The sequence below is a fragment of the Mixophyes fleayi genome, chromosome 3, assembly GCF_038048845.1.
Source record: "Mixophyes fleayi isolate aMixFle1 chromosome 3, aMixFle1.hap1, whole genome shotgun sequence".
Classification (NCBI taxonomy): domain Eukaryota; kingdom Metazoa; phylum Chordata; class Amphibia; order Anura; family Limnodynastidae; genus Mixophyes; species Mixophyes fleayi.
Genome location: NC_134404.1, coordinates 138561204 through 138633292, shown reverse-complemented (window position 1 = coordinate 138633292; position 72089 = coordinate 138561204). Strand labels below are relative to the sequence as shown.

The following is a 72089-nucleotide window of genomic DNA, read 5'->3' as shown; positions in this document are numbered from 1 at the left end:
GCGTTCCTCATGCTGATACCAAACGTTCCTTTGAATAGTACATATAAAGGTGTCAAAGTCTCACAATTCAACTAATTGAGAAATGGAGATTTTCCATTGATCCGAAATTGCAACCAAATTACTGCTTAATATGATAATCTTCTGGCTTGTATTCAATACACCATGAAAAAGAAAAAACATACGATCATTATGTAATGTGAAAAACATATGATATTCAATCTGAAATAAACAACTAATAAACAAAAGTGAACTATGAAAATCAAAATTGCGAAAATCACTTAGGCAGACAGCATGAAAAGTTGGTCAAAACAGACAGGCACGCCAAGGCAAGCTAACGTTATTAAAGGCAATGAGTGAATGGCTGTGGCAGACTAATAAATTCATAATTGAACGGTTCAAACAGCAGAGCAGTTCAGCCCTCACAGAGCTGATAAGCTATGTCAAACACCTGAGTCAAGAATGTCAAAACAACCACTATACACAGTTTAATTGGGCTGAGAATCTGCGGAACACCTGAGTCTGCCATTGTTTCTATCCCAGCCTCTGCCCACAATTCTGGTATTTTGATAAATTAATGCAATTAAGTTTCAATATAGGATTATTCCAACTTTTGTTTACATTCTGTCATATAATGAATACTTCTATCAGAATTTGGCTTATAAAATAATTGAGATTGGGACTTTTCTTTATCTGGACTAATGTGACCAGGGGGTAAATTTATCAAGCTGCGGGTTTGAAAAAGTGGACCTTTTGCCTATAGCAACCAACCAGATTCTAGCTATCATTTTGTAGAATGTACTACATAAATGATAACTAGAATCTGATTGGTTGATATAGGCAACATCTCTAATTTATCAAACCTGCAGTTGATAAATTTAACCCTAGAACTCCTACTGTAGCCAATACTAAATTTGTTGTTTTGGTTTTTTTTCATTTAAATCATGTATTTGTTTTATTAAGTTGCAATTTCATTAGGTTTACATTGCTGGACTAATAATCTTACTTAGAATTTATACCTTGGTCCAGGTCTGCCATCAGAAATCTGAGGGTAAATTAAATGACAGTGTTCCTTTCTGCTACAGTGGTTCATATATTTGCTCGAGTGTGGCAGCTATTCTTTTGTGGTTATACACCCTCCATGTACATCTTTAACAGTGAATGAGCATGAGATGAAACACCAATCATTTGAATGAGATTATCATATGCCTACAGATCTTTTTGGGATGCAGTAGAAGAAAGGATTTATTCTCTTATTGCTATGAGGCAAGATTGAAAGTTCACTATTGTGATTATCAGCAGGTGTGCTGGACACATGCTACTAGACTTTGTTTGAATGTAGTGATCACTTCTCCACTGAATGTGGGATACTGCAGTATAGAACATATATGGTCTATATTATAGGTTTCTCTTTACTTATTGTATTATTATTTATTCGAGATACTGTTCCATATTAGAATTAGTTTTAGATTGAATATAAGATATGTCCACTTTACACCACTAAGGAGGAGCTGTATGCACCTAACAGTAGTGCATGCAGCAATGCACATGTATTTAAAGGGGATTAGAAGGGTTTATAAAGTTGCCTAACACTGTTTAATGATAGCCATGCACCTTGCATGCTGATCATGCCCACTCTGGAGGTGTAGTGTGGAACTCCCCTTCTAGAAATCCTGCGGATGCCCCTGATTATTTAGGACACTTGCTAAATGCATAGCAGTGGTTCATATATTCATTTGTGAGGGGATTCACAGACAGTTTTTGAATTCATAGAGATTTTTCCAGTCTGCATTCACCTCGTAGGTTTCTGCTGCTGAACAGCCTAGAGCAGTGATGAGCAACCCGATATATTTCAAGCACCGCATCTGTTGCCCTCCAACCTCCAAAAGGGCTGCAGATTACCCTTCATTTGAAGAATTAAAAAAAACAGTCCCAAAACAACTTCGACACTCTCACATCACAAAATGCACTCACATACCCACTTGCTTCCAAATAGCCCTACATGCTCTTAGATCGCCACATATTACAAAATCCCCATAATCAAGTCTGGACTGGGGTAAGCACATCTCGATTGGCTTTGCGTGTGGCTGGGGGCCACAGGCGAAGTTTCCTGGTCTGTCTGTTGCTTTCCACTGGCCTAGAGCTTCATGTTACAATACAGATACAATATTTGTAACATATTAATAAATGTGCTTTACATACTGTCTGGCAATGGTGGATATTATATCTTTAAACAGTATGTAAGGCTCTTTCAACTCATCTTTATGAGATTCATAGAGAGGAGTATTAAGCATATATTAAAGACTTCATCTCACCTTGAAATAGATGAGCGAGATATAATAATTCACTTATACAAAATGTAACTAAAGGTACAGTGAGTACTATATTATTTTCCCATTTTGTATAAATTTGCACCGAGAGTACAATCTTTCAGACCTAAAAACATTTCACAAGGCACATTTCTCATCTAAAATAGGTGTGTGTAAATTTTGCACACTTTTATTTCTTCTTCTTTTGGGTTCCATCTGTGCCAGATGTTATATTACCAAGTCATTTGCAGCACATCAATGTCCCTCCGTCTATCATAATAGTTGTAATAGGATATTTCCTTCAAATGTGCATCTGCTCATATATATGCATAACATCATGACAACATGGCATATTTTATGGCCCTGTTGTGAGCAGACCCATTACCTACTAGCTATAATAAATATCTGTGAACCTCACATAACTACTAAGATACAACTGGCCTTATATGAATGGAAACTACTAGTAGCATTCACATTCTGTTGGGAAAGTACCCTGCTCTTAATATACCTATTACCTTAACTATAGCAGAACCCCTGCTATCACATCACATTTGACCTGTGTTTCAATTAGGGAGAATAAATAGGGAGCACTGTAGGCAGGTTCAAGAGAAGAACGGTAGAAAAACCTAGGGTTTAGGTGAGCACAGATGTATATAAATGAGGGTAGGGAAGTAATACTAGACCTATTAAAGTAAAGTAAATATTAACGTTTTATAAATGTGCTAAAGGTGATTGCTAACGTTTTACAGCATTTTTGTCTGATATATATAGACAAGCAGTTTTTATATACATACTACTGCAGAGGTAAATTCAGTTCATAGCATGCCAGGATATGCTATTTACGCACAATGAAAAGATAAGTAACCATACTTGCCTAAAAATTAAGTTCATTTTCTATGGGGGGCCTTACATTTGAATATCCTTTAAATATGATAAATATTGATTTGAATATAAAAAATTATATTTACAATTGATGGGTGATTGCTGATTACAATGATAAATTCCACGAATAAGGCACTGAAATTATATGTGCATTTCTTCAACGGCAAAAGTCACTGATTAAATCTTCTCCTTTTTCTTCATTCTTTTAAGTATTACCCATTCCATGGGCAGATTATATCCCAATGAAATTTGGAATCGGTCCCTCTGTATTTTGGAGCTCTCTCAATTTTTTTTTCCATCAGAAATGAGTCACATCATATAATACACTTAGGGCCTAATTTGAGTTGCACGCATGTGCATTTGTATGTCGTGACTATAAATCTCACACAACATGTGTCTCGCTGCCCATGTGCATAACTTGCGGCAGTATTTATATATTTTCAGCTGCACGGATCTGACACTTGTAATCTGATGCACTTTGAGAGGCGAATCAGGGACATTCATATGCAAGTCAAGTAGGACATGGAGACGGACTTTACCTATTCCTTTTTCGCTGCGCCTGTATTTTGGTTTAAGCATAATGTGTTAAGATGTTACCTACTAACCATAAATTATACTCTAGGTATAGACATGTGCAAAGTACATGCCTTGTAATTTACAACAACATAGCATGCAAGATTTGAGGTTGCGAATATGATAATATTTATCTTACTCAAAATACAGACATGTAAACAAAAGTGTATAGATGTACATTTACATATACACAAAATGGCATATGTTCCATTCAACTCTAAGGGGGGGTATTCAATTGTTAGCGAGATCCCCGGAAAAACGAGCGCTGGAAAAATATTACCGTTAATACGGTAATATGCGCGTAAATACCGTTAATACGGTAGTTTACTCGCTGAAATTCAGTGAGTAATTACCGTATTAACGCTAATATTTTTCGAGCACTCGTTTTCTGGGGATCTCGCTAACAATTGAATACCCCCCTAAGGGCTAGATTTATTAAGATTTGAGCTTGGTGGTGATTTTAAACCGTCACACATCGCCAGGGGTTTAGTGCTCCAAACGCGCCGTATTTACTATAGGGCGGTTTGAGGCTGTGATGTAAAATGGCTGGTGATGTGTGGCGGACTAAAAACAGCTAAACCGCCAGCGGATTAGAGAAAATCACCATCATCCCCCGCAGGGGGATTTCCTAGTCCCCAGAAACCCCTGTCCTCCCTGGAGTGCCGATGCTTGCAGTTACTGGCCCAAGGATCGCTTCCCCTGCTGTGAGAGCACAGCACTGTCGGACCTGCAGTCTGGCCACGCCCCTTCCTCCCACTGGCCGGCATGTGTGTGATGCAGGAGGCAGAAGAAGAAGGTAAGAGAGTCTGTGTGTGTGACAGTTTGTCTGTTACTATCTGTGTGTTTGTGTATGTGTGTGCTTGCATGTGTATGTGACAGTTTACATGTCTATGTGTTTGTGTATGTGTGACTCTGTGCTTGTCTGTGTATGTGATAGTTTACATGCCTTTGTGTATGTGTGACTCTGTGCTTGTCTGTGTATGTGACAGTTGTCAGCAGTCGCGGCGGCCGCGGGCCCCGCTGCGACTCTTACCTTCCTCTTGTAGGCGTCCCGGCCATCGCTATGGCGACCGGGACGTCATTTCCGGAAACCTCCCGACCGTTGCCAAGGCAACGGCCGGACACTAGCAGGAGTAGCGCTGCGTCCCGGCAGCTGGGGACAGCCGGGCGCATGCGCAGGAGCGCCGACAAGCCTGTGGGCTAATTACTTGTGGTTATCAGAACCTGCTCATGTGATATCAGAGCTAAGCTCTGATTGGCTGATGCTGGTATTTAAGGCAGTGAGGTCTGCAGCCTCACTGCCGGTTATAGCGTCCTGTCCTCAGTTCTGCTGCCTGCTTGTTCTCTCCCAGCCTGGTTATTATTACCTTTGATTGTCTTCCCGTGTATGACCTTTGCTTTCTTCTGGACCACTGAACCTACGCTTCTGACCCTGACCATTTGCCTGAAAACCGGATTCTGCTCCTCCGCTAGTGCTCCTGACCTTTCGCTTGTCCTTGGATTTCAAACTTGTGCTTGTGACCTCTGACCTTGGTTTTACTGGCCGCTTCTGTCCGCCAATCACCCTTCTTCTGGGTTCTCCTTAAGTCAGTTTACGTTACTCGACCCTCTGTCGGCCCGCGGCCAAGTCTGTCCCCACCACTAGGGGCTCCAGCGAACACCGGGCCTTCAGAGTAGACCCCGAGTTTCATTGTACTGGCCAGGGAGTTCCTAACAACAGTTTACATGTCTGTGTGTTTGTGAATGTGTGACTATGTGCTTGTCTGTGTATGTGAAAGTTTACATGTTTGTGTGTTTGACCCTGTGTGTATTTGCGAGTGTGACCCTATCCGGCCTAAATTGCGACAGATAGGAGATATGCATTTGTGATATAGTCTGACTATTCTAGTTAGATAATTACCAGCTGAAACAAGCCAGAAACTCTGTTTGTGCCAAAAACCCATTTTATCATTATTTTTCATGAGGCAGCAAACACTGAATATCATTAACATTAGCATACAAAACAGTATTTCACCTAAAAGTACAATACATACAGACCACCTATTCTGAGTAGCAATACAGTAATTCAGCTTGTATGATACAGCATTGATAAACAAACAAGCATTTTATATAGGATTTTACATAAGAATACTCCGTAAGCAGGTTTGTTACTATAGGAACATATACAGCACATGACGTTTATGTTAAAGAGCAATGTTGTAAAGCGTACAGGAGCACGCTGGGATGTGTTTACTTTCAAGAATGATTCTCTGTATGCAGCATTTATGCTTAACAGCATAGAAGCATTTTGTTCTATGTATAACCAGAATAATCTACAATAAGCTTTCAGGACATATGATGTTTGGCCACATTCACTATGCAGTGTGTCACTTTGCTTATCATTTATTGTAATTATAACTGTTTTGTTATTCAGTTGATAGTGTCACACTAAACATATGGTCTAATGGAATGTTGTTAATGTTGTAAAATTATAGCTACGCCCCCACACATGCTGGTCACACCCACTGGTGGTGTGGCGTGGAAACCCCTCTCCTCAAATCCTGCGTTTGCCATTCTGGTACCCAGTATCCGTGCAAACAGTGGAGACTAAACCGCCTTGCTAGAGTTCCTGGCAAAAGCTCTGCATCTAATTAAGCTCCACCTACCACAGGGATGTAGAATTTGGCCTTCGCTGCTTGCACCACGTAGGTCGCGGTTCTCCGGGTGTGTACTTGGTGAGAGTGACAGGGGAGATAGGCATACACCGGAAAGAAGTGATATCAAAGGAGCAGAGCAGATCTGAACACAGGAAGCTGGTAATAGAAGAAGAGTACAGGAAGTAGGATACTGGTAACAAGGATAGCTGGAGAGGCACCAGATACTGGATACGAGGAATAGCTGAGAAGCATAGGCAGGGCCGCCATCAGGGGGGTCCCGGGGGTACTCTTGTACTGGGCCCGGGCTCACCAAGTAAAAAAAGTCACCTCCAGCATACACTTGCTACAGGCTTCCATCCTCCAACCTTTTTTGGTAGTCATCTAGTATTCAGGAGGACAACATCTGACATCGGCTTTATATGGGTCTGTATAGGTATGTTATAATATAATACAGTGCCAACTTATCCCCAGACATTCAGATATAAGAATTTGACCATATAGCAGACTGCTGGTAAATGCACATCCATAATGTGCTAACTGCAAAAAATCACATTGGTGACAACAAGTGCATGGAGAAAAGCTGGATATGGCCAAAAGATCCCTGAAAACCTAAGCAACAAAACAGCATAACTCTATAAGGCCTTGTCCACATGGGCACTTTCATGTGTCCATGATATGTGATTTTCTGCTTGGGGGATGCAATTCAACACGTGTTGCAAAAAGTGTTAATTGAAGACTGTGCTGTGCCCGTGGTTAAGAAATATCGCATACTGCAGTCGCTGTTTTGTCCGTTCCTGATTCACTAGGTGGAGCCGAGATTCCCTCTTGGAGACCCTGATACAGATAAGCTTGTTTTATATTATCCTCTGGTACGCTTCCATCTATTGATTTGTATTATTATCTGGTGTACATAATTTACTACACTATATAGCTCCTTTATCTCTATTGTTCTGGCTGATTGGAGCTTGAGAGCAGTGTTTACATTGGGACGTCTGCCCGTGGTTAAGAAATATCATATACTGCGGTCGCTGTTTTGCCCATTCCTGATTCACTAGACGGAGCCGAGATTCCCTCTTGGAGACCCTGATACAGATAAGCTGGTTTTATATTATCCTCTGGTACGCCTCCATCTATTGATTTGTATTATTATCTGGTGAACTGCATTACTCTATACACCTCCTGCACATCCCTGTCCCCTGATGACAATTGATTGGAGAGTTTGTAAGCTGTGTCACAGTGGCCCAACAAAGCTTGTATAAGTTGCACTTGAACTTTTCTATCCCACCCTGCTATCAGAGTGGAATTTCTGCACGCTCGTGTCTGATACGATTGGTCACTCTGTCTTGCATTTGGATTTAGACTGAATTATTTATATATCTTGTTGGATAGCAACCCAGAGATTTGAACTGAATGCATATGCTTATTTATATTGTACACACTTTGTTCAATATTATCTGCTAACATCACCATTGCGCCTTCTTTCTGTTGTACCTATGATATATATATATATATATATATATATATATATATATATTATGGACCCCCTTAATTTACCTGAACTTAACTGACTAAGTTCAGTGATTTTTATTTCATTGCCATGGGCCCCCTTTCCCCCTGGGCTCCCGGGCACCTGCCCATTGTGCGCAGTCGGAAAGATGGCCCTGGTTCATTGGGGGGGGGGGGGGGGTCATCGGGGGGCCCTGCCTGCTTCATTTGTACTGGGCCCCACAATTTCTGATTGCGGCCCTGAGCATAGGACACTGGATACCAGGATTGCTGAGAAACATCAGTTATTGGATACCAGGTTAAGGTGACATGCACTGTTTACAGGATAGCAGGATTAGCGGAGAAGCATGGAACACTGGATACCAGGATTTGCTGAGAAGCACCCATTACAAGATATGAGGAAAAGATGAAAAGCACCGGCTACAGGATACCAGGATTAGCTGAGAAGCATAGCACGCTGGATACCAGGATTAGCTGAGAAGCATAGCACACTGGATACCAGGATTTTCTGAGAAACACCGGATACAAGATACAGGATACCCAGATTGCACAAGGAAGCTGCATTCCAGGATTCATGATAGCTCAGGGAAACTGGAGCAAACAATCCATCAGCAGGCAGACTAACAGGTCATGAAGATCTGGCACCATATTGCTAGAACAGGAGTTTTAAATAGATAGCAGGATGAGGGGGAAGTGGAAAACATTTATCTAATGCAGGAGCATATGAGATTCTAAAAGAGTGAAGGAGTGCCATTGAAAGATGGAGAGGCTGCCATCGCTGTGGAGTGTATGGCGCATGGCAGCAATTTGTATTCCAGTGACAGTTACCCTTAAGAACCAATGAGCATTTGGCTTTGCTTGGCATTCAGCAAGCCTAATGAAAACGAATTGCTGACTGCTTGATGTTTGTTACTAACAGGTCTGCTTTAAAATATTAGTGACCCCACGGCAAGGATTCCATTAGTGGCCTTCATAGTACATGGCAAGACATGAATAGGATTCATCTTAGCGTTAGGTAAAGGATTAGATATAGAAGCTTGGTTAATATTAGAATTCCAATAAATTCCAATAAAGTATTTTCAGTGGAGGATAAATATAGCATTATTTAAATTTTTTGGTCCACAGTATCTTAATCACCTTGATCAAACAACTCAAAAAAGGAGACTAAGGGGTAAATTTATCAAGCTGTGAGTTTCTGGCGGGTTTGAAAAGTGGAGATGTTGTCTATAGCAATCAATCAGATTCTGGTTAGCATTTATTTAGTACATTCTACAAAATGATAGCTAGAGTCTGATTGGTTGCTAAAGGCAACAGTTCCACTTTTCAAACCCTCTGAAAACCTGCAACTTGATAAATTTACCCCTAAGAGTGGACTCTAGTCTCCCTAGGGCGCTAGATGACTGAGATGGAAGCTAAAATGACCCTTGTTGCATCACATTTGGGAGCATTATGAACACTGCTGTACTGAGATACTATAACCTGACCAGTTGTTATAAGTTACAGCACTTTTTCCTGTTTCATATATGCCTCCCACTGAGCATCAGGTTTCGAAAACAGCTTTTAATAGTTATAAAACAATCCTTAAATTAAATATATTCTCTCCAAATGACCTCTGTTTAGTCACAAATTACATTTCAATCATTTCACATTAATCTTAGATAAAAGGTGACTGGCTTTTTGATGACTTTTGCAAGCAAATCATCATCATCAACATCAACATCATCATCAACATTTATTTATATAGCACCTGCAAATTCCATATCACTTTACAATTGGAAACAAACAGTAATAAAACAATACTGGGTAATACATACAGACTGAGAGGTAAGAGGGCCCTGCTCGCAAACTTACAATCTATGGGAAATATATTTTGTATTTGTAAAATGGATACACGCACAAACATCCCCTCTTATTTTATTGTTAAATGAACCTCCACATAGCAAATGTTTCCATTTTGGAAAAATCTATAGAAACACATTTCACTGTTAGTTAAATGTTTATAACATATGTTTTAATCTACTTCTCCTGATGCAATATCGTATCGATTTTACCAATGACTGGAAAAAAAAGCCCCGATCAGCATGCCGATTCATGTGTACACACTAAACACGTTTTACAAGATTTACCTTCAGATCTGTGCTCTTCATCTGTCATAACCATCGGCTGACAATTTTGTGACTGTGCACACTCCATAGAGATCTATGGACACTGCTGGTCGTTCCATCGTTGAATGAGATTTTAGTCCAGTTTAAAAATCAAATTGAACAATACAATGTGCTTTGGAATGATAATCGTTCATCATTGGGGCGTACACAATAATGCGATATTGGGCTGAACGATTGTTTATCGTGTGATTGGCCTGATAATCGGCTGAAAAACATGTATAGTGAACCCCGCCTTACTCGTCAAAAGTGCTGTCAAAGAGGTGGGAGACAATGGAGGGGTGAATTGCACTGCCTGTATATGCTGATTAGCATATTGTATTCTCTACAATGTCATTCCTTTGCTCAGCGAAGTGGTGGGTGTAATTCTTGCTTTATGTTAGAAAACTCATAAAAACATTGATCTTTAAAAAAGCAAAACAAAAGAAAAACCCTGTGATCCCTCCAATTTAAGTAATGCCTTTATAAAGGTTAAAAAAATAAATAAGAAATGATATCTGGAAGAAATGGCTATTTTATTTTATTTCATTTCATTAGTGAGTTCTGCCAAAAACAAAGCACATATTTACATTAATCCCTATAGAAAGGTTAATAATTCTGGGAATACAAATTATTTATTCAACTACTTACAGGAGAAAATTAGCTTAATGGATGTTGGATAGCTTACTAAAAACAGATGGTGTCTATTTGCACTATTTAGTAAAGCTAGTCTTCTCTTCACAATGTCTGGTTCCGGTACAGTGATGTTACATTGGGTGGAGTGTTTATCTGCCCAAGTACAAGGTTTCTGTTTGTCTTACCCAAATGGAAACTCTGCTGATCATTTAGCTGCTGCACTTGTAATTCTTCTTTTTAGCATTTCAGGGAGGTTGCAATGAGGTTTGTTTTTCCCATTGTTGAAATGAATAGGAAGCATGAAACTGCAAATATGTAAAGGTTACAGGTTTCCTACAAAATAATTCAGTTTCCCATACAACATCTAGTAGACACTACTATATGGAGACAGTAAAAAGTAATAGAAAGTACAGAGAAGGAAGAAAAATGGGGTAGTGGAGGACTAGTGAGAACCAGTAATAAGGGGTGCACATGGAGGGTACAAAAACAGGTATTTGATTCTATCTGTGTTTTTCATACAGTATATGACTAGATTGATCAGGTTTTTATAAATGGGAACAAAATAGTAGACTGTAGGTAGAGAAAGAAGGAGATGTGGGAAGGGGGCAGTTGGCCAGGGAAAAAAAAGGAGAGGGGCAAAGGGGTGACCACAAGGAGGGAGGTTATAAGCACTCGAAAGGTAAATAGTGAATGGGTAACTCAGTGAAGTGGAGAGGGAAAATGTGAAGGGAGACCGCACTCGCCGAATATGGGTCATTATGGGAGGGCTAAGGATCAGAAGGGAATGTACGTTCCACAAACTGCCATGGAGCCCATACCGGGTTAAAAACATGGCCCCTATCATTTAGAGATGAGCGCACTCGGATTTATGAAATCCGAGCCCATCCGAACGTTGCCGATCCGAGTCGGATCCGAGACAGATCCGGTTATTGGCGCCAAATTCAAATCTGAAACTGAGGCTCTGACTCATAATCCCGTTGTCGGATCTCGCGATACTCGGATCCTATAAATTCCCCGCTAGTCGCCGCCATCTTCACTCTGGCATTGATCAGGGTAGAGGGAGGGTGTGTTAGGTGGTCCTCTGTCCTTCTATATCTCGTGCTGTTCAGTTAAGTTCTGTGCTGTTCAGTTAAGTTCTGTGCTGTGCTCAGTCCAGTGGTGCTGTGTCCTGTGCTCTGTCCTTCTGAGGTCAGTGGTGCTGCTGGGTCCTGTGCTGTGTCCTGTTCAGTCCAGTGGTGCTGTGTCCTGTGCTCTGTGCTTCTAAGGGCATAGTTATTTCCCCAATATTCCCAAGTGTTCAAAAAAAAAGTTATTTAAAAAAAATACAAAAAACTAATTAATTTTTTTTTTAATTACAACAACATTTGCACAACCAATCCTGCAGTATAAGCCCATTGGTACTGCAATATTACCAAGTTCACACATTCAGCAGTAAAAGTCAGTGGTTCTGCAATATTACAAAGTTCACACATTCTGCAGTATCAGTCCAGTGGTGCTGTGTCCTGTGCTCTGCCTGCTGAGTTCAGTAGTGCTGCTGGGTCCTGTGCTGTGTCCTGTTCAGTCCAGTGGTGCTGTGTCCTGTGCTCTGTGCTTCTAAGGGCATAGTTATTTCCCCATTATTCCCAATTTTTTAAACAATAAAAAAAAAGTTATAAAAAAAATAAAAATTAAAAATTAAAAAAAAAAATAATTATAACCAAATTTGCAAAACCAATCCAGCAGTATATAAGCCCATTGGTACTGCAATATTACCAAGTTCACACATTCAGCAGTAAAAGTCCAGTGGTACTGCTATTACAAAGTTCACTGATTCAGCAGTGTATAAGTCCAGTGGTACTGCTATTACAAAGTTCACTGATTCAGCAGTATATGTCCAGTGGTACTGCTATTACAAAGTTCACTGATTCAGCAGTATAAGTCCAGTGTTACTGCTATTACAAAGTTCACTGATTCAGCAGTATAAGTCCAGTGGTACTGCTATTACAAAGTTCACTGATTCAGCAGTATAAGTCCAGTGTTACTGCTATTACAAAGTTCACTGATTCAGCAGTGTATAAGTCCAGTGGTACTGCTATTACACAGTTCCCTGATTCAGCAGTGTATAAGTCCAGTGGTACTGCTATTACAAAGTTCACTGATTCAGCAGTGTATAAGTCCAGTGGTACTGCTATTACAAAGTTCACTGATTCAGCAGTGTAAGTCCAGTGCTACTCTCCTGTACCGCATATAATTTTTAAAGGCTTTGCCGAGTGTGTGTGGCTTAGGGGTACGCTCTCTTGTGCTACATATGATGGAAAACCAAAATTTGGAGGATAAAGTAGGGAAAGATCAAGACCCACTTCCTCCTAATGCTGAAGCTGCTGCCACTAGTCATAACATAGACGATGAAATGCCATCAACGTCGTCTGGCAAGCCTGATGCCCAATCTCCTAGTACAGGGCATGTAAAATCCAAAAAGCCCAAGTTCTCAAAAAATAGCAAAAAGAGAAACTTAAAATCATCTGAGGAGAAACGTAAAGTTGGCAATATGCCATTTACGACACGTAGTGGCAAGGAACGGCTTAGGCCCTGGCCCATGTTCATGACTAGTGGTCCAGCTTCACCCGAGGATCTAAGCCCTCCTCCTCCCCCCCCTACAAAAAATTTAAGAGAGTTATGCTGTCAGCAACAACAACAAAACAGCAAAGAACTCTGCCTTCTAAACAGATGACATCACAAATCCCCAAGGCGAGTCCAAGGGTGTTATTGGTTGTGAACCCTGACCTTCTCATCACTGTACGGGAAGAGGTGACTCCATCCAGCATTTGCAGCACGCCCTATGCTGGAAGGATCACCCACAGTCCAGTTACAGATTTGGCTAATGAAGGTGTGAATGTTGTACACCGGGAGGAGGATATTGATGTAGCTGGCGCTGAGGAGGATGTTGATGATTATGATGCAGACAGATACCAAATTGCCTTTCTCAATTTCTATTTATATTCTAGATTATATAACGGCTGAAAAGTTTTCTGTTTTACTCCTAGTGGAGAGGGGATCTGATGCAGACAGATACCAAACTGCCTTTGTCCATTTCTTTGTATATTTGAATTTCTAGTTCTACAGTCTATGCAGGCTGCTTTATTTATATTCAACTACAAGTGTAGGGCGGGGGGGCATAGATAGCCACCAAAGTAACGTGGTCCATTTAATTTAACTTTCTAGCTCCACAGTCTGTGCAGCCTGCTTTTTTTATCTTCAAAGTATTTATATTTACAAGCCTTGCAATCTAAATTAACTAGAGGTAGTGTCGTGGTAGAACTCCAAAAGGCAGTTTGGAAGCCCCTGTACAAACTGGCTCTATGTTTTAACGGAGTTGTCCCCCCTCCAGTGTGTACTCGGAAAGAGTTTTTAGTGCAGCAGGGAACCTGGTCAGTGAGCGGCGAAGGAGGTTGCTTCCTCACAACATTGAAAAAATGATGTTTATAAAAATGACTAATCAATTCCTCAATGAAGTACAGCACTGCCCTCCAGACAGTACAGAGGGACCTGTGGTTGTGGAGTCCAGTGGGGACGAATTGATAATGTGTGAGGAGGAGGAAGTACACACTGTAGGGGGAGAGGAATCAGAGGTTGAGGATGAGGACGACATCTTGCCTCAGTAGAGCCTGTTTAGTTTGTACAGGGAGAGATGAACTGTTTTATTGGTGTGGGGGCCCAAACAAACCAATCATTTCAGCCACAGTTGTTTGGTAGGCCCTGTCGCTGAAATGATTGGTTTGTTAAAGTGTGCATGTCCTATTTCAACAACATAAGGGTGGGTGGGAGGGCCCAAGGACAATTCCATCTTGCAACTTTTTTTTTGGCATTATGTGACCATTCAACAGTCGTTTGCCATGTTTAAAAAGTAAAAGAAAATGCCAACAAATTCAATAAATTAAATCAAAAGTTAAATGCCCTGTCATTATTTAAAACAAGAGGTTTTGACGTGCTAGAATTAGTGTAGTGTTAAGATGTTATAAACACTACACTTGGAACTTGGAGGAGGTATTGTGGCCCCGGTATCCAATTGGGTACCGGGGTCACCCCACTACGCAGTCCAGATACTTGTTTGGTGGAATTCAGACCAGTTGAGGGTGTATTTATTTTATTGTGGCCCCGGTATCAAATTGGGTACCGGGGCCACCCCACTACGCAGTCCAGATACTTGTTTGGTGGAATTCAGACCAGTTGAGGGTGTATTTATTTTATTGTGGCCCCGGTATCAAATTGGGTACCGGGGCCACCCCACTACGCAGTCCAGATACTTGTTTGGTGGAATTCAGACCAGTTGAGGGTTTTATTATTATATTGTGGGGACCACTCTATACCACACTACCACTCTATACCACTCTGCTCATATATATGCATAACATCATGACAACATGGCATATTTTATGGCCCTGTTGTGAGCAGACCCATTACCTACTAGCTATAATAAATATCTGTGAACCTCACATAACAACTAAGATACAACTGGCCCTATATGAATGGAAACTACTAGTAGCATTCACATTCTGTTGGGAAAGTACCCTGCTCTTAATATACCTATTACCTTAACTATAGCAGAACCCCTGCTATCACATCACATTTGACCTGTGTTTCAATTAGGGAGAATAAATAGGGAGCACTGTAGGCAGGTTCAAGAGAAGAACGGTAGAAAAACCTAGGGTTTAGGTGAGCACAGATGTATATAAATGAGGGTAGGGAAGTAATACTAGACCTATTAAAGTAAAGTAAATATTAACTTTTTATAAATGTGCTAAAGGTGATTGCTAACGTTTTACAGCATTTTTGTCTGATATATATAGACAAGCAGTTTTTATATACATACTACTGCAGAGGTAAATTCAGTTCATAGCATGCCAGGATATGCTATTTACGCACAATGAAAAGATAAGTAACCATACTTGCCTAAAAATTAAGTTCATTTTCTATGGGGGGCCTTACATTTGAATATCCTTTAAATATGATAAATATTGATTTGAATATAAAAAATTATATTTACAATTGATGGGTGATTGCTGATTACAATGATAAATTCCACGAATAAGGCACTGAAATTATATGTGCATTTCTTCAACGGCAAAAGTCACTGATTAAATCTTCTCCTTTTTCTTCATTCTTTTAAGTATTACCCATTCCATGGGCAGATTATATCCCAATGAAATTTGGAATCGGTCCCTCTGTATTTTGGAGCTCTCTCAATTTTTTTTTCCATCAGAAATGAGTCACATCATATAATACACTTAGGGCCTAATTTGAGTTGCACGCATGTGCATTTGTATGTCGTGACTATAAATCTCACACAACATGTGTCTCGCTGCCCATGTGCATAACTTGCGGCAGTATTTATATATTTTCAGCTGCACGGATCTGACACTTGTAATCTGATGCACTTTGAGAGGCGAATCAGGGACATTCATATGCAAGTCAAGTAGGACATGGAGACGGACTTTACCTATTCCTTTTTCGCTGCGCCTGTATTTTGGTTTAAGCATAATGTGTTAAGATGTTACCCACTAACCATAAATTATACTCTAGGTATAGACATGTGCAAAGTACATGCCTTGTAATTTACAACAACATAGCATGCAAGATTTGAGGTTGCGAATATGATAATATTTATCTTACTCAAAATACAGACATGTAAACAAAAGTGTATAGATGTACATTTACATATACACAAAATGGCATATGTTCCATTCAACTCTAAGGGGGGGTATTCAATTGTTAGCGAGATCCCCGGAAAAACGAGCGCTGGAAAAATATTACCGTTAATACGGTAATATGCGCGTAAATACCGTTAATACGGTAGTTTACTCGCTGAAATTCAGTGAGTAATTACCGTATTAACGCTAATATTTTTCGAGCACTCGTTTTCTGGGGATCTCGCTAACAATTGAATACCCCCCTAAGGGCTAGATTTATTAAGATTTGAGCTTGGTGGTGATTTTAAACCGTCACACATCGCCAGGGGTTTAGTGCTCCAAACGCGCCGTATTTACTATAGGGCGGTTTGAGGCTGTGATGTAAAATGGCTGGTGATGTGTGGCGGACTAAAAACAGCTAAACCGCCAGCGGATTAGAGAAAATCACCATCATCCCCCGCAGGGGGATTTCCTAGTCCCCAGAAACCCCTGTCCTCCCTGGAGTGCCGATGCTTGCAGTTACTGGCCCAAGGATCGCTTCCCCTGCTGTGAGAGCACAGCACTGTCGGACCTGCAGTCTGGCCACGCCCCTTCCTCCCACTGGCCGGCATGTGTGTGATGCAGGAGGCAGAAGAAGAAGGTAAGAGAGTCTGTGTGTGTGACAGTTTGTCTGTTACTATCTGTGTGTTTGTGTATGTGTGTGCTTGCATGTGTATGTGACAGTTTACATGTCTATGTGTTTGTGTATGTGTGACTCTGTGCTTGTCTGTGTATGTGATAGTTTACATGCCTTTGTGTATGTGTGACTCTGTGCTTGTCTGTGTATGTGACAGTTGTCAGCAGTCGCGGCGGCCGCGGGCCCCGCTGCGACTCTTACCTTCCTCTTGTAGGCGTCCCGGCCATCGCTATGGCGACCGGGACGTCATTTCCGGAAACCTCCCGACCGTTGCCAAGGCAACGGCCGGACACTAGCAGGAGTAGCGCTGCGTCCCGGCAGCTGGGGACAGCCGGGCGCATGCGCAGGAGCGCCGACAAGCCTGTGGGCTAATTACTTGTGGTTATCAGAACCTGCTCATGTGATATCAGAGCTAAGCTCTGATTGGCTGATGCTGGTATTTAAGGCAGTGAGGTCTGCAGCCTCACTGCCGGTTATAGCGTCCTGTCCTCAGTTCTGCTGCCTGCTTGTTCTCTCCCAGCCTGGTTATTATTACCTTTGATTGTCTTCCCGTGTATGACCTTTGCTTTCTTCTGGACCACTGAACCTACGCTTCTGACCCTGACCATTTGCCTGAAAACCGGATTCTGCTCCTCCGCTAGTGCTCCTGACCTTTCGCTTGTCCTTGGATTTCAAACTTGTGCTTGTGACCTCTGACCTTGGTTTTACTGGCCGCTTCTGTCCGCCAATCACCCTTCTTCTGGGTTCTCCTTAAGTCAGTATACGTTACTCGACCCTCTGTCGGCCCGCGGCCAAGTCTGTCCCCACCACTAGGGGCTCCAGCGAACACCGGGCCTTCAGAGTAGACCCCGAGTTTCATTGTACTGGCCAGGGAGTTCCTAACAACAGTTTACATGTCTGTGTGTTTGTGAATGTGTGACTATGTGCTTGTCTGTGTATGTGAAAGTTTACATGTTTGTGTGTTTGACCCTGTGTGTATTTGCGAGTGTGACCCTATCCGGCCTAAATTGCGACAGATAGGAGATATGCATTTGTGATATAGTCTGACTATTCTAGTTAGATAATTACCAGCTGAAACAAGCCAGAAACTCTGTTTGTGCCAAAAACCCATTTTATCATTATTTTTCATGAGGCAGCAAACACTGAATATCATTAACATTAGCATACAAAACAGTATTTCACCTAAAAGTACAATACATACAGACCACCTATTCTGAGTAGCAATACAGTAATTCAGCTTGTATGATACAGCATTGATAAACAAACAAGCATTTTATATAGGATTTTACATAAGAATACTCCGTAAGCAGGTTTGTTACTATAGGAACATATACAGCACATGACGTTTATGTTAAAGAGCAATGTTGTAAAGCGTACAGGAGCACGCTGGGATGTGTTTACTTTCAAGAATGATTCTCTGTATGCAGCATTTATGCTTAACAGCATAGAAGCATTTTGTTCTATGTATAACCAGAATAATCTACAATAAGCTTTCAGGACATATGATGTTTGGCCACATTCACTATGCAGTGTGTCACTTTGCTTATCATTTATTGTAATTATAACTGTTTTGTTATTCAGTTGATAGTGTCACACTAAACATATGGTCTAATGGAATGTTGTTAATGTTGTAAAATTATAGCTACGCCCCCACACATGCTGGTCACACCCACTGGTGGTGTGGCGTGGAAACCCCTCTCCTCAAATCCTGCGTTTGCCATTCTGGTACCCAGTATCCGTGCAAACAGTGGAGACTAAACCGCCTTGCTAGAGTTCCTGGCAAAAGCTCTGCATCTAATTTAGCTCCACCTACCACAGGGATGTAGAATTTGGCCTTCGCTGCTTGCACCACGTAGGTCGCGGTTCTCCGGGTGTGTACTTGGTGAGAGTGACAGGGGAGATAGGCATACACCGGAAAGAAGTGATATCAAAGGAGCAGAGCAGATCTGAACACAGGAAGCTGGTAATAGAAGAAGAGTACAGGAAGTAGGATACTGGTAACAAGGATAGCTGGAGAGGCACCAGATACTGGATACGAGGAATAGCTGAGAAGCATAGGCAGGGCCGCCATCAGGGGGGTCCCGGGGGTACTCTTGTACCGGGCCCGGGCTCACCAAGTAAAAAAAGTCACCTCCAGCATACACTTGCTACAGGCTTCCATCCTCCAACCTTTTTTGGTAGTCATCTAGTATTCAGGAGGACAACATCTGACATCGGCTTTATATGGGTCTGTATAGGTATGTTATAATATAATACAGTGCCAACTTATCCCCAGACATTCAGATATAAGAATTTGACCATATAGCAGACTGCTGGTAAATGCACATCCATAATGTGCTAACTGCAAAAAATCACATTGGTGACAACAAGTGCATGGAGAAAAGCTGGATATGGCCAAAAGATCCCTGAAAACCTAAGCAACAAAACAGCATAACTCTATAAGGCCTTGTCCACATGGGCACTTTCATGTGTCCATGATATGTGATTTTCTGCTTGGGGGATGCAATTCAACACGTGTTGCAAAAAGTGTTAATTGAAGACTGTGCTGTGCCCATGGTTAAGAAATATCGCATACTGCAGTCGCTGTTTTGTCCGTTCCTGATTCACTAGGTGGAGCCGAGATTCCCTCTTGGAGACCCTGATACAGATAAGCTTGTTTTATATTATCCTCTGGTACGCTTCCATCTATTGATTTGTATTATTATCTGGTGTACATAAATTACTACACTATATAGCTCCTTTATCTCTATTGTTCTGGCTGATTGGAGCTTGAGAGCAGTGTTTACATTGGGACGTCTGCCCGTGGTTAAGAAATATCATATACTGCGGTCGCTGTTTTGCCCATTCCTGATTCACTAGACGGAGCCGAGATTCCCTCTTGGAGACCCTGATACAGATAAGCTGGTTTTATATTATCCTCTGGTATGCCTCCATCTATTGATTTGTATTATTATCTGGTGAACTGCATTACTCTATACACCTCCTGCACATCCCTGTCCCCTGATGACAATTGATTGGAGAGTTTGTAAGCTGTGTCACAGTGGCCCAACAAAGCTTATATAAGTTGCACTTGAACTTTTCTATCCCACCCTGCTATCAGAGTGGAATTTCTGCACGCTCGTGTCTGATACGATTGGTCACTCTGTCTTGCATTTGGATTTAGACTGAATTATTTATATATCTTGTTGGATAGCAACCCAGAGATTTGAACTGAATGCATATGGTTATTTATATTGTACACACTTTGTTCAATATTATCTGCTAACATCACCATTGCGCCTTCTTTCTGTTGTACCTATGATATATATATATATATATATATATATATATATATATATATATATATATATATATATTATGGACCCCCTTAATTTACCTGAACTTAACTGACTAAGTTCAGTGATTTTTATTTCATTGCCATGGGCCCCCTTTCCCCCTGGGCTCCCGGGCACCTGCCCATTGTGCGCAGTCGGAAAGATGGCCCTGGTTCATTGGGGGGGGTCATCGGGGGGCCCTGCCTGCTTCATTTGTACTGGGCCCCACAATTTCTGATGGCAGCCCTGAGCATAGGACACTGGATACCAGGATTGCTGAGAAACATCAGTTATTGGATACCAGGTTAAGGTGACATGCACTGTTTACAGGATAGCAGGATTAGCGGAGAAGCATGGGACACTGGATACCAGGATTTGCTGAGAAGCACCCATTACAAGATATGAGGAAAAGATGAAAAGCACCGGCTACAGGATACCAGGATTAGCTGAGAAGCATAGCACGCTGGATACCAGGATTAGCTGAGAAGCATAGCACACTGGATACCAGGATTTTCTGAGAAACACCGGATACAAGATACAGGATACCCAGATTGCACAAGGAAGCTGCATTCCAGGATTCATGATATCTCAGGGAAACTGGAGCAAACAATCCATCAGCAGGCAGACTAACAGGTCATGAAGATCTGGCACCATATTGCTAGAACAGGAGTTTTAAATAGATAGCAGGATGAGGGGGTAGTGGAAAACATTTATCTAATGCAGGAGCATATGAGATTCTAAAAGAGTGAAGGAGTGCCATTGAAAGATGGAGAGGCTGCCATCGCTGTGGAGTGTATGGCGCATGGCAGCAATTTGTATTCCAGTGACAGTTACCCTTAAGAACCAATGAGCATTTGGCTTTGCTTGGCATTCAGCAAGCCTAATGAAAACGAATTGCTGACTGCTTGATGTTTGTTACTAACAGGTCTGCTTTAAAATATTAGTGACCCCACGGCAAGGATTCCATTAGTGGCCTTCATAGTACATGGCAAGACATGAATAGGATTCATCTTAGCGTTAGGTAAAGGATTAGATATAGAAGCTTGGTTAATATTAGAATTCCAATAAATTCCAATAAAGTATTTTCAGTGGAGGATAAATATAGCATTATTTAAATTTTTTGGTCCACAGTATCTTAATCACCTTGATCAAACAACTCAAAAAAGGAGACTAAGGGGTAAATTTATCAAGCTGTGAGTTTCTGGCGGGTTTGAAAAGTGGAGATGTTGTCTATAGCAATCAATCAGATTCTGGTTAGCATTTATTTAGTACATTCTACAAAATGATAGCTAGAGTCTGATTGGTTGCTAAAGGCAACAGTTCCACTTTTCAAACCCTCTGAAAACCTGCAACTTGATAAATTTACCCCTAAGAGTGGACTCTAGTCTCCCTAGGGGCTAGATGACTGAGATGGAAGCTAAAATGACCCTTGTTGCATCACATTTGGGAGCATTATGAACACTGCTGTACTGAGATACTATAACCTGACCAGTTGTTATAAGTTACAGCACTTTTTCCTGTTTCATATATGCCTCCCACTGAGCATCAGGTTTCGAAAACAGCTTTTAATAGTTATAAAACAATCCTTAAATTAAATATATTCTCTCCAAATGACCTCTGTTTAGTCACAAATTACATTTCAATCATTTCACATTAATCTTAGATAAAAGGTGACTGGCTTTTTGATGACTTTTGCAAGCAAATCATCATCATCAACATCAACATCATCATCAACATTTATTTATATAGCACCTGCAAATTCCATATCACTTTACAATTGGAAACAAACAGTAATAAAACAATACTGGGTAATACATACAGACTGAGAGGTAAGAGGGCCCTGCTCGCAAACTTACAATCTATGGGAAATATATTTTGTATTTGTAAAATGGATACACGCACTAACATCCCCTCTTATTTTATTGTTAAATGAACCTCCACATAGCAAATGTTTCCATTTTGGAAAAATCTATAGAAACACATTTCACTGTTAGTTAAATGTTTATAACATATGTTTTAATCTACTTCTCCTGATGCAATATCGTATCGATTTTACCAATGACTGGAAAAAAAAGCCCCGATCAGCATGCCGATTCATGTGTACACACTAAACACGTTTTACAAGATTTACCTTCAGATCTGTGCTCTTCATCTGTCATAACCATCGGCTGACAATTTTGTGACTGTGCACACTCCATAGAGATCTATGGACACTGCTGGTCGTTCCATCGTTGAATGAGATTTTAGTCCAGTTTAAAAATCAAATTGAACAATACAATGTGCTTTGGAATGATAATCGTTCATCATTGGGGCGTACACAATAATGCGATATTGGGCTGAACGATTGTTTATCGTGTGATTGGCCTGATAATCGGCTGAAAAACATGTATAGTGAACCCCGCCTTACTCGTCAAAAGTGCTGTCAAAGAGGTGGGAGACAATGGAGGGGTGAATTGCACTGCCTGTATATGCTGATTAGCATATTGTATTCTCTACAATGTCATTCCTTTGCTCAGCGAAGTGGTGGGTGTAATTCTTGCTTTATGTTAGAAAACTCATAAAAACATTGATCTTTAAAAAAGCAAAACAAAAGAAAAACCCTGTGATCCCTCCAATTTAAGTAATGCCTTTATAAAGGTTAAAAAAATAAATAAGAAATGATATCTGGAAGAAATGGCTATTTTATTTTATTTCATTTCATTAGTGAGTTCTGCCAAAAACAAAGCACATATTTACATTAATCCCTATAGAAAGGTTAATAATTCTGGGAATACAAATTATTTATTCAACTACTTACAGGAGAAAATTAGCTTAATGGATGTTGGATAGCTTACTAAAAACAGATGGTGTCTATTTGCACTATTTAGTAAAGCTAGTCTTCTCTTCACAATGTCTGGTTCCGGTACAGTGATGTTACATTGGGTGGAGTGTTTATCTGCCCAAGTACAAGGTTCCTGTTTGTCTTACCCAAATGCAAACTCTGCTGATCATTTAGCTGCTGCACTTGTAATTCTTCTTTTTAGCATTTCAGGGAGGTTGCAATGAGGTTTGTTTTTCCCATTGTTGAAATGAATAGGAAGCATGAAACTGCAAATATGTAAAGGTTACAGGTTTCCTACAAAATAATTCAGTTTCCCATACAACATCTAGTAGACACTACTATATGGAGACAGTAAAAAGTAATAGAAAGTACAGAGAAGGAAGAAAAATGGGGTAGTGGAGGACTAGTGAGAACCAGTAATAAGGGGTGCACATGGAGGGTACAAAAACAGGTATTTGATTCTATCTGTGTTTTTCATACAGTATATGACTAGATTGATCAGGTTTTTATAAATGGGAACAAAATAGTAGACTGTAGGTAGAGAAAGAAGGAGATGTGGGAAGGGGGCAGTTGGCCAGGGAAAAAAAAGGAGAGGGGCAAAGGGGTGACCACAAGGAGGGAGGTTATAAGCACTCGAAAGGTAAATAGTGAATGGGTAACTCAGTGAAGTGGAGAGGGAAAATGTGAAGGGAGACCGCACTCGCCGAATATGGGTCATTATGGGAGGGCTAAGGATCAGAAGGGAATGTACGTTCCACAAACTGCCATGGAGCCCATACCGGGTTAAAAACATGGCCCCTATCATTTAGAGATGAGCGCACTCGGATTTATGAAATCCGAGCCCATCCGAACGTTGCCGATCCGAGTCGGATCCGAGACAGATCCGGTTATTGGCGCCAAATTCAAATCTGAAACTGAGGCTCTGACTCATAATCCCGTTGTCGGATCTCGCGATACTCGGATCCTATAAATTCCCCGCTAGTCGCCGCCATCTTCACTCTGGCATTGATCAGGGTAGAGGGAGGGTGTGTTAGGTGGTCCTCTGTCCTTCTATATCTCGTGCTGTTCAGTTAAGTTCTGTGCTGTTCAGTTAAGTTCTGTGCTGTGCTCAGTCCAGTGGTGCTGTGTCCTGTGCTCTGTCCTTCTGAGGTCAGTGGTGCTGCTGGGTCCTGTGCTGTGTCCTGTTCAGTCCAGTGGTGCTGTGTCCTGTGCTCTGTGCTTCTAAGGGCATAGTTATTTCCCCAATATTCCCAAGTGTTCAAAAAAATAAAAAAAAAGTTATTTAAAAAAAATACAAAAAACTAATTAATTTTTTTTTTAATTACAACAACATTTGCACAACCAATCCTGCAGTATAAGCCCATTGGTACTGCAATATTACCAAGTTCACACATTCAGCAGTAAAAGTCAGTGGTTCTGCAATATTACAAAGTTCACACATTCTGCAGTATCAGTCCAGTGGTGCTGTGTCCTGTGCTCTGCCTGCTGAGTTCAGTAGTGCTGCTGGGTCCTGTGCTGTGTCCTGTTCAGTCCAGTGGTGCTGTGTCCTGTGCTCTGTGCTTCTAAGGGCATAGTTATTTCCCCATTATTCCCAATTTTTTAAACAATAAAAAAAAAGTTATAAAAAAAATAAAAATTAAAAATTAAAAAAAATAATAATTATAACCAAATTTGCAAAACCAATCCAGCAGTTTATAAGCCCATTGGTACTGCAATATTACCAAGTTCACACATTCAGCAGTAAAAGTCCAGTGGTACTGCTATTACAAAGTTCACTGATTCAGCAGTGTATAAGTCCAGTGGTACTGCTATTACAAAGTTCACTGATTCAGCAGTGTATAAGTCCAGTGGTACTGCTATTACAAAGTTCACTGATTCAGCAGTATATGTCCAGTGGTACTGCTATTACAAAGTTCACTGATTCAGCAGTATAAGTCCAGTGTTACTGCTATTACAAAGTTCACTGATTCAGCAGTATAAGTCCAGTGGTACTGCTATTACAAAGTTCACTGATTCAGCAGTATAAGTCCAGTGTTACTGCTATTACAAAGTTCACTGATTCAGCAGTGTATAAGTCCAGTGGTACTGCTATTACACAGTTCCCTGATTCAGCAGTGTATAAGTCCAGTGGTACTGCTATTACAAAGTTCACTGATTCAGCAGTGTATAAGTCCAGTGGTACTGCTATTACAAAGTTCACTGATTCAGCAGTATAAGTCCAGTGCTACTCTCCTGTACCGCACATAATTTTTAAAGGCTTTGCCGAGTGTGTGTGGCTTAGGGGTACGCTCTCTTGTGCTACATATAATGGAAAACCAAAATTTGGAGGATAAAGTAGGGAAAGATCAAGACCCACTTCCTCTTAATGCTGAAGCTGCTGCCACTAGTCATGACATAGACGATGAAATGCCATCAACGTCGTCTGGCAAGCCTGATGCCCAATCTCCTAGTACAGGGCATGTAAAATCCAAAAAGCCCAAGTTCTCAAAAAATAGCAAAAAGAGAAACTTAAAATCATCTGAGGAGAAACGTAAAGTTGGCAATATGCCATTTACGACACGTAGTGGCAAGGAACGGCTTAGGCCCTGGCCCATGTTCATGACTAGTGGTCCAGCTTCACCCGAGGATCTAAGCCCTCCTCCTCCCCCCCCTACAAAAAATTTAAGAGAGTTATGCTGTCAGCAACAACAACAAAACAGCAAAGAACTCTGCCTTCTAAACAGATGACATCACAAATCCCCAAGGCGAGTCCAAGGGTGTTATTGGTTGTGAACCCTGAACTTCCCATCACTGTACGGGAAGAGGTGACTCCATCCAGCATTTGCAGCACGCCCTCTGCATATGCTGGAAGGATCACCCACAGTCCAGTTACAGATTTGGCTAATGAAGGTGTGAATGTTGTACACCAGGAGGAGGATATTGATGTAGCTGGCGCTGAGGAGGATGTTGATGATTATGATGCAGACAGATACCAAATTGCCTTTCTCAATTTCTATTTATATTCTAGATTATATAACGGCTGAAAAGTTTTCTGTTTTACTCCTAGTGGAGAGGGGATCTGATGCAGACAGATACCAAACTGCCTTTGTCCATTTCTTTGTATATTTGAATTTCTAGTTCTACAGTCTATGCAGGCTGCTTTATTTATATTCAACTACAAGTGTAGGGTGGGGGGGCATAGATAGCCACCAAAGTAACGTGGTCCATTTAATTTAACTTTCTAGCTCCACAGTCTGTGCAGCCTGCTTTTTTTATCTTCAAAGTATTTATATTTACAAGCCTTGCAATCTAAATTAACTAGAGGTAGTGTCGTGGTAGAACTCCAAAAGGCAGTTTGGAAGCCCCTGTACAAACTGGCTCTATGTTTTAACAGAGTTGTCCCCCCTCCAGTGTGTACTCGGAAAGAGTTTTTAGTGCAGCAGGGAACCTGGTCAGTGAGCGGCGAAGGAGGTTGCTTCCTCACAACATTGAAAAAATGATGTTTATAAAAATGACTAATCAATTCCTCAATGAAGTACAGCACTGCCCTCCAGACAGTACAGAGGGACCTGTGGTTGTGGAGTCCAGTGGGGACGAATTGATAATGTGTGAGGAGGAGGAAGTACACACTGTAGGGGGAGAGGAATCAGAGGTTGAGGATGAGGACGACATCTTTCCTCAGTAGAGCCTGTTTAGTTTGTACAGGGAGAGATGAATTGTTTTATTGGTGTGGGGGCCCAAACAAACCAATCATTTCAGCCACAGTTGTTTGGTAGGCCCTGTCGCTGAAATGATTGGTTTGTTAAAGTGTGCATGTCCTATTTCAACAACATAAGGGTGGGTGGGAGGGCCCAAGGACAATTCCATCTTGCAACTTTTTTTTTGGCATTATGTGACCATTCAACAGTCGTTTGCCATGTTTAAAAAGTAAAAGAAAATGCCAACAAATTCAATAAATTAAATCAAAAGTTAAATGCCCTGTCATTATTTAAAACAAGAGGTTTTGACGTGCTAGAATTAGTGTAGTGTTAAGGTTGTTATAAACACTACACTTGGAACTTGGAGGAGGTATTGTGGCCCCGGTATCCAATTGGGTACCGGGGTCACCCCACTACGCAGTCCAGATACTTGTTTGGTGGAATTCAGACCAGTTGAGGGTGTATTTATTTTATTGTGGCTCCGGTATCAAATTGGGTACCGGGGCCACCCCACTACGCAGTCCAGATACTTGTTTGGTGGAATTCAGACCAGTTGAGGGTGTATTTATTTTATTGTGGCCCCGGTATCAAATTGGGTACCGGGGCCACCCCACTACGCAGTCCAGATACTTGTTTGGTGGAATTCAGACCAGTTGAGGGTTTTATTATTATATTGTGGGGACCACTCTATACCACACTACCACTCTATACCACTCTATTTAATACTTTAATTCTATTTAATACTTTAATTCTATTACTAATTGCCATAAAGAGGAACTGCCGCTTCTATTTAATACTTTAATTCTATTAGTAGTTACCATAAAGAGGAACAAAATAAACCAATTTTGCCAAAAGTATAATATGACTTACAAACACTACACTTGAAAGATGGTGCCTTTAAATGAAAAAGTCAGTCTTCATTGCACGACTATGTGCAACAGGGACAGTTTTTTGGTTTACAAAGTCAACCAATAACACTTCGACCCTGTCTGTCTTTAACATACTTGATGGGATCTCAATGACGAATGGTCTGTACCATGGTTGGAGGAGGTATTGTGGCCCCGGTACCAAATTGGGTACCGGGGCCACTCCACTATGCAGTCCAGATAGAGGTGTATCAGATATTAAACAACGTTTTACTGTTGCTGCAAAATTTTTAAATAATATTGTGGGGAACACTACACTACGCAGTCCATAAACTTTTTGGGTGGAATTCAGACCCGTGTAGGGTTTTTTAATAATATTGTGGTGACCCACTCCTCTACGCAGTCCAGGTACATTATTGGTGCGAATCATACAAGTTCAGGGTTTTTAATTTTTATTGTGGTGACCCACTCCTCTACGCAGTCCAGGTACATTATTCGGTGCGATTCATACCAGTTGATGGTTTTCTTATTATATATATTTTGGTGACCCACTACTCTACGCAGTCCAGGTACATTATTGGTGCGAATCATACAAGTTCAGGGTTTTTAATTTATATTGTGGTGACCCACTCCTCTACGCAGTCCAGGTACATTATTCGGTGCGATTCATACCAGTTGATGGTTTTCTTATTATATATATTGTGGTGACCCACTCCTCTACGCAGTCCAGGTACATTATTGGTGCGAATCATACAAGTTCAGGGTTTTTAATTTATATTGTGTTGACCCACTCCTCTACGCAGTCCAGGTACATTATTGGTGCGAATCATACAAGTTCAGGGTTTTTAATTTATATTGTGGTGACCCACTCCTCTACGCAGTCCAGGTACATTATTCGGTGCGATTCATACCAGTTGATGGTTTTCTTATTATATATATTGTGGTGACCCACTCCTCTACGCAGTCCAGGTACATTATTGGTGCGAATCATACAAGTTCAGGGTTTTTAATTTATATTGTGTTGACCCACTCCTCTACGCAGTCCAGGTACATTATTGGTGCGAATCATACAAGTTCAGGGTTTTTAATTTATATTGTGGTGACCCACTCCTCTACGCAGTCCAGGTACATTATTCGGTGCGATTCATACCAGTTGATGGTTTTCTTATTATATATATTGTGGTGACCCACTCCTCTACGCAGTCCAGGTACATTATTGGTGCGAATCATACAAGTTCAGGGTTTTTAATTTATATTGTGGTGACCCACTCCTCTACGCAGTCCAGGTACATTATTCGGTGCGATTCATACCAGTTGATGGTTTTCTTATTATATATATATTGTGGTGACCCACTTCTCTACACAGTCCAGGTACATTATTGGTGCGAATCATACAAGTTCAGGGTTTTTAATTTATATTGTGGTGACCCACTCCTCTACGCAGTCCAGGTACATTATTGGTGCGAATCATACAAGTTCAGGGTTTTTAATTTATATTGTGGTGACCCACTCCTCTACGCAGTCCAGGTACATTATTCGGTGCGATTCATACCAGTTGATGGTTTTCTTATTATATATATATTGTGGTGACCCACTCCTCTACGCAGTCCAGGTACATTATTGGTGCGAATCATACAAGTTCAGGGTTTTTAATTTATATTGTGGTGACCCACTCCTCTACGCAGTCCAGGTACATTATTGGTGCGAATCATACAAGTTCAGGGTTTTTAATTTATATTGTGGTGACGCAGTCCAGGTACATTATTCGGTGCGATTCATACCAGTTGATGGTTTTCTTATTATATATATTGTGGTGACCCACTCCTCTACGCAGTCCAGGTACATTATTGGTGCGAATCATACAAGTTCAGGGTTTTTAATTTATATTGTGGTGACCCACTCCTCTACGCAGTCCAGGTACATTATTCGGTGCGATTCATACCAGTTGATGGTTTTCTTATTATATATATATTGTGGTGACCCACTACTCTACGCAGTCCAGGTACATTATTGGTGCGAATCATACAAGTTCAGGGTTTTTAATTTATATTGTGGTGACCCACTCCTCTACGCAGTCCAGGTACATTATTGGTGCGAATCATACAAGTTCAGGGTTTTTAATTTATATTGTGGTGACCCACTCCTCTACGCAGTCCAGGTACATTATTGGTGCGAATCATACAAGTTCAGGGTTTTTAATTTATATTGTGGTGACCCACTCCTCTACGCAGTCCAGGTACATTATTCGGTGCGATTCATACCAGTTGATGGTTTTCTTATTATATATATTTTAGTGACCCACTACTCTACGCAGTCCAGGTACATTATTGGTGCGAATCATACAAGTTCAGGGTTTTTAATTTATATTGTAGTGAACCACTCCTCTACGTAGTCCAGGTACATTATTCGGTGCGATTCATACCAGTTGATGGTTTTCTTATTATATATATTGTGGTGACCCACTCCTCTACGCAGTCCAGGTACATTATTGGTGTGAATCATACAAGTTCAGGGTTTTTAATTTATATTGTGGTGACCCACTCCTCTACGCAGTCCAGGTACATTATTCGGTGCGATTCATACCAGTTGATGGTTTTCTTATTATATATATATTGTGGTGACCCACTCCTCTACGCAGTCCAGGTACATTATTGGTGCGAATCATACAAGTTCAGGGTTTTTAATTTATATTGTGGTGACCCACTCCTCTACGCAGTCCAGGTACATTATTGGTGCGAATCATACAAGTTCAGGGTTTTTAATTTATATTGTGGTGACCCACTCCTCTACGCAGTCCAGGTACATTATTCAGTGCGATTCATACCAGTTGATGGTTTTCTTATTATATATATTGTGGTGACCCACTCCTCTACGCAGTCCAGGTACATTATTGGTGCGAATCATACAAGTTCAGGGTTTTTAATTTATATTGTGGTGACCCACTCCTCTACGCAGTCCAGGTACATTATTCGGTGCGATTCATACCAGTTGATGGTTTTCTTATTATATATATTGTGGTGACCCACTCCTCTACGCAGTCCAGGTACATTATTGGTGCGAATCATACAAGTTCAGGGTTTTTAATTTATATTGTGGTGACCCACTCCTCTACGCAGTCCAGGTACATTATTGGTGCGAATCATACAAGTTCAGGGTTTTTAATTTATATTGTGGTGACCCACTCCTCTACGCAGTCCAGGTACATTATTCGGTGCGATTGATACCAGTTGATGGTTTTCTTATTATATATATTGTGGTGACCCACTCCTCTACGCAGTCCAGGTACATTATTGGTGCGAATCATACAAGTTCAGGGTTTTTAATTTATATTGTGGTGACCCACTCCTCTACGCAGTCCAGGTACATTATTCGGTGCGATTCATACCAGTTGATGGTTTTCTTATTATATATATATTGTGGTGACCCACTCCTCTACACAGTCCAGGTACATTATTGGTGCGAATCATACAAGTTCAGGGTTTTTAATTTATATTGTGGTGACCCACTCCTCTACGCAGTCCAGGTACATTATTGGTGCGAATCATACAAGTTCAGGGTTTTTAATTTATATTGTGGTGACGCAGTCCAGGTACATTATTCGGTGCGATTCATACCAGTTGATGGTTTTCTTATTATATATATTGTGGTGACCCACTCCTCTACGCAGTCCAGGTACATTATTGGTGCGAATCATACAAGTTCAGGGTTTTTAATTTATATTGTGGTGACCCACTCCTCTACGCAGTCCAGGTACATTATTCGGTGCGATTCATACCAGTTGATGGTTTTCTTATTATATATATATTGTGGTGACCCACTACTCTACGCAGTCCAGGTACATTATTGGTGCGAATCATACAAGTTCAGGGTTTTTAATTTATATTGTGGTGACCCACTCCTCTACGCAGTCCAGGTACATTATTGGTGCGAATCATACAAGTTCAGGGTTTTTAATTTATATTGTGGTGACCCACTCCTCTACGCAGTCCAGGTACATTATTGGTGCGAATCATACAAGTTCAGGGTTTTTAATTTATATTGTGGTGACCCACTCCTCTACGCAGTCCAGGTACATTATTCGGTGCGATTCATACCAGTTGATGGTTTTCTTATTATATATATTTTAGTGACCCACTACTCTACGCAGTCCAGGTACATTATTGGTGCGAATCATACAAGTTCAGGGTTTTTAATTTATATTGTAGTGAACCACTCCTCTACATAGTCCAGGTACATTATTCGGTGCGATTCATACCAGTTGATGGTTTTCTTATTATATATATTGTGGTGACCCACTCCTCTACGCAGTCCAGGTACATTATTGGTGTGAATCATACAAGTTCAGGGTTTTTAATTTATATTGTGGTGACCCACTCCTCTACGCAGTCCAGGTACATTATTCGGTGCGATTCATACCAGTTGATGGTTTTCTTATTATATATATATTGTGGTGACCCACTCCTCTACGCAGTCCAGGTACATTATTGGTGCGAATCATACAAGTTCAGGGTTTTTAATTTATATTGTGGTGACCCACTCCTCTACGCAGTCCAGGTACATTATTGGTGCGAATCATACAAGTTCAGGGTTTTTAATTTATATTGTGGTGACCCACTCCTCTACGCAGTCCAGGTACATTATTCAGTGCGATTCATACCAGTTGATGGTTTTCTTATTATATATATTGTGGTGACCCACTCCTCTACGCAGTCCAGGTACATTATTGGTGCGAATCATACAAGTTCAGGGTTTTTAATTTATATTGTGGTGACCCACTCCTCTACGCAGTCCAGGTACATTATTCGGTGCGATTCATACCAGTTGATGGTTTTCTTATTATATATATTGTGGTGACCCACTCCTCTACGCAGTCCAGGTACATTATTGGTGCGAATCATACAAGTTCAGGGTTTTTAATTTATATTGTGGTGACCCACTCCTCTACGCAGTCCAGGTACATTATTGGTGCGAATCATACAAGTTCAGGGTTTTTAATTTATATTGTGGTGACCCACTCCTCTACGCAGTCCAGGTACATTATTCGGTGCGATTCATACCAGTTGATGGTTTTCTTATTATATATATTGTGGTGACCCACTCCTCTACGCAGTCCAGGTACATTATTGGTGCGAATCATACAAGTTCAGGGTTTTTAATTTATATTGTGGTGACCCACTCCTCTACGCAGTCCAGGTACATTATTCGGTGCGATTCATACCAGTTGATGGTTTTCTTATTATATATATATTGTGGTGACCCACTCCTCTACACAGTCCAGGTACATTATTGGTGCGAATCATACAAGTTCAGGGTTTTTAATTTATATTGTGGTGACCCACTCCTCTACGCAGTCCAGGTACATTATTGGTGCGAATCATACAAGTTCAGGGTTTTTAATTTATATTGTGGTGACCCACTCCTCTACGCAGTCCAGGTACATTATTCGGTGCGATTCATACCAGTTGATGGTTTTCTTATTATATATATATTGTGGTGACCCACTACTCTACGCAGTCCAGGTACATTATTGGTGCGAATCATACAAGTTCAGGGTTTTTAATTTATATTGTGGTGACCCACTCCTCTACGCAGTCCAGGTACATTATTGGTGCGAATCATACAAGTTCAGGGTTTTTAATTTATATTGTGGTGACCCACTCCTCTACGCAGTCCAGGTACATTATTGGTGCGAATCATACAAGTTCAGGGTTTTTAATTTATATTGTGGTGACCCACTCCTCTACGCATTCCAGGTACATTATTCGGTGCGATTCATACCAGTTGATGGTTTTCTTATTATATATATATTGTGGTGACCCACTACTCTACGCAGTCCAGGTACATTATTGGTGCGAATCATACAAGTTCAGGGTTTTTAATTTATATTGTGATGACCCACTCCTCTACGCAGTCCAGGTACATTATTCGGTGCGATTCATACCAGTTGATGGTTTTCTTATTATATATATTGTGGTGACCCACTCCTCTACGCAGTCCAGGTACATTATTGGTGCGAATCATACAAGTTCAGGGTTTTTAATTTATATTGTGGTGACCCACTCCTCTACGCAGTCCAGGTACATTATTGGTGCGAATCATACAAGTTCAGGGTTTTTAATTTATATTGTGGTGACCCATTCCTCTACGCAGTCTAGGTACATTATTCGGTGCGATTCATACCAGTTGATGGTTTTCTTATTATATATATTTTAGTGACCCACTACTCTACGCAGACCAGGTACATTATTGGTGCGAATCATACAAGTTCAGGGTTTTTAATTTATATTGTGGTGACCCACTCCTCTACGCAGTCCAGGTACATTATTCGGTGCGATTCATACCAGTTGATGGTTTTCTTATTATATATATTGTGGTGACCCACTCCTCTACGCAGTCCAGGTACATTATTGGTGTGAATCATACAAGTTCAGGGTTTTAAATTTATATTGTGGTGACCCACTCCTCTACGCAGTCCAGGTACATTATTCGGTGCGATTCATACCAGTTGATGGTTTTCTTATTATATATATATTGTGGTGACCCACTCCTCTACGCAGTCCAGGTACATTATTGGTGCGAATCATACAAGTTCAGGGTTTTTAATTTATATTGTGGTGACCCACTCCTCTACGCAGTCCAGGTACATTATTGGTGCGAATCATACAAGTTCAGGGTTTTTAATTTATATTGTGGTGACCCACTCCTCTACGCAGTCCAGGTACATTATTCGGTGCGATTCATACCAGTTGATGGTTTTCTTATTATATATATTGTGGTGACCCACTCCTCTACGCAGTCCAGGTACATTATTGGTGCGAATCATACAAGTTCAGGGTTTTTAATTTATATTGTGGTGACCCACTCCTCTACGCAGTCCAGGTACATTATTGGTGCGAATCATACAAGTTCAGGGTTTTTAATTTATATTGTGGTGACCCACTCCTCTACGCAGTCCAGGTACATTATTCGGTGCGATTCATACCAGTTGATGGTTTTCTTATTATATATATTTTAGTGACCCACTACTCTACGCAGTCCAGGTACATTATTGGTGCGAATCATACAAGTTCAGGGTTTTTAATTTATATTGTAGTGACCCACTCCTCTACGCAGTCCAGGTACATTATTCGGTGCGATTCATACCAGTTGATGGTTTTCTTATTATATATATTGTGGTGACCCACTCCTCTACGCAGTCCAGGTACATTATTGGTGTGAATCATACAAGTTCAGGGTTTTTAATTTATATTGTGGTGACCCACTCCTCTACGCAGTCCAGGTACATTATTCGGTGCGATTCATACCAGTTGATGGTTCTCTTATTATATATATATTGTGGTGACCCACTCCTCTACGCAGTCCAGGTACATTATTGGTGCGATTCATACAAGTTCAGGGTTTTTAATTTATATTGTGGTGACCCACTCCTCTACGCAGTCCAGGTACATTATTGGTGCGAATCATACAAGTTCAGGGTTTTTAATTTATATTGTGGTGACCCACTCCTCTACGCAGTCCAGGTACATTATTCGGTGCGATTCATACCAGTTGATGGTTTTCTTATTATATATATTGTGGTGACCCACTCCTCTACGCAGTCCAGGTACATTATTGGTGCGAATCATACAAGTTCAGGGTTTTTAATTTATATTGTGGTGACCCACTCCTCTACGCAGTCCAGGTACATTATTCGGTGCGATTCATACCAGTTGATGGTTTTCTTAATATATATATTGTGGTGACCCACTCCTCTACGCAGTCCAGGTACATTATTGGTGCGAATCATACAAGTTCAGGGTTTTTAATTTATATTGTGGTGACCCACTCCTCTACACAGTCCAGGTACATTATTGGTGCGAATCATACAAGTTCAGGGTTTTTAATTTATATTGTGGTGACCCACTCCTCTACGCAGTCCAGGTACATTATTCGGTGCGATTCATACCAGTTGATGGTTTTCTTATTATATATATTGTGGTGACCCACTCCTCTACGCAGTCCAGGTACATTATTGGTGCGAATCATACAAGTTCAGGGTTTTTAATTTATATTGTGGTGACCCACTCCTCTACGCAGTCCAGGTACATTATTCGGAGCGATTCATACCAGTTGATGGTTTTCTTATTATATATATATTGTGGTGACCCACTCCTCTACACAGTCCAGGTACATTATTGGTGCGAATCATACAAGTTCAGGGTTTTTGATTTATATTGTGGTGACCCACTCCTCTACGCAGTCCAGGTACATTATTGGTGCGAATCATACAAGTTCAGGGTTTTTAATTTATATTGTGGTGACCCACTCCTCTACGCAGTCCAGGTACATTATTCGGTGCGATTCATACCAGTTGATGGTTTTCTTATTATATATATTGTGGTGACCCACTCCTCTACGCAGTCCAGGTACATTATTGGTGCGAATCATACAAGTTCAGGGTTTTTAATTTATATTGTGGTGACCCACTCCTCTACGCAGTCCAGGTACATTATTCGGTGCGATTCATACCAGTTGATGGTTTTCTTATTATATATATATTGTGGTGACCCACTCCTCTACGCAGTCCAGGTACATTATTGGTGCGAATCATACAAGTTCAGGGTTTTTAATTTATATTGTGGTGACCCACTCCTCTACGCAGTCCAGGTACATTATTGGTGCGAATCATACAAGTTCAGGGTTTTTAATTTATATTGTGGTGACCCACTCCTCTACGCAGTCCAGGTACATTATTCGGTGCGATTCATACCAGTTGATGGTTTTCTTATTATATATATTGTGGTGACCCACTCCTCTACGCAGTCCAGGTACATTATTGGTGCGAATCATACAAGTTCAGGGTTTTTAATTTATATTGTGGTGACCCACTCCTCTACGCATTCCAGGTACATTATTCGGTGCGATTCATACCAGTTGATGGTTTTCTTATTATATATATATTGTGGTGACCCACTACTCTACGCAGTCCAGGTACATTATTGGTGCGAATCATACAAGTTCAGGGTTTTTAATTTATATTGTGGTGACCCACTCCTCTACGCAGTCCAGGTACATTATTCGGTGCGATTCATACCAGTTGATGGTTTTCTTATTATATATATTGTGGTGACCCACTCCTCTACGCAGTCCAGGTACATTATTGGTGCGAATCATACAAGTTCAGGGTTTTTAATTTATATTGTGGTGACCCACTCCTCTACGCAGTCCAGGTACATTATTGGTGCGAATCATACAAGTTCAGGGTTTTTAATTTATATTGTGGTGACCCACTCCTCTACGCAGTCTAGGTACATTATTTGGTGCGATTCATACCAGTTGATGGTTTTCTTATTATATATATTTTAGTGACCCACTACTCTACGCAGACCAGGTACCTTATTGGTGCGAATCATACAAGTTCAGGGTTTTTAATTTATATTGTGGTGACCCACTCCTCTACGCAGTCCAGGTACATTATTCGGTGCGATTCATACCAGTTGATGGTTTTCTTATTATATATATTGTGGTGACCCACTCCTCTACGCAGTCCAGGTACATTATTGGTGCGAATCATACAAGTTCAGGGTTTTTAATTTATATTGTGGTGACCCACTCCTCTACGCATTCCAGGTACATTATTCGGTGCGATTCATACCAGTTGATGGTTTTCTTACTATATATATATCGTGGTGACCCACTACTCTACGCAGTCCAGGTACATTATTGGTGCGAATCATACAAGTTCAGGGTTTTTAATTTATATTGTGGTGACCCACTCCTCTACGCATTCCAGGTACATTATTCGGTTCGATTCATACCAGTACATGGTTTTCTTATTATATATATTGTGGTGACCCACTCCTCTACGCAGTCCAGGTACATTATTGGTGCGAATCATACAAGTTCAGGGTTTTTAATTTATATTGTGGTGACCCACTCCTCTACGCAGTCCAGGTACATTATTCGGTGCGATTCATACCAGTTGATGGTTTTCTTATTATATATATATTGTGGTGACCCACTCCTCTACGCAGTCCAGGTACATTATTGGTGCGAATCATACAAGTTCAGGGTTTTTAATTTATATTGTGGTGACCCACTCCTCTACGCAGTCCAGGTACATTATTGGTGCGAATCATACAAGTTCAGGGTTTTTAATTTATATTGTGGTGACCCACTCCTCTACGCAGTCCAGGTACATTATTCGGTGCGATTCATACCAGTTGATGGTTTTCTTATTATATATATTGTGGTGACCCACTCCTCTACGCAGTCCAGGTACATTATTGGTGCGAATCATACAAGTTCAGGGTTTTTAATTTATATTGTGGTGACCCACTCCGCTACGCAGTCCAGGTACATTATTCGGTGCGATTCATACCAGTTGATGGTTTTCTTATTATATATATATTGTGGTGACCCACTACTCTACGCAGTCCAGGTACATTATTGGTGCGAATCATACAAGTTCAGGGTTTTTAATTTATATTGTGGTGACCCACTCCTCTACGCAGTCCAGGTACATTATTCGGTGCGATTCATACCAGTTGATGGTTTTCTTATTATATATATTGTGGTGACCCACTCCTCTACGCAGTCCAGGTACATTATTGGTGCGAATCATACAAGTTCAGGGTTTTTAATTTATATTGTGGTTACCCACTCCTCTACGCAGTCCAGGTACATTATTGGTGCGAATCATACAAGTTCAGGGTTTTTAATTTATATTGTGGTGACCCACTCCTCTACGCAGTCCAGGTACATTATTCGGTGCGATTCATACCAGTTGATGGTTTTCTTATTATATATATTTTAGTGACCCACTACTCTACGCAGTCCAGGTACATTATTGGTGCGAATCATACAAGTTCAGGGTTTTTAATTTATATTGTAGTGACCCACTCCTCTACGCAGTCCAGGTACATTATTCGGTGCGATTCATACCAGTTGATGGTTTTCTTATTATATATATTGTGGTGACCCACTCCTCTACGCAGTCCAGGTACATTATTGGTGTGAATCATACAAGTTCAGGGTTTTTAATTTATATTGTGGTGACCCACTCCTCTACGCAGTCCAGGTACATTATTCGGTGCGATTCATACCAGTTGATGGTTTTCTTATTATATATATATTGTGGTGACCCACTCCTCTACGCAGTCCAGGTACATTATTGGTGCGAATCATACAAGTTCAGGGTTTTTAATTTATATTGTGGTGACCCACTCCTCTACGCAGTCCAGGTACATTATTGGTGCGAATCATACAAGTTCAGGGTTTTTAATTTATATTGTGGTGACCCACTCCTCTACGCAGTCCAGGTACATTATTCGGTGCGATTCATACCAGTTGATGGTTTTCTTATTATATATATTGTGGTGACCCACTTCTCTACGCAGTCCAGGTACATTATTGGTGCGAATCATACAAGTTCAGGGTTTTTAATTTATATTGTGGTGACCCACTCCTCTACGCAGTCCAGGTACATTATTCGGTGCGATTCATACCAGTTGATGGTTTTCTTATTATATATATTGTGGTGACCCAGTCCTCTACACAGTCCAGGTACATTATTGGTGCGAATCATACAAGTTCAGGGTTTTTAATTTATATTGTGGTGACCCACTCCACTACGCAGTCCAGGTACATTATTGGTGCGAATCATACAAGTTCAGGGTTTTTAATTTATATTGTGGTGACCCACTCCTCTACGCAGTCCAGGTACATTATTCGGTGCGATTCATACCAGTTGATGGTTTTCTTATTATATATATTGTGGTGACCCACTCCTCTACGCAGTCCAGGTACATTATTGGTGCGAATCATACAAGTTCAGGGTTTTTAATTTATATTGTGGTGACCCACTCCTCTACGCAGTCCAGGTACATTATTCGGTGCGATTCATACCAGTTGATGGTTTTCTTATTATATATATATTGTGGTGACCCACTCCTCTACACAGTCCAGGTACATTATTGGTGCGAATCATACAAGTTCAGGGTTTTTAATTTATATTGTGGTGACCCACTCCTCTACGCAGTCCAGGTACATTATTGGTGCGAATCATACAAGTTCAGGGTTTTTAATTTATATTGTGGTGACCCACTCCTCTACGCAGTCCAGGTACATTATTCGGTGCGATTCATACCAGTTGATGGTTTTCTTATTATATATATTGTGGTGACCCACTCCTCTACGCAGTCCAGGTACATTATTGGTGCGAATCATACAAGTTCAGGGTTTTTAATTTATATTGTGGTGACCCACTCCTCTACGCAGTCCAGGTACATTATTCGGTGCGATTCATACCAGTTGATGGTTTTCTTATTATATATATATTGTGGTGACCCACTCCTCTACGCAGTCCAGGTACATTATTGGTGCGAATCATACAAGTTCAGGGTTTTTAATTTATATTGTGGTGACCCACTCCTCTACGCAGTCCAGGTACATTATTGGTGCGAATCATACAAGTTCAGGGTTTTTAATTTATATTGTGGTGACCCACTCCTCTACGCAGTCCAGGTACATTATTCGGTGCGATTCATACCAGTTGATGGTTTTCTTATTATATATATTGTGGTGACCCACTCCTCTACGCAGTCCAGGTACATTATTGGTGCGAATCATACAAGTTCAGGGTTTTTAATTTATATTGTGGTGACCCACTCCTCTACGCAGTCCAGGTACATTATTCGGTGCGATTCATACCAGTTGATGGTTTTCTTATTATATATATATTGTGGTGACCCACTCCTCTACGCAGTCCAGGTACATTATTGGTGCGAATCATACAAGTTCAGGGTTTTTAATTTATATTGTGGTGACCCACTCCTCTACGCAGTCCAGGTACATTATTCGGTGCGATTCATACCAGTTGATGGTTTTCTTATTATATATATATTGTGGTGACCCACTCCTCTACGCAGTCCAGGTACATTATTGGTGCGAATCATACAAGTTCAGGGTTTTTAATTTATATTGTGGTGACCCACTCCTCTACGCAGTCCAGGTACATTATTCGGTGCGATTCATACCAGTTGATGGTTTTCTTATTATATATATTGTGGTGACCCACTCCTCTACGCAGTCCAGGTACATTATTGGTGCGAATCATACAAGTTCAGGGTTTTTAATTTATATTGTGGTGACCCACTCCTCTACGCAGTCCAGGTACATTATTCGGTGCGATTCATACCAGTTGATGGTTTTCTTACTATATATATTGTGGTGACCCACTCCTCTACGCAGTCCAGGTACATTATTGGTGCGAATCATACAAGTTCAGGGTTTTTAATTTATATTGTGGTGACCCACTCCTCTACGCAGTCCAGGTACATTATTGGTGCGAATCATACAAGTTCAGGGTTTTTAATTTATATTGTGGTGACCCACTCCTCTACGCAGTCCAGGTACATTATTCGGTGCGATTCATACCAGTTGATGGTTTTCTTATTATATATATTGTGGTGACCCACTCCTCTACGCAGTCCAGGTACATTATTGGTGCGAATCATACAAGTTCAGGGTTTTTAATTTATATTGTGGTGACCCACTCCTCTACGCAGTCCAGGTACATTATTCGGTGCGATTCATACCAGTTGATGGTTTTCTTACTATATATATATTGTGGTGACCCACTCCTCTACACAGTCCAGGTACATTATTGGTGCGAATCATACAAGTTCAGGGTTTTTAATTTATATTGTGGTGACCCACTCCTCTACGCAGTCCAGGTACATTATTGGTGCGAATCATACAAGTTCAGGGTTTTTAATTTATATTGTGGTGACCCACTCCTCTACGCAGTCCAGGTACATTATTCGGTGCGATTCATACCAGTTGATGGTTTTCTTATTATATATATTGTGGTGACCCACTCCTCTACGCAGTCCAGGTACATTATTGGTGCGAATCATACAAGTTCAGGGTTTTTAATTTATATTGTGGTGACCCACTCCTCTACGCAGTCCAGGTACATTATTCGGTGCGATTCATACCAGTTGATGGTTTTCTTATTATATATATTGTGGTGACCCACTCCTCTACGCAGTCCAGGTACATTATTGGTGCGAATCATACAAGTTCAGGGTTTTTAATTTATATTGTGGTGACCCACTCCTCTACGCAGTCCAGGTACATTATTCGGTGCGATTCATACCAGTTGATGGTTTTCTTATTATATATATTGTGGTGACCCACTCCTCTACGCAGTCCAGGTACATTATTGGTGCGAATCATACAAGTTCAGGGTTTTTAATTTATATTGTGGTGACCCACTCCTCTACGCAGTCCAGGTACATTATTGGTGCGAATCATACAAGTTCAGGGTTTTTAATTTATATTGTGGTGACCCACTCCTCTACGCAGTCTAGGTACATTATTCGGTGCGATTCATACCAGTTGATGGTTTTCGTATTATATATATTTTAGTGACCCACTACTCTACGCAGACCAGGTACATTATTGGTGCGAATCATACAAGTTCAGGGTTTTTAATTTATATTGTGGTGACCCACTCCTCTACGCAGTCCAGGTACATTATTCGGTGCGATTCATACCAGTTGATGGTTTTCTTATTATATATATTGTGGTGACCCACTCCTCTACGCAGTCCAGGTACATTATTGGTGCGAATCATACAAGTTCAGGGTTTTTAATTTATATTGTGGTGACCCACTCCTCTACGCAGTCCAGGTACATTATTCGGTGCGATTCATACCAGTTGATGGTTTTCTTATTATATATATATTGTGGTGACCCACTCCTCTACGCAGTCCAGGTACATTATTGGTGCGAATCATACAAGTTCAGGGTTTTTAATTTATATTGTGGTGACCCACTCCTCTACGCAGTCCAGGTACATTATTGGTGCGAATCATACAAGTTCAGGGTTTTTAATTTATATTGTGGTGACCCACTCCTCTACGCAGTCCAGGTACATTATTCGGTGCGATTCATACCAGTTGATGGTTTTCTTATTATATATATTGTGGTGACCCACTCCTCTACGCAGTCCAGGTACATTATTGGTGCGAATCATACAAGTTCAGGTTTTTTAATTTATATTGTGGTGACCCACTCCGCTACGCAGTCCAGGTACATTATTCGGTGCGATTCATACCAGTTGATGGTTTTCTTATTATATATATATTGTGGTGACCCACTACTCTACGCAGTCCAGGTACATTATTGGTGCGAATCATACAAGTTCAGGGTTTTTAATTTATATTGTAGTGACCCACTCCTCTACGCAGTCCAGGTACATTATTCGGTGCGATTCATACCAGTTGATGGTTTTCTTATTATATATATTGTGGTGACCCACTCCTCTACGCAGTCCAGGTACATTATTGGTGTGAATCATACAAGTTCAGAGTTTTTAATTTATATTGTGGTGACCCACTCCTCTACGCAGTCCAGGTACATTATTCGGTGCGATTCATACCAGTTGATGGTTTTCTTATTATATATATATTGTGGTGACCCACTCCTCTACACAGTCCAGGTACATTATTGGTGCGAATCATACAAGTTCAGGGTTTTTAATTTATATTGTGGTGACCCACTCCTCTACGCAGTCCAGGTACATTATTGGTGCGAATCATACAAGTTCAGGGTTTTTAATTTATATTGTGGTGACCCACTCCTCTACGCAGTCCAGGTACATTATTCGGTGCGATTCATACCAGTTGATGGTTTTCTTATTATATATATTGTGGTGACCCACTCCTCTACGCAGTCCAGGTACATTATTGGTGCGAATCATACAAGTTCAGGGTTTTTAATTTATATTGTGGTGACCCACTCCTCTACGCAGTCCAGGTACATTATTCGGTGCGATTCATATCAGTTGATGGTTTTCTTATTATATATATATATTGTGGTGACCCACTCCTCTACGCAGTCCAGGTACATTATTGGTGCGAATCATACAAGTTCAGGGTTTTTAATTTATATTGTGGTGACCCACTCCTCTACGCAGTCCAGGTACATTATTGGTGCGAATCATACCAGTTGATGGTTTTCTTATTATATATATTGTGGTGACCCACTTCTCTACGCAGTCCAGGTACATTATTGGTGTGAATCATACAAGTTCAGGGTTTTTAATTTATATTGTGGTGACCCACTCCTCTACGCAGTCCAGGTACATGTTTTGATGTGATTAAGACCAGTTGATGGTTTTCTTATTATATTGTGGGCACCACTCCACTACGCAGTCCAGAAAGATACCTCGTTGCAACGTTTTGGACTAATAACTATATTGTGAGGTGTTCAGAATACACGGTAAATTAGTGGAAATGCTTGTTATTGAATGTTATTGAGGTCAATAATAGCGTAGGAGTGAAAATAAGCCCAAAAACTTGATTTTTGAACTTTTTATACTTTTTTCAAAAAAAATCCGAATCCAAAACCTTAATCCGAACCAAAACCTTTCGGCAGGTGTTTTGCGAAACAAATCCGAACCCAAAACATCGAGAAAATCCGGATCCAAAACACAAAACACGAGACCTCAAAAGTCGCCGTTGCACATCCCTACTATCATTTAGGTAATAGTTAATCTCTCGCCATGGCTGCGGCATGCCAGATCTGTTTTTTAAGAGCAGAAACAGATGGAGGAAAGTGCTTTTCCTGTGTAGTGCTATAAGGGAGCAGCCATCAGTTTGTCAAGCAGCGGAAAGTTTGTCAAGCTCTTGGGAAGGGTAACAAAAGGCGGTGCAAATTTTTTCGGAGGTGTGGTCATGCATTTGGGGCATGGAAAATGCGCCATTGGGGCGTGGCTAACACATCAAAATCACTAGGCTCTCAATTCGCCGGAGCATCACATATATCCAAGCAGTCCTGACTTCAGGACATCTAGCACCACAGTGTAGTATAGAAAGAATGCAGTGTGTACACAAAGAGTTCAGTCTTGGCCTGCACCTTACATTGAGCACAACACTCACCAAAAATTGCCATTGTCCCTACTAGAATCACAACATTTCACATACTGTCCTGCTCTCTCCTACCTGTTCTTCTCACTTTCACCACCTGTGGCTGCATGTTTCTTTAGTTGCGGCTTGTCTGGATCCTGGAATGCTGGGGGCCCTATTTTGGAAAAAATGGCTACATTTAGATAATTCCAAACAACCCTGGCGTTAAATCAATACCACCCACGATCAATAATTAGGTCTTCCTCCAGCTCCATTATTACAATAATATGCCCCTTCATCATCGCCATGCCTTATGATCACACTGCGCCCTCCATGCTGCTTTTGCCCCTTCACCTGGCTCCCCTTCATAACACTATACTATGCTGCTCCCCCCCCTTTGTCATTCCCACTGTGCCATGCCTCCCCCCCTTATTAATCCAACTGTGCAATGCTGCCCCGTTTTTTAATCCCATTGTGCCATGCCCCCCCATTTTTTAACCCCACTGTGCCATGCAGCCCGTTTTTAACCCCACTGTGCCATGCTGCCCTGTTTTTTAACCCCACTGTGCCATGCCTCCCCCCTTTTTAACCCCTCTTTGCCATGCTGGCCCCCTTGTTTTTTAACCCCTCTGTGCCATGCCCCCTCTCATTTTTTAACCCCTCTGTGCCATGCCCCCCCTGTTTATTAACCCCTCTGTGCCATGCTGCCCCCCATTTTTTAACCCCTCTGTATCATGCTGCCCCCCCATTTTTTAACCCCTCTGTGCACCCCCTCATTTTTTAACCCCTCTGTGTCATGCTGCCCCTCCCCATTTTTTAACCCCTCTGTGCTCCCCCTCGTTTTTTAACCCCTCTGTATCATGCTGACCCCCACCCTGTTTTTTAACCCCTCTGTGTGTGCCCCCTTCATTTTTTAACCCCTCTGTGCCCTCCCCGCCCCCGTTTTCCTCCCTTCACTTACCTTTTCTTCTCTCTTCTTTCTTGGTCTTCTCTGCTGCTCTGTGCTCCATTGCTCCAGACTGACTGAATGCTGGGCGTAACATGATGACGTCACACCCGGCATTCAGACAGTCTGAATGGAGCACAGAGCAGCAGAGAGGTGGGACGCTGGTGCCGCGATCACGTGAGTATGGTTTTTTTTAAACTACCCTGCTCCCGCCACCAACGGCCTTAGTGAGTGTTTCTGATATTTTATTTAAGTACTTACTGTATGCCATTATACATTACATTGCTATTTAATGGTAAAAACAATGAAAAATTAGGTATTATGTTTTTCCACATTGCAAGGGGTTAACCATTTAATGGTGGGTGGGAACTATTAATTTGCGAGTAGGGGCTATAAAAGTGTTGTCATGGTGGTGCCTATTTAATGTGGGACTATAAATGTATAGTGCTGGGATGATTTGGGGGCAGAGTTTGTAGAAAAGAAGGGCTATTTATTAAATGTGAATACTACTTATTAAAGGTCGAGACTATTTGGGATGGAAATAGGTCAATTTATTAATTGTGAAAACTATTAATTTAATGTTGGAGCTCATAGGAGGAAAATAAGTTTATTATTAAATGGAAATTCTATTAATTTAATGTCAGGGCTGTTTGGAGAAATAGGTCTATTTATGAAATGGAAATTCTATTAATTTAAGGTCTGGACTGCTTGCAGGGAAGGAGGCCTAATTATTAAACTTGGGTGCTATTGATTTGGGGGAGGAAGGCCAGAGGGTTCTCTCATTGCTAAACTTTCTATAATTCATGTACCTATCCTTTTTTCCAAACAGGGCAACAACATCCCAGGATCCAGACAAGCAGCAACTGAGTTTAGGCCACCAGCAGCCGCAGGTAGGGAAAGCTTCAAGAACAGGTAGGAGAAAGCAGAACAGTCTGCCAACTGTCCTGAATCTGGTGGGGCAGTCCTGATTTTGGGTGCGCTTGTTTTGCTCAGTCAGGACTTTGTCTCTGCTGCAAGGACAATTGGGAGGTATGTCCTACTTCACACTGCTCTGCTAATGAAGGGTAAACTGCGTGCACCTAATAATAGTGTACGCAGCATTGCCTGTTTATTTGATTGGTATAGGAAGGGGTTGTAGAGAAGCCTAGCACTGTATGAAATTATAACAACTCCCTGGTGGCATGGAATGGAAACTCCTCTCTACAAATCCTGTGTTTGTTCCTAAACAATAAATGTAGAATTTGTATTATTTTATTTTCAAAAGTCAAGTGTGTGAGAAGATGAGAAGATGGTTTTGGGGCGAGCAAGGGCGGTAGGCAGAAGTTTTGCCTAGGGTGCTGTGAAACCTGGCACTGGCCCTGCCGCCAAATATGAATTATAGATCCAAGGTTGCCTCCACCCTGCTATCAGTCGTATGAGGAGGAGGGAAACTTACTATGGAGTCGGGTGGGAGTGTAATACGAGCGATAGTAGATTTTGTAGGAGGTTTCTTTAAGTTTGGAAGATATGGAGCTTTTAGCTATCCCCAGCCTCATGTCCTCCCAGGCTTCCTCATCTGAAGGGGGACCAAGGTCCCTCTTCCAGTTGACTTCATGGGATATTGGAGAGGGAAGGGCGGTAGCGAGAAGGATAACGTAGATTTGGGAGATCATACCCCTATGTTGATGATGTTTACAGAGATCCTCAATGGGGGTGAGGTCTCAGAGAACATGGGTAAGCGGCAGGGACCATAGGAAGCGACTAATTTGAAAAAAAAAAGGGGCTAAGAGTCTGGGATGCGGAGCGGCACTGAAGCTCCATTAGAAGCCACTGATCCTGTTTGGAAAAGTATATTGGGAATTGGAGGCCAGCCCAGGTCCAATGATGAAATCTTGAGGCTTAAAATCCAGGAGGGAATAAAGGGTTGTGCGGGGGTCGAGGGAGATTTTTCTGTAGTAAGTTTCAGATTAAAGGAGTGGGAATCACAAAGCTTAGCGTCAAATTTAATGGTTGGAGTCAGTGTAGAAGAAGGAGGACAGTGTACAAGGGGTAGGCCCCATAAGTGGGTGAGAACGGGCCATTGATATAGGTCGATTCTATGTCTAGCCAGGAGGTGGAACCTGAGGCGGCATATTAGGCGACAATTTGGGAGAAATGGGTAGCAGGAGTAGGGAGTCGTTAAGGCATCAAGTTATGGGGCGGGGACAAGGCGAGAGGCCAGAAAGGCAAATGGAAATGGGAGTGTGGTCAAACCAGACCAGTGGATGTATCCGAGCCGAATAGATATTTAAGGAAAAACCGTGGCTGAGCAGGATCATGTCAATACTGGAGTAAGACTGGTTGGTGAAACGTGAAGGTTGGCTGCTTCACAAGAATCATAGAGAAGCTGGGATTTTGTGAGGCTGAGGAGGGATTTAGAGGGTCCGAAGGGGGTGGAACTGCAGCCAAAGGGGTAGAACAGTCTAGACAGCTGATCAGGATGGCACTGAAGTCTGCTGCTAGGATGAAATCCCCCCAGTGGAGTCAGGTCAACAAAGTGTCCAATTTAGAAAAAAATATAGCTTTGGTGTTGGTTAGGGCAGTGGTTCCCAAACTTTTGCAGTTCACGGCACCCTAAGAGTCTCCAAATTTTTTCAAGGCACCTCTCCAAAATAATTACTGAGCAGTCCTGTTTTAGAAGTAGTTGGGTCAAAAAAAAGTATTTAGGTCAGGACAGAAATACTTATTTAGTTGTATGCAAAAATGCCCCCTGTACATCCAGACACACTGCCCCCTCTGCAACCAGTCACTCTGCCCCCTCTCACACTGCCCCCTCTGATGCTGCCCCCTATCACTGCACTCTGTCACGCTGTCCCCCTCCTCTGTCACGCTGTCCTCCTCCTCTGCCCTCTGTCATGCTGTCCTCCTCCTCTGCCCTCTGTACCCCTCATCTGCCCTCTGTCACACTGTCCCCCTCCTCTGTCACATTTCCACCCTCCTCTGCCCTCTGTCACACTGCCCCCTCTGCATCCAGGCACTCTGCCCCCTCTGCCCTCTGTCACGCTGTCCACCTCCTCTGTCACGTGTACCCCTCCTCTGCCCTCTGTCACACTGCCCCCTCTGCATCCAGGCACTCTGCCCCCTCTGCCCTCTGTCACCTCTCACTGCCCTCTGTCACGCTGTCCCCCTCCTCTGTCACGCTGTACCCCTCCTCTGCCCTGTCACACTTCCCCCTCTGCATCCAGTCACTCTGCCCCCTCTCACGCTGCCCCCTCTGCCCTCTGTCACCTCTCACTGCCCTCTGTCACGCTGTCCCCCTCCTCTGTCATGCTGTACCCCTCCTCTGCCCTCTGTCACACTGCCCCCTCTGCATTCAGGCACTCTGCCCCCTCTGCAGCCCTCTGTCACGCTGCCGCCCTCTGGTGCCCGCTGCCCCCCTCTGCTTCCCTGCTGTCCTCCTCTGCTGCCCTCTGTCCTCCTCTGCTGCCCTATGTCCTCCTCTGTCCTCCACTGCTGCCCGCTGTCCTCCTCTGCTACCCGCTGTCCTCCTCTGCTGCCTGCTGTCCTCCTCCGCTGCCCGCTGTCCTCCTCCGCTTCTCCCAGCCATAAAAAAAAGAAAGAGCACATAAACTTACCAATCCGCCGGGCGCCGGGTCCCAGCAGCCTCCTCTCTCCTGCAGCTGTCACTGACGTAGATATTCAGTGACAGCTGCGGGAGAGAGGAGGCTGCTGGGTCCCGGCGCCCGGCGGATTGGTAAGTTTATGTGCTCTTTCTTTTTTTTTATGGCTGGCCTGCGGCACCCCAGTGACAGCGCTGCGGCACCCCTGGGAGCCGCAGCGCACAGTTTGGGAACCGCCGGGTTAGGGGCATAGATATTAACCAAGGTACAGAGCTTGTTGTTAAGTTTTCCTATGAGAATGATTATATCAACCTTTCTTGTCAGTGAGGGATTCAATGGGTTCAAAGGTGAGGGGTTGCACAAACAGAATCACTATTCCGCATTTTTTGGCTGAGTGGTCGCATGCGTGGTGTGTGTTGGGACACTGCTTGGAGTGCAGCTGGGGGTGAGAGTTGTGTATTTTATTATTATTATTAATTTTTTATTTATAGGGTGCCACAAAGTATCCGTAGCGCCGCACAAGGACAAACAATGGCACAGTACAAGGTGAAACAGCACAGTACAAGTAACAGTAAGCACTATAACTCTGGGGGCTCAGGCACAGCATGAAAGAGAGGGATGGAGGGGAAAAGTGAGTATAGGCAGGTAACTATGGCCCAAGAGGGTGGGCACGGATGACAGGTTGAGAGTCACTGAGGGGAGCGGAGAAAAGCGAGAGGAGACAGAGGGCAGAGGGACTGAGAGGAGGTGAGCTGAGTAGCTGGAGAGCGCAGTTAAAAGTGATGGAAACAGAAGGTAGGAGAGCCCTGCTCAAAGGAGCGACCAATCTAAAGGGAGGGGAAGACAGACAGACACATGGATGAGACGGAGAGATGGGAGAAACAGAGATGGAGTCGAGGAAGGGGGAGAAGGGAAGAAGGGATGAGAAAGAGAGGTAGCCGACTGGTGGGAGTTTAGGCATGAGACTGGAAGGCTTTAAGGAAAAGGTGGGTTTTTAATGTTCGTTTGAAAGAGGACAGATTAGGGGAAGTTCTGATGGAGCGGGGGAGCTTGTTCCAATGGAGGGGAGCGGCGCGGGAGAAGTCTTGGATACGTGCGTGAGAGGAGGTAATCAGAGGGGAAGAGAGGCGACGATCGTTGGACAATCGCAGTGAGCGGGAGGGAGTGTGAATAGAGATAAGGTTAGAGATGTAGGGAGCAGTGGAGTTGGCGAGGGCCTTGTAAGTCAGAGTGAGGAGCTTGAAAAGGATTCTGTAGGGGAAGGGGAGCCAGTGAAGGGCTTGGTAGAGTGGGCATACAGAGGTGGAACGGCGAGAGAGGAAAATAAGCCTAGCAGCGGCGTTAAGTACAGATCTAAGGGGAGCGAGATGAGAGAGGGGGAGGCCGATAAGGAGAAGGCTGCAGTAGTCCAAGCGGGAGATAATCAGAGAGTGGACGAGAGATTTGGTTGCATCCTGTGTAGGAAGTGTGTTTCCTGTAAAAAGATTAGATCACCTTTATGAAGTTTGAGCGTGGTGAACAGTTTACTGCACTTCTGAGGGCTATTCAACTCCTTTACATTATAGGAGAGGGCCCTAAGACCCATGTGCAGCGAGAGGGGAGAAGATAGAAAGAAAACTTAGCATGAAGGGAGGAAAAGGATAGTGTTCCGAGTGGGTCCCGGGGGACCGAAGGAGGGCATACGGAGCTCATAAAAGGGTAGGTGAGAGTGTTAAAGTCCAAAATTTAGCGTGGTCTAGTAGGGTAAGGGGTAGGGTGTAAGGCAGTTTGGAGGAATGGCAAGGTAGTCACACAGTAGGGAAGGCCAGGATGGGTGGTGCGCGGGGGAGATTATTAAGTGCAAGGGGAGCACATAGGTCATCAAGGGAGCTAGAAGCTCCAGGGGAGTGCGTCGGGTGAACCAGAGGACGCATCACAAGAAAGGCAGAGAATGTACCCACTTGGGATACCTGAGGTAATAGACTTGGAGCGGAGGTAATAGTAGGTAGAGGGCGGAGCAACAAGGGGGGTGGGCGAGGAGTTGAGGCAGGTGCCATCCAGGGCAGCCGGGCGCATGCGCAAATTAAGAATTGCTAATAGCCTCAGGTGGCTAAGTGTTCCTCCTGTGCCCAAACATTTTCATTGGCCCAATCTGGTATTTAAGGCAGGAAGGGGCAAGCCTCCCTTCCGGTTTTAGTCCCTGCTACTCCTACTACTAGAGAAGTAGACCTGGGGGTATCCGAGTACCTGTGAGCGCGTTTAGTTCTACGGGAAAGGCGGCTGCTTTAGGAGAAGACCTCTGAAGCGGTTCTAGGAGTTGATACCTGGGGCGTGAGCCATAACATTATAACCGGCCTTAAAAACTTGAAGGGAGTGAACTATCTTGAATTCCGTTCCTATGGAGCCAAGCCCAGCTCAAGTGTTAGCAGGTCAAATCCAGACCTTGTCCCAAATGGTCCAAGAGTTGTCCCATCTCCTGTGTTGGAGCTGAAAATAAACCTTCCGGATCGCTTCTCGGGAGACCGCAGACTCTTCCGCAGCTTCCGAGAGAGTTGCAAACTCTATTTTAGATTAAGGCCACTTTCGTCGAGGACACCACAACAGAGACTGGGGATAATTATTTCCCTTCTGCAAGGGGATATTCAGTCTTGGGAATTCAGTTTAGATTTTAACAGCCCCCATTTGCAGTCTGTGGATGCGCTCTTTGAGGCACTAGGTCTGATCTATGACGAACATCGTGTAGCTTCGGCAGAGGCGCAAATTCAATCTTTAAAGCAAGGACGACGTTCTGCCGAGGAATATTGTTCTGACTTCAGGCGTTGGTCTTTGGACTGTGAATGGACCAACCCAGCTCTTCGCAGCCAGTTCCGTATGTGCCTTTCTGAACAGATTAAGGATTCTCCTGTCCAGCAATCCTATGGTGGGATCCCTGGAGGAACTTATGCAGTTGGCTATTCGGATTGACCGAAGGTTCAGAGAAAAGAAAGCAGAGAAGGGAAGTCCTTCGCCCCATTTCCCTGTTCCTTTTCAAGCTTCTTCCAGTGATCAGGTTGAACCCATGCAACTGGGAGTCTACCGGTTGTCTATGGAGGAACGAACCCGGAGACGTACGTTGGGCCTCTGCTTGTATTGTGGAGAGAAGGGCCATCTGCTTTGTACCTGCCCCGTTAAACCGGGAAAAGACCAGGCCAAGTGAACATGAAGAGAGTACACTTGGGCCTACAAGTAATCTCTCCAAAAAATTCTGTGCTTATACCTGCCCAGCTCATGTATGGTGGACAAGATATATCTGTTCCCGTATTCTTGGACAATGGAGTTGCTGGAAACTTTTTAGACTTGGCTCTTGCCCGGTCCCTGGGTTTCTCAGCTGTTCCTCTTGAATCCGTCATCGCTGTACATGGGTTGGATGGGAATCGCCTGGACAAGTTTGAAATTCATCACCGTTCACCTCCTCTGCAGTTAAAGTTGGGTGCCCTTCACTCCGAAACCATCTCTCTGTACCTAATTCACTGTTCCTCTGTACCTCTGATCTTGGGCTTGCCTGTATTGCCTGTATTGACTGGACTAAGCATGAGATAACTCAGTGGTGACCTCTGTGCTCTTCTTCTTTCTTGTCCCTGCCACTCAGGGTTACTCATACTTGCCCCGAGCAGTTACCTTTTCCTTATCGTGAATTCCACAACGTTTTTTCGAAGAAAGAAGCAGATATTCTCCCTCCTCACCGGGAGTACGACTGTGCTATTGATCTTATCCCAGATTCTAGATTGCCCAAGGGAAGATTATATGCTTTGTCTATTCCAGAGACCCAAGCCATGGAATTGTATGTAGAGGAGAACCTGCAGAAAGGCTTTATTCAGCCTTCCAAGTCATCTGCCGGGGCAGGCTTCTTCTTTGTTGCTAAAAAGGATGGCGGGCTGAGGCCTTGTATTGACTACAGGGGGCTAAATAAAATAACCATCAAAAATACTTATCCCTTGCCACTTATCTCAGTCATCTTCAATCAACTTAAAGGAGCTAGAATCTATTCTAAAATAGATCTTCGTGGAGCAAACAATCTGATACGTATCCGGAGTGGAGACGAGTGGAAAACGGCCTTTAATACTCAGACGGACCACTATGAATACCTCGTCATGCCTTTCGGCCTCAGCAACGCTCCAGCTGTCTTCCAAGATTTGATTAATGACGCCCTTCGAGAATTCTTGGGCTCCTATGTAGTGGTCTATTTGAATGACATATTGATTTACTCCCGCTCATTAAAGCAACATCGAGAATATGTACGCCAAGTACTTCCATCACCTGTACGCTAAATTAGAAAAGTGTGAATTCAAATTCTTCACTTTTCTGGGATATGTTATTTTCCCTGAAGGCTTCGCTATGGACCCCACGAAAGTACAGGCTATTCTCGACTGGGTGCAACCCTCAAATCTTAAGGCCATCCAAAGATTCCTGGGATTCGCTAATTATTACAGGAAATTCATTAGTTCATTTTCTATTCTTGTTGCTCCCATCACGGCACTGACTCGCAATGGAGCTGATCCGAACATCTGGCCGTCTGCCGTAGTTTCTGCCTTCGAAGCTTGAAAAACGTGCTTTCATGTCTGCCCCTGTACTGAGACATCCTAATCCAGACCTTCCCTTTATTGTCGAAGTTGATGCTTCGGATGTAGGAGCTATGCTATCTCAAAAAGACCTTGAAGACCATCGCCTTCATCCCTGTGCTTACTTGTCTCGAAGATTTTCTTCCGCTGAAGATGACGTGGGTAATCGTGAGTTACTGGCCGTCAAGTGGGCATTAGAAGAATGGCGCCACTGGCTTGAAGGAGCAAAACATGTTATCACAATATATACCGATCATAAGAACTTGTCTTACATCGAATCAGCTAAAAGGTTGAATTCCAGGCAAGCACAGTGGTCCCTCTTCTTCTCTCGTTTCCATTTCATTATTACCTTCCGGCCTGGCTGAAGGAACTTTAGGAAAGATGCCTTGTCTCATAGTTTTATCTCTTCTCAAACTCCAGTCTCTGAGCCCTGTTCCATGGTTCCCACTTCTTCTATTTTGATTGCCTTCATGCAGGAACTGGGTAAAGCCCTTCAACAATTTCAACCACAGGCACCTCCTGAAACTCCAGCGGACAAACTCTTCGTGCCTGTACACCTCAGAAAGTCGGTCCTCTCAAAGTGTCATGACAACAAGACTTCTGGACATCCCGGTACTGCACAGACCATCAAAATTATCTCCCGTGTTGTCTGGTGGCCATCATTATCTGTGGATGTTAGAGGATACGTATCGTCCTGTGTTCTGTGCTCCAAGAACAAGGTTTCTCAAAATTCCCCTTCTGGGTTATTACTGCCGTTACCAGCCCTGGTCAGACCTTGGACTCACTTGTCCATGGATTTCATTGTCGATTAACCTCCATCTGCCGGGTGCAACACCATCTGGGTAACTGTGGATCGATTCAGTAAAATGGCCCATTTTATCCCTTTGACCAAGTTACCTTCAGCACGCTCTTTGGCTGCCTTGTTTTTCAAGCATGTGTTTCGCTGTCATGGTCTGCCGGAGGATATAGTGTCGGACCGGGGTTCACCATTTTTTGCAGTTTTCTGGAAGGCCTTTTGCTGCCTCTAAGGCATCAGTCTCAGTCTATCATCTGCCTACCATCCGCAGTCAAACGGACAAACCAAAAGGGTGAACCAATCGCTGGAGCAATATCTATGGTTGTATATATCCAAGAATCACAATGACTGGGCTGACCTTCTTCCATGGGCCGAATTTGCGTACAACTAGGCATGCCACACTTCTTCTCGGTACTCTCCCTTTTATTGCAACCTTGGGTACCATCCCAGAGTCAACTCATTGTCCTCTCTATCTACTGATAGGCCATCCGAAACCAGGGCCACGGCCAACCAGCTTAGGAAGATCTGGAAATCGGTACATCAGTCTTTACTCCGAGCTTCTTTTAGGTCTAAGGTCTTTGCCGATCTACATCGTTCTACCTGTTCCTTCAAGGTTGGAGATTCAGTGTGGCTCTCTACTCGGAATATAAGACTCTGTCAACCTTGTAAGAAATTAGGACCCAAATTTACTGGTCGATTTACCATCTTAAAGCAAGTCAACCCAGTAGCCTTCAGACTGAAGCTTCCTGAATCTCTAAAAATTCCCAGTATGTTCCACTGCTCTTTGTTGAAACCTGCCCGGTCTTCCAAGAGATTCAAACCTCGACAGTCCTCTAGACCTCAGCCAGTTTCGGTGGATGGACATCAATAATTTGTAGTCGAGAAGATCCTTGATTCAAAAAAGGTTCAGGGTCAGTTTCACTAACTAGTTCATTGGAAGGGGTACGGTCCTGAAGGACGGTCCTGGGTACCGCAAAAGAAATCTACATTCAAATTACTCACTGATTTCTTTAAAAGATTTCCCGGAAAACCTGGTTGTCGAGGTTCCTTGACCCCTCCTCAAGGGGGGGTACCGCCGCGACTCGCTCTCCTCTCTGCCCCAGCGTCCCGCCCTTCGTCATGACGACCGGGACGTCACTTCTGCATTGTCCCGGCCATTACCAGGGGACGCTCTCACACTGTAGCGCCGTGTCCCATCATTCAGGGCGGCCGGGCGTGTGCGCAAATTTGGAATTGCTAATAGCCTCAGGTGGCTAATTGTTCCTCCTGTGCCCAAACATTTTCATTGGCCCAATCTGGTATTTAAGGCAGGAAGGGGCAAGTCTCCTTACCGGTTATAGTCCCTGCTACTCTGCATACTTCTGCTGTGTTGTAGCTCATGCTATTATTAATATCGGTGCTGACCCCTTGCCTGGATACTGACACCGTTGTTTTGCCTGTGACCCTTGACCTCTTGCCTGGATACTGACACATCTTATTTGCCTGTGCCCCTGACCCATTGCTCGGATACTGACGCCGCTGAATTGCCTGTGACCCTTGACCTCTCGCCTGTATACTGACTCTGTTGATCTGCCTGTGACCCTGAAAACCCTTTCCGGGACTCTCACTCTGCCTCTTTTGTTATCACCTCTGCTACGTTCTCAGGCTATCAACTCCTACTACTTGAGAAGACGACCTGGGGGCATCCGAGTACCTGTGAGCGCGTCTATTTCTACGGGAAAGGCAGCTGCTATAGATGAAGACCTCTGAAGCGGTTCTAGGAGTTGATACCTGGGGCGTGAGCCATAACACCTAGTGGTATTTAATTTCCCGTTATTGGAGGAGTGTGGTGATAGGCTTAAAGTATCTCCATTTAGCTAGAGAGAGTGGGGAAGAATTGTAAGCCAACATTGTCGAAGGTAACCGTTTGAAGGTGGTGGACTTCCTTCATGATGGCTTCTTTCGCCATAAAGTAGTGCATTCTGAGGACCGGGATCTCAGCACCCGAAGGGCTCGATCAAGGAGGAGGTGATCCTCGGGGGTCAAGGGGGAAAGCTTTGTAAAACATTTTTTGATGTAAAGTTCCAAGTGGGCAGGTTCAACATGTTCAGGTATCCCATGGATTCTCAGGCTGTTGCACCATGCCCGATTGTCTTGGTCTTCTTGACCATTTTGTAAGCGGATGATATCTTGGCACATTTGATGAAGGTCTGTTACAAATAATTGTTGGTAAGGCACCACATCTTCTACTCTATGTTCTAGGTGGTCTGTTCTATCCCCTATTTTCAGCAATGTCCGCTTTCAGAGAATGGAGAACCTATACAGGAGGGACATGGTGTCCTGACAGGTAGCAGGTGAGTGGTCTTCATCGTCCTGATCTGAATCAGAGTGTTCGCTTGTTTCCTGTTTGCAGAGGTAGGGAAAGGAGGTCGCCTCCCGTCGGTGCAAGGAGGTTAGTAAACAGGCTGCGGGTGGGGTGGGTGTGGGGGAGGGGGTAGTGCAGGTGGGAGGATCTAGTTGCTACCCATTGGATGTCTCTGGGTCAAGAGGAACAGAAAGTCATGGTTAGTCCCTAATCATATGCAACTCGAAGGGTGAAAGGATGGCAGGGAGGCATGGAAATTCCAGAAATGTTTAGGAGTTGGTGGTATGGCTCAGGCCGTTTGTTGTGTAAGCAAGTGGGAGACACAGTCCTTTGGATTTAGGTTTGATAGCTAACATACCACGTTAATAGTTGAAAAAAATGTTATGTCAAAGAGCTATCATCTGTTATTCTGGCGGGTCTTGTCATAAACTTACAGAACTGATGGTAGAGGTCTTCTCCTATAACAGCTACCTTTCCCGTAGAGCTTGATGTGCTCACAGGTACTCAGATGCCCCCAGGACATAACTCTAATGTAGTGCAAGTTTATGCGCAACACCACAGTGAACAGGTAGGAGGAGCCAATCCGAAACGTAGCGAGCAGTCCGAAGGTAGGCCTAGGTCAGGGGTCCGAAGCAGACAGGATGGTCAGGGAAATCACCAAACAAGCAGAGTCCACACTAATAAACAGTGAGCATTCCATAGACACCTATACAATACAGAGAGCATTCTCTCGACCACCAGTCAAAACACAATACATACTAGTGACTTCTGTTCAAGGCCAACCCTGTTCTGAAACGATCTATAAAATGGTTGCCCTTAATTTTCTGATGTTGTCACATTGCAGACTGTGTAAAATCTTTGGTAGCTTTACTATACATACCCCAAACCTATGGTGGATTTGCTATGCATCCTCAGATCTGTGTCTGTTGCTTTATAATACAGCCCCGTTGCTAATCTCCTTTGGTGACAACATGTAGACCTCAGTTTTCTGGTGGTGATCTAATTTACTCTGTCTCTTGGCATGATGGAGAACAAGTTTTCCTGTGCCAGAATGCCGCCATACCCAGCAGACCACTTCCAGTACAAACATATGATAGAATTTAGTAGATAAACTTGTACATGATAATTTTGAGATCATGTACATACTACATCTAGGGTTGGTTATCCACTGGTGATTGGAAAACAACAGTGAAACCTCATACCAATGGTGGACACACTTACAGGCAGTGAATGTACCTAAATAGAGGAAGCAGCACCCAAAAATGCCTTATTCCCACTGCTCCTGTCCACCAATGCAAGTTGGTATGGGTTATTGAAACCAATAAGCTCCATCCTGATTCCCATTTACATAATTTTACAAGCATTACAAAATGGAGTCACCAGTTGAGAGTAGTAGACAAGCCGGGTCAGTACCAGAACAGAAGGGAGAAGTGCCAGTTTGCCGTAAATAGGCAGTCCAATTACAAATCAGGCGGTCGGTAATGTCATACAACAGCTGACTGCCGATAGGAAACGCTAAAGTCGCACCCCGTTGCCAAGCAATGGGCATGCATACCCAGTCCAGCCAACAGTGCACCCAGAAGTCATGTCCCATTGGTAGGCAATGGGCGTGCACTGTCGGCATCGGAGACAGTCTTACTCTCAGACACGTACTATAATGTAATTCAACAGGGAAGATATAAAATGAAAAAACACTTGCATTTTCTAGTTCACCAGGTTGTATTAAGAAATCTCTGTCCCTTTTCTTTATGTATGCTGCTGCTCCTCTGACTTGTGTGTTTGTCCTGTCTTGCCTATGTGTGCTGATCATTGTTGCTAACTCTTCTTTATCTTTGTTGCAAATACTGTGCTGCAGATGTATCATCATTACGGATTCTATTGATTAAAGTCATGTAGTGTCATTCAATATGCATCACTGCAAATCGCAGCTTGTATATTTAAACACTGCAGCAATTTACCATGCTGGGGCTGCTCTTGGAGCTCTGGCAAAGTCCCACCTCCTCCACGAACAGTTTTTACTATTTATCTGCAACCTAGTGCTGTCGGTGAATGGAGGAAGTGCTATGCGCATGTATGATGAGATATCCAGCGAAGTCAGAGGGGCCCATTGAAAATGACAGGTAACACCATCCTGCGATGGTATTATCTTGCTGCGAAAAGCAAAAAGCTTAAGAAACTGGAGAACTTCCCAGACCCCATATTAATATATGTGGTCTGCATTAAGAGACGTTAGCTAGGTTATATCAGGAGAATTGTATGATTTCCCCTGCATGGAACCCTTCATAAGTTACGTGATGGCCATTTTACGCATATCATCTTAATAAATAGACCCCTTTGTGTGTGTTGCTTTTCAAGTAGTTACTTTCTATGGTTGTCTCTGGTAGTTGTGAGGAATGAGTGAGCAGGGTGATTGTGTAAGTTGATAATGGGTGGGAGCAAAGAACTCCTTAGAGTAAATGCAGAAGATCTGCATGGGTGTGTAAGGCTGGGTAAACACTACAGGTTTTTCAGCCGATTATCTGGCCAAGCATCTGTAAACCGACTGTTCGGCTCGATATGGCAGTGGTGTGTTTACTTACACAATGACCAATAGTCTTTCCAAAGCAATGATCGTCAGTTCATACTCTTGTTCCAACTGCCTTCTTTTCCTGCAGTGTGTATGCACTCATGATCACAATCTCAATAGAGTTTAGTAAGTCATGACTTTTTCAGCTGATGCCAGCAATCAACATGTCCCGGTGAATAAATGTAGAGAGTGCTGTAGATGGATTAATTTGTTCATTCATTCTAAAACTGAAAATTTTGTTTCAGTTACTGAAGCTAACGACATTTGTAATGACATGTGGATAGCTATAAAAAGATGCTCAGGCTCGGTTCCTTGAGAACCGAACACACCCGAACTTAGGGGATCCGAGTACAGAGCCAGCTCGGCTCTTTAGCGCGCCCTCAGGTTCGAAAACGAGGCAAAACGTCATTGTTACGTTATCGGATCTCGCGATTTTTGGATTCCTTATAAAGATCCAACATAACGGTGGGTAGGTGGAAGGGAGGGCGGGCCCAAGGAGAATTCCATTTTGCACCCTTTTTCTTTTCTGCCACTGCTGTGTGCCAATGTTTCCTAGAAACTGCTATGTGTTTGTGTTATTGCACTGTCGCTTACCATCCAGCCAGGTCGCTGCAGTATTTGTCCGAAAGTATATGAAAATAATATTATGATCTGTGAGGTGGTCAAAATTGACTGCAAATGACTTGAAAATAGTGTTATTGGGGTTAATAATAATGTAGGAACAAAAAAAAAATAATAAAAAAAAAATATGTATTAGCATATTTTAGGATTTTTTCTAAAAAATCAAAAACCAAAACACACGAGGGCGGTTTTGCCAAAACCAAAACACGAAGCTAATCCAGATCCAAAACCAGTTCACTGGGGTCAGTGAGCATCTCTAATAAAAAGGCAGTTAATCTCTGGGATAGGAGTGAATGAATACTGTGCTGTCATTCTCAAATTGACTACAGGATCAGATGAAGAGCACAGATCTAAAGGTAAATCGTGTATAGTGTGTACACATGTATTGGCAGATTGATTGGAACTTACGTTGTAAAATCATTAGTGATAACAAATTGGTTGAAAGTTTTTGTAGTGTGTACCCAGCCTAAGTGAGTACAGTGGGACTGTTTGATAGTAGTGAGTGTGTACAGTGGATATATAGGCAAATTATAATAATCAATAATTTAATTTCCTTGAAAACACCATAGCAGCCCTAACAAATGGCTCAATCCTTAATCAGCTGAGTAGACAGGAACAAATGCCTCCAGAACGAATGTAGTGTGACTCTTCCTTCCTTTGTTGTTTTGTGTAACTTTCCAAGCTGTCTCTGAAGAACATATAACATGGAGGGAATATTTGGGATGCCATCAAGATTTTCATACAAATGAAATTGTCAGTGAGTATAATTTTCCTATTTCCTCCTCAGACTCCATGTCAGCCCTAACGAGTGGGATGTACAGCTAGCAATAACACAGGGTGGGACCAAAAGAGAAAGCCAACACTGATCAATTCATGCATATAAATATCTTATTGATCAACTGCTTGAAGAATATTCCTCCCAAACTGAATGTCAGTTGACGTAGTGTCTGAAAAAGGTATGAAGCCAGAGCCCTGTGTGCCTAGGTGGTTGCCACTGTCCTTCACATCCGTTCCTTTGATAAGCATATGTAATGACTTCTGCAATCCAGTGTCCTTGGTTGGAACTTTCCCTTAACATGGGAAGTAGAGAGATGATACCTCTTTCTGCATTCCTTTGTTCTTGACAAATAAACAGAAATTGGTGTAGGGTTGAGCCATTGCGGACAGAGCAAACACATGCTATCCCCCTTTCCCCTGCAGGGGTTTCTTATATGGCACTAATATGGAAATTACTGAGGATAGGGATCTAGAAGAAACTATTTCAGGTAACTAAAAGGCAGTTAAGCAATGCACCAAGTAATGAGAAAGGTAAGTCAGATGCTTGGTTGCATAGGAAGGGGAATCAGTAGCAGAAAGATGAAATAATGCCACTGTATAGGTCATTAGTATGGCCTCATCTAGAAAACTGTTCAATTCTGGAGGCCAAATCTCCAGAAAGATATAAATACATTAGAGACTGTACAAAGAAGGTCAACTAAAATAGTGCATGGCCTACAGCACAAAACTTACCCAGAAAGACTAAAAGAACTTAATATGTATAGTTTGGAGCAAAGAAGGGAAAAGAGGGCACATGATAGAAACTTTCAAATATATCAAGGGTTTTAGCAAGGTACAGGAGGGAAACGTACTTCAAAAAAAGAAAGATGTTTCAGAACATGAGGACATGCACTGGCGGGAAGTAAGTTCACAGGAAATTTGAGGAAAAACTACTTCACAAAAAGGGTAGTGGATAAGGGGAAGAACCATCCATCAGAAGTGGTAGAGGCTAATACAGTAGAGCAATTTAAACATGCTTGGGGCATACATAAGGTCATCCTTACAAAGAATAAAGTATTAAATAGGGTTTGAGGTTACCAAAGGTTAAAAAATGGGCAGACTAGAAGGGCCAAGCGGTTCTTATCGGCTGTCAAATTCTATGCTTCTATGAGTTCAGTTCCAAAGCGAACGAGAATAACCTGCTTGAAATCAAATTATTTCTAACTACTTCTAAAAGCTGGCAATAATTTTGTCCGGCTCATTTAAGCATATCTGCATGGAATAAGGTACGACCTAGTAAATGTTTCTGTTTTTTCTTTTATTCTACTGCAAACCAAAGAAACACATATGTGGATACCAAAATGTTTCAATTTCCACAATTTTCTGGAAGAAATGGTGCATAGTTTTTGACACAATTGTGTATTAAATAATGCTTTTTAGCAGTTTGCAAAGAAAAAAGAAAAGCAAAAAAATAAAGGAAGCAAAACCATGTAGCACTGCAGGGGGAGGGGGCAAATTTAAAATGTATGGGGAGGCTAAGAGCTGGGGGAGAGAGTGTCTCCTAGCTCAACTCTAAATTGCTGTATAAAAGGTACAGCTTTCCAGTATTTGTGTGCTACATGCAAAAGCAGCCAGTACCCTTCCCCCTGGCCTGATGGGGAGCTGCTAATGCTTGATTCATTAAAAACTCCAGTTTTAACCAACCCCTCTCAAGATCTCTGAAAGGGTACGGAAACTACACTGGAAGTGGGAGGTTGAAAATATAACTCCCACTGTGGCAGTATCCTTTGTTGTCAGAAGTCAGGAAGATTTCTCATACAATATTTTGGGTCCCATATAGACTGAAGTTCTTGGGACAGGTATACTCACTCTAAGGGCTAGATTTACTAAGCTGCGGGTTTGAAAAAGTGGGGATGTTGCCTATAGCAACCAATCAGATTCTAGCTGTCATTTTGCAGAAGGTACTAAATAAATGAAAACTAGAATCTGATTGGTTGCTATAGGCAACATCCCCACTTTTTCAAACCCGCAGCTTAGTAAATCTAGCCCTAAGAGGATGAAGTCCTTTAGACAATTGGTTGAGAAATTTGGTATCCTAAATTTTTACAACTGAGTCATGCCCTGCAAAACATTGAACTTCAGGACATCCCCACACATGGGATACTACTCATATTATAATCTAAAGTCAACTCAACTTTTCTACATAGATCATATTTATTCCAATAAAACCATTTCTGTCCCAGTAATTCCATCTGCCCAAAATGCTTAACCACCTAGGACAAATTAATTAATCTCTTGTGGGACTGCTCTAAAATCAAGAGGTTTTGAGAACAGCTTATAATTCATCTTGAACCAGATCCCTGTCTTTAGGGAATACTCTTGAGGGGTGGGGAGGGGGGGTTGCAGAAGGGGTTGGATGAAGCTAAACAGTTTCAGTGAATCAAGCTTTAGCAGCTCCCATCATGGCTGGTGGAAAGGATCATAGATCATCCACAATCTTCCCAGTAGGTAAAATAACAATGGGCAAAGAAAAAAATCACAGCATGTAAATAAAATGTTCATCAGCATACCAAAAACAGTCCGTGTGTGGCCACTTTGACATTCAATAGATTATTAGTATAAGGTAGGAGTTAATTATGCGGTAAAAAAAGGAAATTTTTCATAGCACTAGACATTAAATAAGTTTGTTTGGTTGATTTAGTACCAGATAGACAATGAAATGGATTATTGCATATCTGCACATTAGCGGTAAATAACCCCCCCCAAAAATTTCAAGGGCAGCATGGAAATTAAATCTCCTAATATAGTAAACTGAAATGGAATTTAAGATATACACCATTAGGTAAATATTAGTGCTACTATATTGAGACACATCTTACCATATAAGTTACAAATGTGGTTGAAAGCATATGTGCAAATTAATGCTACACTGTCCTCAGCCAGAAAAAAAATAACACTTCCAAAATGTGTTAAATTACTATTGAATTATTTAGACACAATGGCAACTTGGGCACAGAAATGCTATATGATGTTCATCATAGGTAAATATAAATGTGTGTGAAACAACAAAATACTTCAAATAATTTGGAGATATTAAAGTGTAATTGAATTAACTTTTCTTTGAAAAATTAAATTCAATAAGATTTAATGTTAAAACAATTCATGATGCAGGTTTAAACTATTCCAAAATATTAGCATTAGTGTGTATGTAATACTGAAAGACTCAGTGTCGCAATAGTGAAAAGTCTGGGAACGACATTAAAGCTCTAGGCCATGCATACAATAAGGGTGTAACAATTTCATAAGAAACACATTTTACAAAAGGAAGGAGTCTGTGCACTTGCGTATTTTCTAACTGCATTATGTAACTACAAAGGAAATATTTATTCTTGCTCATAATTGTGACGTGTGTGTGTATATATATCTCAGTATATACAGATGGTGATAGCCATAGCTGTTTAGCTCTAAAATATAAATATTGAGCAGGGTTGTGTCTATCACTACATAAACTTATGCAAAGAATGTTTGTGCCTTCCAATTACCAATCATTGTGTATAATTATATATATATATATATATATATATATATATATATATATATATATATATATATATATATATATATATAGGATACTTGTTAGTACTTCATTGTTTTAGTTTTATGTATGGAATTGCTGTATCCAGCACTGTAGAACAAAAACACATTTGATAGGTTGATAGCACCTATCCAGTCTCAAAAAAGAACATGTCCCCACACCCAGCAACAGAATAGATAACATATTAAAAATATATTTTAATTAAATACAAAAACATACAAGGTGAGTAAGCTGTAACCACCCAGTGAGCCTTGTCCAGATTGTTAAGTTCATCTCAAAGCACAATACTGAAAAATGTAATTTCCTCTTTACATCTTAGTTCAGAAGGCAAGTTTCTTCATCATGAGGTAAATGCGGGAATCCACCTCAAACCCGTGCAGATTATTAGCATCTCCCTGTAGTCTCATCAGCAGGCCACCATATGATACATATGCAGACCTGTAGGGAGGCAGGACACAGTTATGTGGGCTACATCATGAAGGGAACATGGTGTGATGCAAAGGGTGGAAAAGTATCAGTACATGAAGGAAGATAGAGAAGAAGTGGGAATGCTTACAGACGAGTGGCAGCTTCTGTGGAAGTTTCATCCCCTTCTATCCGATAGACCTTTCCATACATAACGTATTCAAACTGGTCTGCTCTGAGAACAAAAAACACTGTCAAGTGAACATTACCAACACTCCTAATCCCGCAAATCAGGACAGGGTATCAAGTATTTTGTATGTATTCAAATCACTATTGCACCTGGAAGGCCGGTCATCATTGGGGTTGTACTCGCCATCATCCAATGTTCCATCTTCATAGAGTGTGTTGGCAATAACCAAGCGGAATTTATCTCCTGAGAAGAAATCAAAAATAATTTATTTCAGGTAACCATTTATGTACATAAAATAAAAAGCAATACCAGACAACAAAATTATCACTCACCCAGATCCACAGGATAAATTTGTATATTCACATCAAGAATCAGATCCATCTTAAATGACTCACTTTCACAATGCAGCCTTGAAACTGTAAAAGAAAATACAAAATAAGAAGGAGAACCTAAATAGAGTAGGTAAAATACATGCTTCCATCGCTGATCTACTTTGTTCAGATGTTTAGTTTAGCTGGAGACGAAACAAGCATGGTGGTCTCCACTTCACCCACACCTCCAGGCATGGAAGCAGAGAAGAATGTGGGGTTGGACTGCTCTTTTCCCAAACGCTGCATACTCAAAGTTCTTCTACCTGGTTTCTTGACTCACATTGCCAACTGTTGAACTACATGCTATCCAGATTTTCAACCTCTTCTTTATTGAGAGATATAATCCCCATGGATAATTCCAGTAACTCAAAGAACATTCTCAGCCTGGCCCCTAATTTAGTATGCTTTATTATACATTCCTACCATTGTCTTAGGCAATTTCAACATCCTGATTGATGATCCACATTTTCCTTCTGCCTCCATACTCTAACATCCTCTTCCAGTGGACTACCATTTTTATTCATCATGATGTCCTCTGCCTTTTTTATGTTTAATCCTTTGTTCAGTTTCTGATTTCCTTAACATTCATTTCCCTTTCAGACCAACTGATATCTCTTCCCCCATCTATTTAACCATTTTATACGCTAACTCAACTAAGCCTTTTCATATCCACAGAAATCTCAGTTTTATTATTTTTCAACAATTTTCCACCTCTGGTCGACAACATCTCTCCGCAATTTCTATTCTCTTCTGTCCTGATATGACAGTCCCACATTTTAAACAAAGTGGGGCTGACATTGATCAAGTGGCTCCAGCTATTCCTTTTTTTCTCTGCATTGATCATGACCTCACCTCCGTCGTGGCACACAAAACAGAATACTGGATTAAAAAAAAAAACTGTCCTACAAAGTAGAATGTTATCAGCAAAATTCTCATGCTTTCTCAAATATTCTATTTACCACCACTACTACCAACATTTTTTGGACACTGCCAAGACAAATATATTTTTTTTCGCCCACTTACAATCAGGCTTCTAAAACCAAACATTACAAAACGACCCTTTAATACATATAAATCTCTACTTAACACTCCCATACCAAACCCTCCAACCACCATCGCTGCCCAAGATCTTGCTTCCTACTTCCAGGACAATATTCAATATGAAACAGTAATGTTCGCCCCAATCTACATCTGCTCAATTAATTCCCTGCAACCTCTGACTCCTTCTCTTCATTTGATACCAAAAATAAAAATAAAGGGATTATTTAGAGTGAGACGTGCAAGGATTTGTATAGCGTATCTTTGTATTTTTTCGCACTGCGCATGCTCAGAAAGTGAACGTACACAACTGCGGTTATCCAGAAACTGATTTTTTTGGGCACTGACAACTCCTAACACCTGAAGAGGTGTGACAATGGGGAAGGAAGGAGTGTCACTGATTAGGTGTCATACTTGACTCTGAATTTACCTTTATTCATATCCAATCTGTCACCAAATCACATTACATACATCCAGAATATGTACATATCTCATGCAAGGCACTGCAAAAACTTTAATCCATGCACCAATTATCTCCTAAATTGACTATTGCAATTCCCTTCTTACTAATCTCCCTCTAACTAGATGTTCACCCATAATTTTCATTTTGACTGCAGCGACTAGACTAAATTTCCTCTCTATAAATTCTTCTGCTGCTGCTCTGTCAGTTCCTACTTTGGTTGCCAGTACTTTACAGAATCCAATATTTAATGCTCCTCCCAGTACACAAAGCCATTAATAAAACATTTAATAGTCACTTGTTATTTATTCCCATTCCTTCTTTCAGGACTTTTTTCAGACTTTATTACGTTCCTCATAAAATAAAAAAGACTTTTGTAGCCTTTAAATCTTCAAGCAATGTCTGAATACACACCTCTCCAGGCAAGTTTAGCAAATTCATAAGGCACCTTCTTTACCTCCCTAAACTATTCTACACAATTACCATCCATCTACATAATTCATACAAACCTTGCATTTATTCCCTCTATATACTCAACTTAAAAAAAAAATTGCTGCGCTACTGGAAAATATAGTCCCATGAAGCACTTTTTCCATTGCAATCTTAAAGGACCAAACTGAAATCTGTACCATTTGACTTTTGATATCAACTTCCTATTTCTCAGCAGTTTGTTTAGCAGGGCCTTCTTGCTGCTTTGTCTATTTGCTACTACCCAATGCTGTGTTATTTTTCAAACAAGATCCCACTGCACTCAGTTGCCAGGGAGCAAAAAATAAAATAAAACACGCTTGTAAAACAATAATAAAAGTAAAAGTAGAAGTCTTAGTTGCATAAATTTCCAAAAACAGGTGTAATCCATTCACCAAGATGCTTCTGCTAAGAGGATTGTCAGAACTTTTATGAACCTTATGAAGAAGTACTAGGTCACATATATCAATTCTATATTTTTACATTGAGAGCAAAATTTACCAGGATGCAAATAAGGGAATGAGCTCACTACAACTGCCCAAAAAAAAGTAAACAAGATCCCACTGCCAGCCAGCAAAAATGACAATTTAAATATATGCCTCTATAACAAAAGTAAAAGTTTGTTTTGTTCTTGTTTCAGTTTGTGTGCACTCATAGTGAGCCTTATTACCACCTTTGCCAAGTAATAAACGGAGTAACTTACCTTTTTCTTTTGTGCCTTTGTTTTATTACTGCATTTGTTCCCAATATCCCAAATGAGTAAGACTATGTCGGCACTGTGTAAATACATGTAAATAAATAATACATTACCTCGATCAAATTTTCGTCCTTCTGGGTCAATATCCTTCACGTCGAAGATATCTTCAAACAAAATACCAGCCATGACACAGAGTAAGCGGAGAGGAATCTGAGAGAGGAAAGGGATATAGGTGAGAAAAGGGCCACGGGCAAAGGAAGAATTATAAAACAAAATTTTAAAGAAGCGCAATATCCAAAATGGATTTTAACCACAAAGTTTTTTATTCCATATGCATGGTAGCCAGTTTCCTTAGGCCTTTACTTTTTTCATTTCAAATGATAAGAAATAAATTAGCTAATGAATGGAAATGTACACACTTTCGGTCATTAACACATTAATTTTCTGCACGTTATAAAGCAGTCAAAGTACATGGTTGTTTTTGTTGTCCTTCAATATCTGTGTATGAGTACTGAGAAACAAGCAGGTATTAGCCTAGCTGCTTTGTATTTTTATATGTAGATGTTAGACAGGGTTGCATGATATTATTGTGTGCTTTTGCTTAAAAGGTCAGTCATGTGCGTAAATAATAATGAATACAATTATTTTAGAAATGCATGATGACCATTTAAACTTACCTAGACAAGCTGTGCTTTTTAGACATATATTCATGTCATCAAGCAGAGTTGTTTAATATTTGTGACGTTATATCAGGGCACAAATTTGCTGTGCTCTATGTATTGGATAAAACTGTATCCAGAGGGCAGGTTTGTGCATAACAAAAAAATAAACAACTCTGTCTGATAGTATAAAGACATTGCAGAAAATCATAGACAAAGGCTACAAAGAAAAACAAATGCAATTAGAAAATTTGCAGAATGATATGTTCAAGTCCTCAAACATTAAAATATTTTGAGCAGAGAAAATTCTGTTAATGTGCTTAGTATGGAGCTATATTTTTTGAGAATAATATTTTATGACAGTAGAAAGTACATTGTCTTTGCATGGGACAATTTCTTGTTTTGTGTGGGTTAAGCACTGAATGTCATTGAGATGATGTGCCAGAGTAACAACATAAGATATATAAAGCAGAAAGCCAAGTATCTGAAACATTATACATTAAGAAAACTATTTGCAGGTGTAGTCAATTAGACTATTTAACATTAAACTGTATTGTAAGCTGGCCAGGCGATAGCTATCCTTTTAGGCTGCCAATTTGGAGGTTAGTGTGTTGTTTTTCAGATCTCTGGGAATCTTCTGCTTTTACAGCTTACCTCTGAAAAGTCAGATTGGGTAGGAGCGATTGCACACAGGATGCTTGGTACTCACCCACTATACATTCTAACAAAGCTGCACTCACTACAGCTTGAATGACTCTTGGGGGGGTATTCAATTGTTAGCGAGACGGGTGAAAATCCAGCGCTCTAAAAAATATTACCGTTAATACGGTAATTTGCGCATAAATACCGTTAATACGGTAATTTACACGCTGGATTTCAACTCGCAGCTCAGGGAGCTGCGAGCTGAAATTCAGCGAGTAATTACCGTATTAACGGTAATATTTTTAGAGCGCGGGATTTTCACCCGTCTCGCTAACAATTGAATACCCCCCATAAGATATGATTTATTATACTACCAAGAAATGTATTCCAAGCACATACACTTTTTTTCAAGTGACCCGTAGCACATATGTTCTGTTTCCATGAAATATTGTGTAATGTCCCTACTTTTACTATAGGGTTCAATGCTTTGACCGTATCAAATGAACTGCTGGAACATATAGTCTTTGGATAACAAATACTGATGCACATAAAGGTTTTTTTTTTTAAAAAACAATACATCCTAGGAGGAAAATGGAACCTCTCTGCCATTACGCAATGCCTCTCAACATTGTTAACAAGACTTGATGGGTATAAAAGTGTATACAACATTGCAAAGCAGTGGTGTACCTCCAGAGTGGATGTGGTCCATGAGATCCATGCCACTCCGAGGTAACAGCACATTCTATTGCAAATTACTTATCTGTACTTCCAGGCAGTGAAACTAAGCTTGGCAGGGGCACATGGAAAAGATGGCAATAATTCAGAGCAAGGCTCATTCAATTGGATTCACTGCAGAATGACCTCACGGACAAATCCTGGGTCTCATTGCAGCTGAGGGCTGTGAACAATGTGGGTCAGAGATACTATTGTAGTATTTGTGTCCTGGGTCTCTCTGTATCCATCATCACCATTTATTTATATAGCGCCACTGATTCCGCAGCGCTGTACAGAGAACTCATTCACATCAGTCCCTGCCCCATTGGAGCTTACAGTCTAAATTCCCTAACACACACACAGACAGACAGAGAGACTAGGGTCAATTTTGATAGTAGCCAATTAACCTACTAGTATGTTTTTGGAGTGTGGGAGGAAACCGGAGCACCCGGAAGAAACTCACGCACACACGGGGAGAACATACAAACTCTTCACAGATAAGGCCATGGTCGGGAATTGAACGCATGACCCCAGTGCTGTGAGACAGAAGCGCTAACCACTGAGCCACCGTGCTGCCAGTATCCTTTCAGTTTCCCATGGGCATGTTAAGCACCACTGCTCTATAATTTATCAGATGCAGTCACCATGACATGGGGTATTTCCCCTTATTTGGGCAAACCCTTAATAATTGAGATGCCTCACAGAGAGCATCATACAGGCACAAAATCTACATCTAAGTTAGTCCATGAGAGGATGCTGGTTTCTTATCAGTTTGACTAGGTGACCAGCAATACCAAACCTAATGTTTTCACTGTGTACACCTTTCATGATACTGCATACATAAGCCCAAAGTGATAGAACCATAGTAATGTACATTTCAGCATGTGCAGGCTCTTTGTACTGTTCCTGAAACATATCCAATTGGTCACCCCCTTCTTCATGTCAGTTTAGAACTGTAAACTACTATGATATCAGCTAAGCACACCCATGGGTAAAAAAAAAAAAATGAGGCACCTTAGCAACCTAGCATAAGCCTGCGATAACTTTCCACACTGCACATAACTTGCTAAAAGGAACACAAGTTACAAGCACAGAGACAAAGCATAAAACCAATTAGCCACAAAACAAACAATTTATTTTTATTTCCAAATTTGTCCAAAGAACCTTACACACTGATAGGATGACATACTTGCACGTTGCCCATGACAAACCGCGAATATCAGTCACCACTGCCAGCGTGCAATACTTAACATACTATGGTATTCTGAATACATATAACCCGCGAAAATATGATCACGACAGACAACGTGTACGTACTGCTAGAAATAGAAACTCCAATACCGCTTCTCCCAGCACCGCACGCCGCTGCAGATACTTTTCCGGTTCCTGGCTACGTCACTTCCCTTCTCCGCGTGCCATTTCCCTTTTCGGTTACCAGGGAGACCGGGTCTCATAGCTTTAGACGTATTAGCTATTAGGCAGACGGTTAATTTCAACCATATAACTTGAGACAGTGGGCAACTCACCAGCTGCTACATATCTATATTTTATAATCATCTAATTGAACACACCGCACCATGTAAGCGCTAGTCACGTCATTTGTGGGACTGGGATATATTTCGTTTGTATATTAAGATAGGGGGATATTCTATGACTGGGGGAGTCTATTAAATATAAACTTTCACTGTACCTATGCAGATAACTCAGATGATATAGTACCCAAGATTGCATCGGAGTGGCATGTTTGAAATATATTAATGTTTTAGACATGGTTTGTTATTTTTTGTCATGACTTAAATTATGTAAATCCCGTTAATATTTAGTTGTTTATCATCATTATCATTTATTTATATAGCGCCAGCAAATTCCTTAGCGCTTTACATTTGGAAACAAACATTAATAAAACAATACTGGTCAATACATACAGACAGAGAGTAAAGAGGGCCCTGCTGGCAAGCTTACAATCTAGTGGACCAGCTAGAATGCAATGGTAAAAAGTATTGAGTGGGCTGTGTGATCAGTAGAGGATGGTAATAGGGTAATCTAGGGAGATTAAGATGGTGGTTGAGGA

The 72089-nt window shown here is 41.8% G+C and overlaps 1 protein-coding gene across 2 annotated transcripts; it reads right to left on the bottom strand.

Moving 5' to 3' along the window:
- Positions 1-64558: 64558 nt before the first annotated feature.
- On the bottom strand, positions 64559-71442 carry POLR2H (RNA polymerase II, I and III subunit H). Of its 2 annotated transcripts, none has more exons than XM_075202457.1 (6): positions 71336-71442; positions 68117-68213; positions 65302-65385; positions 65119-65212; positions 64931-65014; positions 64559-64812 (listed from the first exon to the last, which is right to left on the bottom strand). In XM_075202457.1, exons 2-6 carry the CDS (start codon positions 68187-68189, stop codon positions 64695-64697), a joined length of 453 nt encoding a protein of 150 aa, XP_075058558.1. In that variant the 5' UTR covers positions 68190-68213; positions 71336-71442; the 3' UTR covers positions 64559-64694. The 2 variants fall into 2 exon arrangements, with proteins under 2 accessions (XP_075058558.1, XP_075058557.1); XM_075202456.1 differs by lacking the exon at positions 71336-71442 and adding an exon at positions 71208-71303.
- Positions 71443-72089: the final 647 nt, after the last annotated feature.

Excerpts from the sequence above, each read along its gene's own strand:
- POLR2H (XM_075202456.1), bottom strand. Across the intron at positions 65,015-65,118 it reads AATGATGACCGGCCTTCCAG|AGCAGACCAGTTTGAATACG; the intron begins GTGCAATAGTGA and ends TTTTGTTCTCAG. Across the intron at positions 64,813-64,930 it reads ACAGAAGCTGCCACTCGTCT|GTCTGCATATGTATCATATG; the intron begins GTAAGCATTCCC and ends GCCTCCCTACAG.